At 41.3% G+C, this 71,746-nt stretch overlaps 1 protein-coding gene across 1 annotated transcript; it reads right to left on the bottom strand.

Moving 5' to 3' along the window:
* Positions 1-46,338: 46,338 nt before the first annotated feature.
* NREP (neuronal regeneration related protein) lies at positions 46,339-67,851 on the bottom strand. Its single transcript, XM_052777787.1, has 5 exons — positions 67,665-67,851; positions 67,513-67,560; positions 66,016-66,078; positions 51,826-51,903; positions 46,339-48,023 (listed from the first exon to the last, which is right to left on the bottom strand). The coding sequence occupies exons 3-5, from the start codon at positions 66,016-66,018 to the stop codon at positions 47,898-47,900; spliced, it is 207 nt and encodes a 68-aa protein (XP_052633747.1). The 5' UTR covers positions 66,019-66,078; positions 67,513-67,560; positions 67,665-67,851; the 3' UTR covers positions 46,339-47,897.
* Positions 67,852-71,746: the final 3,895 nt, after the last annotated feature.

Here is a 71,746-nt window from a genome sequence, read left to right as displayed (position 1 = left end):
AAATTACCAGTTCCCATAGAGGCAAAACAAGGTTAGTGTTCAAGGAAACTATGTATGTAGGCAATGAGAAGTAGGAAGTTATTCGGTGATTTGGGGAGTATAGTTTAGCTGATAAAAGGATGTAATTCTGTCAAGCAGTAACAAAGGCTGCATGATGGACGTCGGAGGTGGTCTGTGTAGTGTCCAATAGTGACAAAACCTTAAGTGGCTTCAGTCACATTGACTGCCTGTGTGTACAGCAAGGAAGAACTTGAATAAGGCTCTACTCAGAGTTCAAGGAGTTTTGACATGTTTAAAGGATACCGTGATACATGCTTTTACGCAGCACTCTGGAAATAAGAGACTGAAGGTGTGTCAAGAGAGCGATATTCTTCACAGCACACCATTTTAAAATGCAAGATGTGTTAGAAGGCCAGAGTGGTTTCTTCTTTCCCTAAGAGGTCAGGGGAAATGACCTGTGTTTTAATGCAAGATTTCCATAGATAATTCCTCTGCTATATTTCTGTGGTAGAAAAATGTTGGATAGATAGTCTAGGGAGAAGCAGTTCGCTTCTCATTTAATTCTGCTTATAGCAGGAAGAAGTAGGTGGATCCATTGACTCTGCATATACTATAAATGTGACGTGTGGCTACATATATTCTATTTTAACAGTAAATCTTGCCTTTGGCCCAATGGCCCAATAACATATACCTTAGTAGCTTCATCTTTATATATCAGAGAATTTTAAAACTTGTCTACACAATTTTCTGTATATACGTCTTGATGTGCTTCATACTTGTACATTTTCTTTCCTCGGATATTCCGTCTTTTGTATTTGGGATAATACTGGGTATTTTATGTGCTCTATAGTACTTGGCACAGCTTTTGGATGGTGTTAAATAGTTTAAAGCAATAACTGTGTTTTCAGTTGTCTATGGTTATAACTGAGAAGTGATTGCTCAGTAGTTGGGATAGTCAAAATTCTTATGTTTTTAGTTCATGTGAATAGCAGCAAAGTTCAGTGATCTAAACCAAACAAATAACAAAACATACTTCCTAGGAATCGGCACCAAAAATATTTCTCATTAAGATGTATAACTTGGCACTAAGTCTTAGGAAACCTTTACAATGTATATGTTATCTGTACCTGGGGAATTTTAACTTTTGTAAACATGAAAGTTAAAATTAATCAAGAGCATGCCAAAAGCCTGTGCTGAAGTGTGACTGAATTCATGTTCTGTATTCTAGAGATACGGTTTTGAATTCTGGCAAGTCTTGCTGATAGGCACAGGTTTTACATCCTTTTTTCTTGATTTTTATCAAGTACAGTATTAATAACTTTGTACTCTCTTCTTGTTCTTTTTTGACTTCCACACATCTTTACTCCACATCTCCTAGATAGGGATTGCTTCCAGTTCCTTCTTTCTCCCTTTCTCCTCTTCCCTTCTCCCCATAGTTTGGCTGCATGACAGATCTTTTTTTGTTCCTGCTACATTGTTTGGCAGCTGAATAAAACAGACATATCAGGGAGGGGGACAGGGCAGGTAGCTCTCATGGTAGCGCTGACATAGCTTCATGTTGCCAATGCCTCCAAATATACAGGACAGCTTTGGTTACATGACCTCAGTTTGTATTTTGAAAGCCAGGTAATTCAGACTCAGAGGGACCTGTGGGTCCCATGGCCATGCCTGTGAGGTTAAATGCTCCCCTGCTCACACCCGCGAGGGAGAAGGGAGGCAGTGGCAGATGGAAGAGCCCAGTAATCCCCTGCCCTGGGTGCTCCCAGTCCCACCACAGGAGCCATCAGCCCATCAGAGGCCCATCTCAGCACGCAGAGAGGAGCACAGGGGCCCAAAGGCGGGTGGGAACCCAAACTAAGGGCTCAGAGGAGGGGGCACCCTGTCCGGGCTCTTTCCAGGCCTCTCCCAGGAGACCCCCAGCCTCATGGCCCAGGCGTGACACCCATCACGAAAAGTCAAGGCTGGACCACCTTTCGAACCGAGGTGGGGTTTCTGCCTAGAGGCATGAGATGCGTTAGTGGAAGAGCATTTCAGTATTGCAGAGGACTTATTACGGGCTGTTTAGGGAACAAACCAAAGATGGGGAAGGGGAGGTATTTAGATGATTTTGGAAGGAACAAGTAGGGGGAAATAGAGGGATAAGGTGACAGAAAGGGCTGGTTGTTTGTAAACAGTCCGCTGGTCAATACACTTGTCTGCCCATGCCATGTGCCCAATTAGCTGTCCTGTCTTCTTACTATATTAATTTGTAACTCTGGGTGCAGGGCTGTGTTCTGTGTGCATGTGTGTGTACCGGGGTCCCAGTGCCAGCATCTGAAGTCAGACCATGGGCTGGAGGGCCTGTGTGTCCACGGTTCCAGCACCTGGAGTGAGTGTAGGGGTGTGATCACCGGTGAAGATCCAGCTGGCCTGGCTGGCAAGTGGGTGAAGTGGCACAGGAGCCAGGTGTGCGTGCATGTCTGTAACGGTGAGACCACAGGAGGAGCTGCCTGTTGGGGGGGACCAGGGGAGTCCCAGCCAGCTGCTGGAGAGACTGCAGGGTCTGGGGGTCCCTAAGGGAAAGACAGGTGGCGTGTCTGCGAGGATGAGATCTCAGGGCGGAGGGGGGTTGGCTCCTGGGGCCCAGGGGAGTCTCAGAGAGCTCCGCGCATGTTTCTGTATCTGTGTGTGTCTGAGATGGTCTGTACCAGCAGCTGGAGTAGGGCTGTGACCCTGGGCTCCTATGTGCAGTGCCAGCAACTGGGGACACTGGGATCCAGGGGTACACAGAGCGAGCATCTGAGCCCAGCTGCTGGAGGGGTCCACGTTCTCACTGGTGGACATCTGTCCTGCTCAGCCGGAGAGTGGAGCAGGATGAGGCCATTTGTGCAGTGTTTATGCAGGTGCTCTGTGTGTCTGTGCCCACCTGTGTGGCTGGTTGTGTAGACGTGTGTACATGTGGTGCATTTATGTGTTCCGTACGCACGTGCCTGCTGGGAGTATTTGCTCATCCCCACTGCAGGCTGGACCTGGGGGGCATGCAGCTGCAGTGGCCTTGACTGTCTCGGGCTGTCAAATCTGGCACGGTTTTCCCCTGACAAAGCCTGCTCTGGGCGTAAAGTGAAATAGAGACGTAGGATTTGTTAGTGCACAGCGTCATTTCACCCTGAAGTGACCCTGGAAATACATTGCCAAGAAACCTTGAGACAGCCTCCATGCAACCCATTCAGTCTCTCCCCCAGGTGGTGCAGCTGCTGGACACTGTTAGTGGTCAATGAAGTCAACCTCATAGGAACAGCCAGAAATGCTAGTTTCCTGCTTGTGTAGGTAACTACATCCAATAGCTCCCTCTAAAACTGATCAAACTTCCAAATCACATTTAATTAAAAGTTTTGCTTATGAATAAGCCTGTAAGTCATGCTCACAGATCTATCAAGTAGGCTGAAAGTGGCATGGCCACTGCTAGCATCAAGCAGTTAAATGGTTGAAGAAAGAAACCAATTGCAAAGTGCAACATGAAACTAAATCCTAAATGCATCACCAGAAAAGCCATTCCAACCAAAGCTGCATATTTTTAGGTGTTCATAGAGCTTGTTAGTGTTTGTTTCTTTTGTTACTGTGGGTTTTTTATTAGGTTGCTAGCAGATAGCAATTTATACTAGTGGTGAGGTATTGTGAGAAGAGAAATATGCAAGTAAACCATACAGGGTTAATTTGGGGGGGGGGTATTTTGGTTTTTAATGGGTCTGGAACACTTAACACAGCTACTGGCCAAATAATTTCAAAGCTAATGCCTTGAAAGAAACAGTCTGCACTAGTCTTACGGGAGATAGAGGTAGATGGAGTACGCTGTATGACATGTAACCATTAAGCTATTTGAACAGAAGTAACTACATGACACATTACTTTTATAAGCAGTTTTCCTCAACTACATGGAAAAAGCCTAGAAGCATTATGACATTTCTATTACTCTCTGAAATAAAAGTATGTTCTCAAAGGATTTTCCTGTCCATTTTCTCAAGTTCTAACATCCATTCCTGCAAAAGTAGTTTTTTGAACAGTGGAAAATCCTGATGGCTCGCTTTCAGTCTCTTTGACTACAGTTTAATCTTTGACTATGTTTTTACAGCTGCATGTAGAAGACTAGATGGTAACTGGTGCAAGCCTTGTTAATACCTGATTATAAAAGATGTGTGAATTACTGACCTGATCTGAGAGTGCGTTTGTTGGTGTGGACCTACATATTGCTCAAAAATAATGTAGTAATGTAAGTATACCAGTCTAATTTATTCTGGCCATAGCAATCTGTAGATTGCCTTGCTGAAAATAATGTGCTCAGATTGTGTAACTGGCACCTTCATCCATGCACACAGTTACCATGTTCAGACGACAGACTGGTTATCATCATGCGGCACAGCTAGCCTCTGTGCAGTACATGAAAGTGAAGTGCATTTATAAATACTTCCACTGTAGTCATCTCTATCCGAGAAGCTCTCCTCCATGACTTATATGTTTAATTCTGCTGTATTGCAATTGCATATACAGTTCAAACTTGCCACAGCTCTTAAATGATTTTCTAACGTATGGAATGGAAGCTCTTGGATTTATTAATTCCTGCATTCATTGCAAGTCTTGTGATCTGTGGTATTTTTCTTTGAGTCTTAGCTGTTGAGTTTTTAATCAGCTCTGGATTTTGTGTCATTTAAACACAATTCAAGCCATCTCCAAGTAGAGAAATTTTGAAACACTTGATTCCCACAAAAAGTGTATGGCAACATGACAGATGGCAGTTTACTTCCAGAGAAATGGAAAGGGATTTAGAATTTAAAGGCACCCAGCTAATTGAATTCTCTATCCCATATTATACAGCCAGTAAATACTGAAAGTCACACTTTACACAGGCCAATACATGACATTTTAGCCATTCATATTAAGGGGAAATACGGGGGCTTATGGTAAGTGGATTTTTAATCCTTTTTTTTCTGTACTGCCATTACCCATTTCTTCAATTAATTATTTTATCCTTGTTTTGTTTCTGCCGTTTGTGCTGGTTTTTTTCCTTTGGTTTAGGGTTGGTTGTGGTTTGGGGGTTTTTTTCTGTTGCTGCTTAATGGAAGAGAAATTGCACTACCAAGTGACTGATGTCCTACAATAATTCCAAATTTCTGGGTTTTGGTGGTTTTTTTTCAGGAAGCAGGAGTTACTGAGGACAAGATCCAGAATATTTGAGGGACTAATTTCAGCTCAAGATTGGAAGTCATGAAAAAAAATGCAATATCTGTATAGATCTTTTGCTTGGACGTAGTCACAAGCACAGGAACATAAGTTTATGAACAATATTTGCATTCTTTTTGAGACAGTCTAAGACATCAGAACAAGACACAGCAAATATAGAATGTTATCTCACCTCCTGCTCAAATTCCTATTATCTTTAGGAAAGAGTAAAAAAAAAAGGTAATTCATACCTCAAGGAAAATATGCCATTTATGCCATAATGTACCTTAATTTGCTGAAACAGTATACTCTACTTTTGTAATACTTTTGTAAATATTATTACATTTGTAATAATATTTAAAACATCCATAATGATATTCAGAATTTCATAACGCAAAGAATCTAAGAATGTCTCTTGCGGTGGCCAAAGGCAGCTGCCTGTAGAAGCATATAACAAGATAATATTGTATGAATTTTCTCACATACAGTCTCTCACCCTTTGATTATTTGAAGATAGATATGGCTTTGATTAAATTAATGACTGGTTATGGATTTTTCTTCTATGAATTTGCCTACTCACTTTTCAAACCCGTGTGAAATATTACTATCCAAAACCTGGCCATATGCTGTGCAGAAAACCACCTCCTTTTTTCTTGTTTTGCATCTGCCTTCTGTTAGTTTTATTTGGTGCCCTCCCTAGCTCCTGCGCTGGAGCACATGGTGAACAGTCAGTCCCCATTCACTCTCTCCAGTGATTCAGATTTTGTTGACCTCTGTCACATACCTCGTTCGGTTGTCTCTTTTTCCAGATGAAGACTCCTCACTTAGGAATCTTTATTAAAGAGTCTTCACATAATTATTTCTTATGCAGAAGTAATTCTACACTTTTGGACCATGTTTTTTGCCTTTCTCTTAACCTTTTGCAGTTCTCCTGTGTCCTTTCAGTCTGACCAGCATAAAATATGCCAGTACTTCTGCATGGACTAATGCTCGTATCTTTTGAAAAATGTACCCAGGGTTTATTTAAAGATTATATCAGCTTGATAAATACATCACATACCTTACCACTTGTTCGAAGTATCTTAACATTTGTACCTTAGGTGAAACCAGGCCAACATGAACATCAATTTGCGAGTATTAGATCTTGGTAGACCTTTGATTGCTGACTTAGAGAGAGTAAGATTTGCTTGTTGACTAATTCTTTTCAGCTGTTCAGAGACCCTCTCCAGGAGCAGAGATGTTTGCTTTGTGACATTGGTTACTCATAGACCACGGTAAAGTTCCTCTTGAAATTATGCCCCAAAATGTTTTAATCAGTTCTTTATTCGATAACTTGAAGAGAAGAGATGACAGATGGTGTTTTCTTTGCCTAACATGGAGGAGTTGTTTGTGCTGGCATAGAGTAAATGGTATTTCATTACTTCTCAATGATTTTGTGTGGTTTTGAATAAGAACAGAAAGAAAAAGGCCCTTGGTGAGTTTCAGTGCTCCATTAAAATCTTCTTGCTCAGTGATACTGCAGCCATTTCAGTAAATTCCTGGGCAATTTTTGGTCTAGCTTTTTTCCCCTCTCCCCAGGACATTGAAGACAGGATACACGGTAACAACATGCTTGATGTCAAATATGAGGTCCTGGTTTAACCCTGACTATTCATGTAGATTTTACGCTGAAGGTGAAATAATTCTGTTGTGACAGGAGCTCTTGCTATGGTCATTGAGAGTTGTCTAATCCATCATCTTGGCCAATATTGACACCTGTCTGAGTAATACTGAACTAGTGCACCCTTAACTGTAGACTATGTCTTCTTCACTGAGGATGTTAATGATTCTCTCAGCTTCTTTATGGCATTCCACCTTGTCTGTTCCAAGGGCTTCGGGTGCCAGTACAGCTTGGAGCTTTTAGTCCTGAGAGCATAAAAGGTTGAAAGGCAGACTTGCCATGAAGTTCCTTCCATTCCTGCATTTTGTCAGCCCTCATTTAGAGATGAAGGAATTGCAGCAATTGAGGCTAGATCTCCCAGGTATCTTGGTCATTCACACAAATGTACCCCACAGTGCCTCATTGGGGGAGGCAGTAGTACCACTGCTGGTGAAACAGGTCAAAAGTCCTTGGAAGAGGAGGGTGCATGGGAACTGATCTGCAGTTAGGATTCTGTAGCTAGAAATTATAATAAAAGGCAATGGAAAGCTTTTGGAAGGCTGAAAGCTGGAGAGAAAAAAGGGTATGAGATCTTCAAGAAGCAAGTGCTTAATTCAGAAAGGAAACTCCTTCCAGTGTATTTTAATTCACTGTAGTTAGTGCAGAGTATGGACTTGCATTCTTAAACTTGCCAATACACTAATATGTTCTTACAAGGCATTTCTGTTTTAACACTGGCACTGCAATATTGACCTTATCAATTTTACTGATCAATCATTCTAAAACCACATTCTTCCCTGATTAATGACTACTTACCCTTTTTGAACAGTTAGTTATTACTTCATGCACAGTCTGTCTGTAATTCATTGGTGGTGTTTTGATGTGATTCTTTCTGATTATTCAGGACATCCATTCCTGTCCACCAACTTAATTCTAGAAGGCTTCCCACTTTTTACCTAAAATATACACTTTTGTCAGAGGTGCACATGCTCTGACATGCCGCTCTTCACCTCATGTGGAGGGTAAGGAGATAAAAAAGTTAGCCCTTGTCAGCATTGGGGTTTACACATAATGGTTGCACTTGCACAAATCACAGTATCTGTATACGCAGAGTATCCATGGATACACTTTATCTACAGTAAAGAATTTCTTGTTACTTCCGTGGATGCAAATTCACAGTGTTCACAAAGCATTTACACAAGACGTTAATGCCTTGAGTTAGTCTTTAATATGACTGTGATGGGTTAACCCTAGCTGGACGCCAGGTGCCCACCAGAGCCGTTCTATCACTCCCTGTCGTGGTTTAACCCCAGCCAGCAACTAAACACCACGCAGCCGCTCACTCACTCCCCCCCACCCAGTGGGATGGGGGAGAAAATCAGGAAAAGAAGCAAAACCCGTGGGTTGAGATAAGAACGGTTTAATAGAACAGAAAAAGAAGAAACTAATAATGATAATGATAACACTAATAAAATGACAACAGCAATAATGAAAGGATTGGAATGTACAAATGATGCGCAGTGCAATTGCTCACCACCCGCCGACCGACACCCCGCCAGTCCCCGAGCGGCGAATCCCTGCCCCCACTTCCCCGTTCCTATACTAGATGGGACATCACATGGTATGGAATACCCCCTTGGCCAGTTTGGGTCAGGTGCCCTGGCTGTGTCCTGTGCCAACTTCTTGTGCCCCTCCAGCTTTCTCACTGGCTGGGCATGAGAAGCTGAAAAATCCTTGACATTAGTCTAAACACTACTGAGCAACAACTGAAAACATCAGTGTTATCAACATTCTTCGCATACTGAACTCAAAACATAGCACTGTACCAGCTGCTAGGAAGACAGTTAACTCTATCCCAGCTGAAACCAGGACACTCCCCCTCCTTCTCAGCTGGACAGGGGAGAGAAAATATAACAAAGAGCTTGTGGGTCGAGATAAGGATAGGAGAGATCACTCACCAATTACCGTCACGGGCAAAACAGACTCAGTTTGGGGAAAATTAACTCGATTTATTACAAATCAACCGGAGTAGGGTAATGAGAAATAAAACCAAATCTCAGAACACCTTCCCTGCACCCCTCCCTTCTTCCCGGGCACAACTTCACTCCCGGATTCTCTACCAACCCCCCCAGCAGCACAGGGGGACGGGGATGGGGTTTACGGTCAGTTCATCACACGTTATTTTCTGCCGCTTCATCCTCCTCAGGGGGAGGACTCATCACACTCTTCCCCTGCTCCAGCATGGGGTCCCACCCACGGGAGACAGTCTTCCACGAACTTCTCCAACGTGGGTCCTTCCCACGGGCTGAAGTTCTTCACAAACTGCTCCAGCATGGGTCCTTTCCATGGTGTGCAGTCCTTCAGGCACAGACTGCTCCAGCGTGGGCCCCCCACGGGGTCACAAGCCCTGCCAGAAAACCTGCTCCGTGGGCTCCTCTCTCCACAGATCCGCAGGTCCTGCCAGGAGCCTGCTCCAGCGCGGGGTTCCCACGGGGTCACAGCCTCCTTCGGGAACCCACCTGCTCCAGCGTGGGGTCCTCCACGGGCTGCAGGTGGATATCTGCTCCACCGTGGACCTCCATGGACTGCAGGGGGACAGCCTGCCTCACCATGGTCTTCCCCACGGGCTGCAGGGAAATCTCTGCTCCAGCGCCTGGAGCACCTCCTCCCCCTCCTTCTTCACTGACCTTGGTGTCCGCAGGGTTGTTTCTCTTACATGTTCTCACTCCTCTCTCTGGCTGCCGAATACCATCTGTCCCAACTTTTTTTCCTTCTTAAAAATGTTATCACAGAGGCGTTACCGCTATCGCTGATTGGCTCGGCCTTGGCCGGCGGCAGGTCCATCTTAGAGCCGGCTGGTATGGGCTCTCTCGAACACAGGGGAAGCTTCCAGCAGCTTCTTACAGAAGCCACCCCTGTAACCCCCCCCGCTACCAAAACCTTGCCACACAAAGCCAATACAATGACCTGAAGATTCACTCATCTTGAAGGCATACTTGCTTGAAGTTGCTGCAACAGCAGTCTGTAGATGACCTCAGAAAGTTCCCAGATGATCGAAGGACTGGAGAACCTGTTCTATGAGGAAGGACTAATGGAGTTCGGTCCTTTCACCATGGAGAAGAGAAGGCTTAGGGGGGATCTCATAACATTTTTCCAATATTTAAAGGGTGGCTACAAAGAGGACAGAGGCTCTCTCTCTACAAGAACACACATGGAGAGGACAAGGGGCAATGGGTGCAACTTGCACCGGGAGACGTTTCATCTTGGTAAAAGAAACACATTTTTCAGAGTGAGAACAATCATTCACTGGAACAACCTCCCCAGGGAAGTGGTAGAGTCCCCATCACTGGAGGTTTTTGAGATGCAACTGGACAGAGTGCTAGATAATCTCATGTAGGCTCCCTTTTCCATGAAAGTTTGGAGCAGATGATCTTTTAAGGTCCCTTCCAACCTGGGCTGTTCTATGATTCTATGATTAATGAATAGATGTTGTATGAACATCATCATTATTGTGTCAGTTAAACAGTCAAATGTATATGGCGTCAGCATACTCAGTCCTTACGTTCAACTGAATGTGATGAAGGGGTCACTGCCTCACAGTGGTTAAGAACTACTGAGTTCATACACAGAATTTTTCCTCAGTTTCTTCCAACAGTAGTCAATTAATTCCCCAAAGTAGCCTTCTGAGAACTACAAATAATAATTTGTGGTATTCTTTTGTCAAAGATGAACATTAAACCTAAGCTTCTAGTGTTTCAAGAATATAGTTACAATATACAGGACAGTAGAAATTAGAGATAAACTAAGTCATCTACTTATGTTTCATGAAAAGGTAACGTTATTGCAATGTACATTCGGTCCAACTCATTATGTTTCATAAAGAGCAGGTCAGTAGTTCAGTGCTGTTAGACTCCTGAACTTCCCCTTGCTCTTTAGTTGTTTTGCTTTCTCTAGAAATATTTCGCATCACATATGTTTTCAGAAATTCTCTGCTCTAAGAGGTGCTGTAAGAAACCTAAGATGACTTTGCAAGATGTCAGAGGAGTTAGTTATAAGGTAGTTAAAGTTCATGTTCTCAGCTCCTGAGCTGTCTCATCTTGAACCGTAAATTCTTTGGGGAAGGAATTAACCTGTTTATATAAGGATACGTGTTTGTAAACATCTAGTACACCAGCACCAGACATACAGAAATTCTGGTAAGTTCTTCAGAGTCTGATTTACTTCAATAGCTTTAATAGGCTGGATCACGAATTAAACAGATGGCATGGGAAACACGTATTCTGATCCATTCAGGGATAGTAAACACTTGCTCTTCAAACAGTTCTCTACCTCTCCCTCTCTCTTATTCTCCCCGCTTCACCTATTTTTTTAGCCAGAGCCTTTTTCAGATAACAAGCAATTTACTTGCCTATCCAGTTATCATTTGTTTCACATGCTAAGATTGGGAAATTTTTTACGTAATCTCTTTTCCCAGAAATGTGGTAAGGGCCATTAGAGATCTTCTATCTCTACCTTGTATTGATTTGTGTTCAAATTGTTTTGAGAGGTTTTTTCCATTTTATTGTGACTCTGACAAACAGCAGTAGTTAAGTTGCTATATACTTGATAGTGCTTCTCCTTAGCCTAAGCATTTGCTGTTTCGTAGGTTGAAGTCCTTGAATGTGAAGAGGCCCTTACTGTAGGTTTAGAAAGCGCTTAGTTCATCTTGATGCTACCTAATGGGTTTCAAAAGCATTAAAACACTCATTGGGTAGCTTTCTCATCTCTTCAGGTGTTGGTCTCAATCCATTTATATACTGAGTTTGCATAACTGGTTTAACTGGAAATAACACATGACTGGTTTGGTTTCCCTGTATGAGATACTATCAGTGAAGGTTGGTCTTTTGGACCATTAAAATGCTGCCCAAGGAAGGGGAAGTCACAAAATTCTAGTTCCTTTTTTCTAAGGCAGTTTTGTAAGAAGGATAGCAAGTTTTGGTATTTTGTACAGGTTCGGTAAGGGCTCTGTGTGTGTGTGTTTGTGTGTGTGTCTTCATATCCTCAGAACAGGATACCATTTTTACCTCTTTCAAAAAGTTCAAATATGGCTCCCTTTTTAGTAAATGCTTAAGTTTCACTCCCATCCTCACATTTAAAGGTAGCACAAATAAGACTTTGTTTGTTTGGATTTCTTTGTAAAGTAGTTTGACCTGAACATATACAGGCCTAAACTTTGCATAGTGAGTTGTGTAGCCCTTAATAAAGATCTTTGAACTTCCTTGGGTTCCCATAGCTGCTCCAAAGAAGAGCTGCAAAACCCACAAATGTATTATTCCTCATCTGAAAAACAAACCTTGCTGCACTGAAAAAAATAAATAAGTGTGCTAATCACTAGTTGTGTAATTCTCATTCTTGATGGGAAGATCTGCAGGGAAGTTTAGGGAGAAAGGCAAGGATGTGGCACTTGTAATATACTCTTTACCTATTGAATTGTTATTCTTCAACAGCCAAATTAACTACTGCTTTCAAATGGTGTTATCATTGCAGCATTTTGTCCAGCTGTTTTTCTAATTAGTTGCATTAGGTCATGCTTTTCCACCATGATGGAAGGATTCATTGCCATCAGCAGGAAGATATAACAAGTTGCTGGAAAGCAGCAGATGGAGCTCACATGTTGTGGCAACAGTATGCAAACCTGGCATTCAAAGGCTCTTTGGTGTCCACAGTATGCATGGCAGTCAGGTGTGACTGCAGCATATATAGCTGTACCAAAGGTGGCAGCAGTCTAGATTTGCTCATACCAGTAAGGGAGAAGTATTAGCAGTCATAGACTGGGTGCATGAGGCTTCCATAAAGCATGGGTAGCTAGCCCGTGCTGAAGCCCTCAGCATTGATGCTGCTGCTGCTGCCAGCTTTAAGTAGATTAAAGCTGGCAAAGCTTTTCCTACTCTCTGTGCTCTCACACTTCTGATTAGATTGTGGGCATATGCAATGGACTCTGTGTGTGTGTGTACAAACATACGCATGACCCCAGTGTCACTTCCAAGAACTCCACTGCCGGCTTGACTTTCAGAGCTGCTAAAGTGGTAATGTTATGATAACCACAGAATTGAAAATGCTGGCAGGATTTCTGGGCATTTAGATTCCTGCTCTTTTATATTGTGTCTTTAGATGGTTCTTCTTCTAATCTTACTACTTTCAGGATTTCTTGCAGATCATTATGCAAGCTAATGGTGGATCTCTTAAATAAAATTAAAGGTTCCTAGGTGGATCTCTTAAATAAATTTTAAAAGGATCATTAAATCATTTACTTATTAACTGGTGTGAGGGGGAAATAGTGAAAGTAGAGGGAATGTTCCGGATTGCACTGATGGATAAAGGGGACATCAAAAGACTAAAACCGTTCATGGGTTACAGATAAAGTCTGCTGTATTCGATGAAATAAGAAAGCCACAAACTAGATGGAGTAAAGGAGATAGGGACTAAAATTCCTGATAGGAGCAAAATGAGGTCACTGTTGCAGCAATAGAAGTAGAGCCCTGGGGGAGGAAGGCAGGTGTACAGACAGTGAGGCTTCTCCTGCCAGAGCACTGATCTATCTCCAAGGGAATTGTGCCCTGGGCGACCTGGGGACAAGCAATGCCAGGTGCACTGGAGTCCTGCGCCACAATGGCAGTGAGCATCTAATGCACCTAATGTAGGACCTTCTTTCCACATTGATTTTTTTTGAGGGAACTAGGACTCTAACGCAAAGGGATTGCCACCCACTTCAGTGTGTCCCTTTCACAGAGGTTACAGAGATCCAGAAAGAAGTCCCCTCATCTGCTCACGATCCAGGCTAACAGATGGTGATGGTAGCACCTCCTTTTGCCCTGTGTTCTGCATGAACGGGACTGGCATCCTATCACCAGAAGATTGACCAAACTTCCAGGCCACGGGCATCATTGGTGAGAGCATTTTCTGCTGTTCAAGTTCAACTCCTCTGAAGCCAAAAATGCAAAAGTCAGTAAAAATATGAAGCTGAATAAAAGTTTGATCTGTACTTGTGATTAGGACATTCACTGACTGTGAAGATGGGAAGGAACGAAACTCTTTTTTTCTCTCTGCTCCAAAGACTGCTCTCTTTTGCTAGGCGAAAGGAGGCCATGTTACAGAGCTGAGTCTGGAAGCCCAGTACTGCCTGTACCAGCTGAGAAGGGATGGAGACTGCTCTTGAAAAGAAAACAGCATAATTTGTTGGTTAGACCATGCTAGGCAATGTCTGAGACCATGGTTCCTTCGGTCCTCTTTAGAGAAGGATTTTGTTTCTGGAATAGGCTCTAAATGCTGCTGCTGTCCTCTGCTTTGGCTTGCTGCAGGTCTTAAACAGTTATTGACACCTTCTCATCCAAACTGTGCTTGCAGGGGAACTACAGGTAGGATGTGGCCAGTCCTCCAAACTAGGAGATATCGCACGTTGTCCCTCCGTTCAGGCCATGCTAGTAATGTAGTAGATTAGTAGATAAGTCAGCTGTTTGTTTTGAAACATTTTATTATGTCATGTAAAAAGATAGGGTAGCATATAGAGAAACTTACCCTTGAGTGCCAGCTAAGAATGTTGTAACTGAATTATCTTTAGCCTTTACAACCTAGTTGTTACTGAGGGCTTCTTTTTAATGCAGTAAGATGAACGTAACAGGAATTTGAGGCACAGCAAAATGCAGACATTAAATTAACTGCCCTCAGTAGTGGTTCACACATCTTACCCTCAGGAATCACATTCAGAAGTGGCATTGAAGCAGATGAGAACTTCAGTACCAACTACACGCTTTCTCCTCTGCCATTCTAGGTCTTCTAAATGAGACTATCATATAGATAATGAATGAAAGAGCTTTTCTGGGATGTATGTGAACAACATTTTGAGCTGTCTCACTGTAACTTGGCTTTCTTTCTTGGCTTTTCCTGCATTAGGTATTTTTCTTAATTTCCCTCAGTAGAGACAGTGGAATGGGTGTGCCACACATAATTAAGTACTTCTGCCAATGCTAGCAAGAATGGAAGTACACCACTAAAAGTCAAGATTGTAGGTAACACCATCACCATAAAGATACCATAACCATCTTTACTGCTCCTGCATGTCTGCAGGTGGCATAATGGTAATATGTTCAAATGTTTCATCTATCTAACAGATGTAGGAGTCACCTCCTAGGGACAAAGCTTAGCTTTGTTTTTTTTCTTTGAGTTACCTCCAAAGACTTGCATTTGACTGAAGGCAATTCTAAATCAAGATTTATTTAACAGGGAAGTGAAGGTGGTGAATAAGAAGGTGAATAAGAATAATAACAATGCAAATGTTAGCCGAAAAGTCATCAGGTTGTAAGCCTTGAACAGATAATGGACATGTCAGTCTTCTCTCTAACCTACTCGCTGTGGAAAAGAATTATCCAGTGCTCTTCCTGAACCACAGAAACAACTTAACTAGAACAGAGGTTCTCTGGGAGCCTGTTCTAGTGTGTAACCACTCACACATGGTGAAAAAATTATTTCCTCTTAGCCGAGGGATATTCGATACCATATGACTCATGCTCACTTGGTATATAACCTCAGGGAGCTGGCTGGTGGGGAGGAGGGACTAAAGCTCAGGAATGGGCTGGGCATCAGGTTCTGGGTGGTGAGCAATTGCATTGTGCATCACTTGCTTCATATATTCTTTTATTAGTATTACTGTTGTTATTATTTTTATTTCTCCCTTGTGTTGTCCTACTAAACTGTGCTTATCTCAACCCACGAGTTTTTACCATTTTCTTCTGATTCTTCTCCCCATCCCACCGGGGGCGGCGGAGTGAGTGAGCAGCCGCATGGTGCTTAGTTACCAGCTGGGCCTAAACCACGACAGTAATACACTTGGTTTGTGCAACTCTGCAGCATTTTTCCCTTGTCTCCACCCTCAATTTTAATGTTTTAATTAGCAGAAAACTTGGGTAGGTATGGAAAAGCACAAACCTTGCAATGCTAATTGATGGCTTTGACTTTGATCAGATTAGGAGCTTCAAGAACACATGTAGGACCTTCACAAATCCAATTATACAGTTTAACATACCAATAGGAAAAGTTTGTTCCCAACATAAGCCTCACAGTCATTAATTCTGACATGAACCATGAATCTATTCTGTATTAATTCTAATTCTGGTTAATGTAACAGCAAATAACATCTTATTTATGAAAAATGTGTCAGATTTTTAAAAATTAATTTTATCCAACTAAGCTCTTTATTTCTCTGGTAGAGTGAGGTAGAAGGTACTCAGACTGCTTATGATTTGGTCCAGAATGTAATTCCTTCTTCTGATTCTAAATTGATTACTTCTGTATCTTCACTGGAAGCTCCTTTTTTCCTTGACTTATGAAAGCTAGATGGGTGACACTTGGCTGACCTCCTGACACTGACTGTTGTAGGGATGTTTCTATCTGCTCTGCCATTTTTGAGCTAGGACATGTCTAGAGACCAGAGCAGAGAGCATTGCAAAAAGTCCTTAGCTGCTGCCAAGAAATTCTGTCCCAGAAAGGACATAACCCTGTCAGCCTTGCTCTGATCCTGAGCTAAGGAGCCTTGCTCCAAGGGCTAATGAGATTAGGTATGGCAGCCTACTGAAATGGGTTTCTGGATTCAACCTCATATTTTATTTGCAGTTCTAGGGCATCTTACATGGATGTACAAGCTTTTGAACTTCACCATTACAGTGCCTTACCTGGCATACAAAGGAGAATTATGCTCTTTCACATGTAGGAACAATTAAAAAACTATTCCTTGCAATTCCACTCCTGAGTCCTTTCTGCTGAAGTTCATCTGCCTCTTTTCCTTGGTGTTTGGCATAGCTAATATCTTTTGCTTGGCTCAGAAGATGACGGCTACACAGTTGTCTGTTCCTGGGTGCCAGTCCAGGGAGGACATCCTATCCAAATACACACTAAAGGTCTCAAAGCTGCATGCAGATGGGGCCAGCCCTATCCATACTGTGTACATGGAGTGTCCTCAGACCACACAGCTATCCCTCCAGGCTCTCCTGGCACTTGCCATGCTCCTGACTTCTCTGAAGCCACCAGGCAGCCTTTAGAAGGGAGCCCTCACACATCCTTGCCACTGATCCTCATGGTCCTCTAGGAAAGCAGGAAAGGCTCACAGGCCGTATAGCACAGCACCAGCCTTCCCACTCTTTGTAGCCCTCACAAGGAAAGGACACTGGCACCTGCCCCTACAGGACCAGCCTTCGTGGAGAAGGAGGCTGGGGAAAGCACATGTAGCACCTTGTGAGCCTCACCAAATAAAAGGGGATGGATGTCAGCTGTAGGATGGGTATAGTTCTGCTCACAGTGTTTGGCCAAAGCTTTTCTGAGGCACTCAGTAGCAAGCACACAGTGGATCCAGCCCTCTGTCCTGCCCTGTGTTGTGTAGCCTAGTAAGAACCCAGAGACTTCACTTGGTAGAGTGTTTCTGGGGTGGTGAGGAGGAGGGAGGCGTTATTCAGCCATCTTTGGAAAGTGACTATTGCAAAGAGAGTATTGCAAAGGCTGGGCGTAGCTGTGGCTGACTGCAGCATATGGGGCTCTCTAGGTGACAGTATTTGTGACATGTTGTACACTGCAACAGCACAGTGAAGGCGCAACCATCATTCCTCTAGTACAATCGTCAGGAGCTGGTTACTCCAAACTCCCTATTGCAAAGCTTCCATTTTGGGGATAAGTTGAAATACGAAGGTATTCAGCCTTGTCCCATTACTGTCCTCTCCTTTCCACTATGGTGCTACACAATAGGAGCCACAGATGCTTAGTCTGGTTGCAAAAAAGCTGTTTATCTGGGATAATTTGGTGCTGTACTGAAGAAGGTGCTCAGTACCAGGCAGTGCCACAGTGCTGTGACTATGCTGCACAGACCGCTGCACTCAGAGCTGGCTCATTTTCTCAGGTCAAGCAGTCTTCATGCTGCTCTTTGGGCTGCTTTTGGCCCATACCTGTCCAATACAGAATATGTAAATAACCCTGGGAGAACCCAGAATCTCCTCAACCCTGCTGAAGTGTTTCCACCACCAGGCTACTCTCTTTTTCCTATTGCTCTTTCCATAGAAATATTAGCCTATGGTGGAGGAAGGAAGGAAGGTTGGTTTCTTGCCTGGGAATTGGGACCTCAGGGCCTACAAGTTGTATCTCAGGATCTGGGGCAATGTCATACCCCTTAATTGACCCAGCAGCCAAGTACTTTCCATATCTATCTACAAGTTAGAGGATGCCAAAGCAAAGTGCAAGAGACTGAGTTTAGGCATCAAAGAACTGAAACAAATGGATTTTCAGGTGCCTTCAGGAGTGACAGTTGTTTTCTGAGGTTTAAGCAACTACAGTACCAGTTTAGGCAGTCTAAACTCCAGTGTTTCTGGTTGGGCAGCTCTTGGTATGTCCCTGCCAGAAAAATTAGCTTTGTGGATTGCCCTTCGTGCTCTCACCAGTGACTTGAAGGGAGCATGACCCCAGCCCCTTAAATTGCCTTGTTTGGTGAAAGGCTTTACAATGCTTATTTTGGAGGTACCTTACAGAAGCTGAATACCTAGGGGCCTCATTGTTCTCAGGGAGAGGCATATATATAACTACAAATACTAAACAAACAAACAAAACAAAACCAGATTGTAAAACACTAATTTATAGAAAACACAAAAAGATGGCAAATATTTTGCTCTGACTTAAGCAATACCTCAGGGTTAAAACTGGGGATATTTCTTAGTGCTAGTATCAGGTAAGAAATAAATCAGCCTACATTTGACCCAGGCTTATCAGCAGTGGTTACTGGATAATCAATTCAAACATTACCTTGTTAGTAAACAGAAATATTCTCGTCACCCTCTAGTGCATTCTAAGCCAGATATTACTCAGATAACATTTACCATTTTGCAATATTATGTTGACATGAGAAACAGATTTTTTGTGTGTGTAACTCCAAACTGGTGCTGCATTCTGCTTTTTCTGATAACTTAAGAATAATGATAATAAATTATTTTTCAGCATAACTTAACTGATATAGAACTGACCTTGAAATATTTTCTTTGTTTATTTTAGTTGGTTTTCTTTATTTTTTACCAGCAGAGTATTTGTCTTAAAAAGGCCCTCAGGCAGATTTTGAGACTTTTGAACAGCATCTCTCTGAAGCCCTATTTTCCTGCAGAGAGTGGTTCTTTCAGCCTTCTTCACCCTGTGTAGCACATGTTAGAACATGGCCCTCAGCTATGAAACCAACCTGATATATGTTTGAAATTGTCAAGTGCAGCAGTTTCTTGCAGTAATAATATTGTGTTTGCCTTATTAAACTTTATACAATTGTTACAGTACCAACAGAAGTTTTCTGTTTAAATAATACTTTAAAAAACCAGAATAGGTGACTAACCCTATACATGGATTTCACCACCTTCTCATATACATTGCTGTATAAACATCGGTTTTTCTGCAATCATACAAAAAAATATATTTTAATAATACTAGATAATGCTATCTGACTGGTTAAAATTCCAAGTTAATTAACAAGTTAGCTTAACATATGGCCAGTAAATGTCATAATTGCTCTAGCTTAACATTTCTGATCTTTTGTCTGACTTAAACTAGAACGTGCAGGACAGTATGAAAAATTTATACAGCAGCCCTTTGAACCAGTAAACCATTCAGTGCAAGTGCAGTCAGCAGGATGGGGGAGACTCAAGTCTGTTCTTACTTTGTGTGTCGTTTACCAGGCTGTCTGCAATGACCGAAAAATTCATTGTACATTAACTTTAGATTCTGCTTTTCCTCCTGAAGAGTGAGTGTGGGTTGTGTGACAGAGTGAGATATTACTTTTTATATTCTCTGTCCTATATATATTAAATACAGTGACTGTTTCTAATGATAGTGTTTCTGATGGGGTTTTCCTTACTATTTTTTGGGGGGGGGGGGGCTGTTTTGTTTTGTTAACATTGTGCTGTTGGAGCAGAAACAGATAAAACAAGTTGCAGCAATAAGCACTCTTCAGAAAATCACTTTATCTTTGAAATTTTTTTTCTATGGTTACTTTGTAGTTTTAGTGTCTTCTCTCATTTACTACTTTATCATTACAGTTTGTGTGCTAGGAGCTATATAACACTCAGCTCTGCATCTGTGAATAGAAATTACATAATTAAAAGCAGGCAGCAGCATATCCCATTTACACATTCACAACTGCTTTAGCTCCCTGATTTCTCAGCTGAAGTCTGTGTGCATTTGCTGTGCAGAAACTCAGCATGTCCAAATGTGGCAGGTTTGCTGTGACACAGCTTGTCTGTGTGGCACTTTGGGCAGTGTCCATTCAGTTCAAGTACAGTACTTTCTGGTGTGCTGTTTTGATCTGCTTGTGCATGCAAGGTATTTGCCCAGGTTTTCTGGGTATCTGCAGCTTGTGCTTCAACCAGACAGTCTGATCTCCCCCATCCAGAAGACAAAAAGCCACTATTGCTCCTAGACATAGCTTCCAAGCAAGAAAAATCATACATGCAAAGATACTGAAAATGTGGTAGACGTAGATGCACTTTTCTGTTTGCTGGTTACTTAGGTGGGTAACAAAACTTCAAGTAGCAGCATTACTTTTCTCCCTTTTAAAATATTTTCCCTTTGACCGAAGGTGTGTTTACAGGTAAAGTTATCTCAAGCAACTTTTTTCATAGATAGGACCTTTCCCTTGCAAACGCAGCACAGCTGTACTACTTGACTTTCTGCAAGTGAACAGTCTGCAGTGGAACTGGTTATTTCAAATGGAGGACGTGAGAAAGTGCTTCACTGGACTGTGGCCAGGACACTTGGAGCATTTCAGAACTCAGCCTTTGTTCTCTTTCCTTTGATATTTTTGTCAAATTCAAAATGTGCCAGTTGTGCATCAAGTTTGTAGTACAAGTGAATTGTTCCAGAAGAAGCAACCAATAATTGTCTGATATTTTCAAGTGAGTCTTTCAAGGGCTGAATAAGAACTTTTTGTGGAAACATGCCTAATTTTAAAATGAGCATTTTAAACAAATAAGTTTCATTTGCTTTAGACCACTTGTAGTCATCTTAAACATATTGTGATTAGTTTGTTTTTAGAGAAAAAAATATCTTTCTTCCTGATAGCGAAACTTGCTCTCCTATTTTTAGATGAAGTATATATGATTACATAACCATCTGCGGTATTCTGGCATTGGAAAAATATTATCAACCAGAATACTCTGAAGCACTGGGGTCCTCTCCTTACAAAGTGCTTGGAATGCAACCGCCTCTAAATCAGATTGCATGACTCTGTAGGTAGGAAGACCTGAAAACAAATAAAACTTGAAATTAGTCATACATACTTTCTTTGGAAGATCAAGAGAGCAAGTGGGGTTGATAGCCCCCCAAATAAATATTTTTGCAGTCATCTACTTTTCTTTTCCTAGCATAACTCAGGAAGATTTGAAAAAGAAATGTAGGGGGAAAAAACCCTCTCTTCCTCACTGTGGCTAGGCAAAGTTGTTAGATGTCTGGCAAAAGCTGGAGCAATTCTTCCAGCACCATTATTCAAAACCTCTGACTTTTGTTTACCTTTCATTTCAGGTTATGTTAATGGGTGCTGGTAGAGGAATTTTCACCATTTGAAATAGAATTGCAAGCCAGACCAAAATGTCTGTGCATAAGTAAGATGTTCGTATGGTTAACCTAGTAACCAAAATAAGTATGGTGAACTGAAGAGGTTGGTGTATATTTATGTAGATGCATTGTTATTATGATGTGAAAAGTGGCTAATGCTTATCTCTGATTTACCAAATGGAAACTTGCAGGTAGATACTATGCTCTTGAGGCTGGCAAATGAGATTGGACTTTTAGCATGTCTTTCTCACATACTTGCCAAGCTGGACAACTTCCTACATAGCTGTTGCCTTTTTGGAAAATACTTAAACTATTTCTTGGAAAGTGGTTGAAGGTCAGGCAGAGTTTGTTCTGGGTTTTACAGTATTTATTATTGCATAAGAAGGTTGTGTCCTGCTTCTCATGGAGGTTTGGCTAAAGACTACTGATGTGATGGAGGCACACTTCCTGACACAAAAGAAACCTGGCTGGAGACAGTGAAAGGCAACATCACATACAGGTCCCTGTACCTGTTACGCATTTGTATTTACACTTGGGAAATACATACTCTAGAATGGTCTTTAAAATCCCTCAAATATATCCACACTGCAGGAATTTTGCGGCTTGAGATGGGGTCTCTGATGACATAGCTTTGAGATCATCTTACTCTCTAGCAGGCGTCCTCAACAGTATAGACAAAAGGTGACAGAAGATGATGGCAGAGGCCCTGAGGATACAGCCACAGTGGGATAACAGGAGACCAAGGGTGGAAGCACAAATAACAAATGGTCAATTACTAGCCACTAAAGGAGTGCAGCCTGGGGAGCTGGGGAATCTGGTTGTAGGGAATGACAAAGAACAAGGAATACATATCCCATGTGTAAAAATCCCATATATGGTAAAAACACAGGAGAAAACAGGGAGGTGTCAAAGTTGGCCACAGCCCCTAGAAGAATGGGAACAAAGGAAGAAAAGAAAGAGAGGAATTGCTCCATTCCTGTCTTCGTCCGCTAAGGACACTACGGCTACTTAGTCACAGCAGGTTCCCCTCAACTTGAATAGATAAGGAGGGCTGCTTTTTGGCTTACTATTCAGCACATTTTGCCTGTGAAAAGTGTCTTTACGATGTCACTGGATAAAGTAAATTTGGGATCTACAGAGCACTGTGTGTGCATGTGTGTGTACACATGTGTACGTGTGTGTCTGTTTTCTGCTCCAACCTGCCTACAGAATGAAGTAATTGATACTGCAGCAGAGTCAGAATAAACTCAGATGCAACAACTCACTTGAATGAATATGAGAATTTCAAATGTCCTCTCCACTCCCACCCCCAGTTTCTTCCGTCTACTCTTCAAAATCTCAGGCCATCAAAACATGAATGCATGTATGCATTTATGTACATGGATAGTCCCAGCAAAGTTAAGGGAACAGAGTGCTGCTTACTCTCCCACTACCACATTTGATGGAAGACATATGTCCCTTTCTCTGCAAGTTTATTCTTGCCTTATATGGCCTTTAGATTTGTTCCTTTCTTGCTGCTTCCTGCCCCATGTATTTGCACATTGCACAGAACAGTGCAGTTCCAGCCCAGTAAATTATAATTAGTTGAATTGGTAGAGATGTACTTGATTCAGAGAGTAATGGTCCTGCTGTAGAGAAAAATAACCAATTAAAATAAGGAAGAAAAGTACTAGGGTATGTATTTCTGGTTTATTTTCTCTTTTAAGGTTAGGGTTTGTCTAATGCTCTATTTTTGTTCAGCATAGAACTAGAAGAGCTGTGGGTGGAGGAGAAGCAGTCCATACAATGATGTGTGGATACGGTGGTATTCTTGGGTTTTGGCAAAATATCTCATAATTAATTGAAATTTTAGTTTAAGAAATGCTATGATTTGGATTGAATACTGAGAGCTAATAATTAGAAAAGTACTGACTTGTACTTTTGAGCATTCTGGCAAAAATTAACTTTTTGATATGGTTCATTTTATGGCTGTTAAAAGGTACTGTGTGCTTGCACACTAACTGCTGTCCTACATCATCATGATGCAACAGAATTACAGTGCTGCAGTTCTGAGATCGTCCCAATAATCTCACATTACGTTTACCCACAGTAGAAGTCCAAAGTAGCCTTCACCTTTCTCTGAACTCAGTCTGGAAAGGCAGTCAATAAACTGCCTAAAGTTCATGGACAAAAGCCCAGGTTGCTACATTAACTCCAAATTATATCATTAGCAGACTATAAACCTATATCTCCAGTCTATTAGAAAAGCACATGTATGGTACTCAGCTGGAGGTGGTTTCCCCTGTCGTCTTAAAATTGTCATTGCTAACAGTAATGCAGAGAAGATATGAATGAGCACAAATATGAAGGCAATGTGTAGCACAGATACTCAGTGGAAAAAAAAAAATTACTTTGGTGCAGACCAAATTCTGGGAAAATAATTGTTTTGTGAAGTATGCAGGCCAGGCCCTGTGAATGACAAAATCTGATAAATTGTCACACATACCATATGTTACGGCCTTGGTTCAGAAGATTCCCCAGAGGCAAGTTTTGAGAAACAGATCATTGCAGGACTGGACGAATTTCACTTTTTGTGGACACATATTTAGCTAACAGTCGCAAGAGCATTCCAGATGCCTTTAGAAGACCTTGAACAGAATAAACAAGAAGACAAAAAAAGAAAGATGCCAATTAGAAGAACACAGGTGCACATTCCAAGATAAAGGGAACTTGGCACAAAGAACCGCAATTCAGCAGTTTATCTTGACCAATTAGACTGAGACAAGTTTCGTGTGTTTTAGTTAATATAACCAATTGTGTCCTATGTTTATGCGTGTGTACAGTGTTAGTATAACCAATTATATCTTATGTTTATGCGCATGTACAGCGTCGATATAACCAATCATATTTTATGTTTGTGCGCGTGTACAGTGACTTTGCAGAATATGTGACTATAAGTATGTGTGTGTGTTTTAGCAATAAAGGGTCGTCTGCTGTCTGCTCTCAAGATTACAGGCGTCCGTCTACTTCAATCTCCTCAAATGGTGACCCTGACGTGATTGCGGGCCGAGAAAATGCTGGAATTGCTGGAAGTGCGTCCGGAGGAAACTCTAGCCAAACGATCGTCTAGCCAGCTGGACTGAGCGGACAACCTTCTCCCGGGAGATCAATCACCCTGCTCGTTTGGAAGTAAGGTGAGCGGCTAAGAGGATTAAAATGGGTGCCCAGATGTCTGTGGAGGAAGGGGCAATTGTACAAATGCTTTCGCATATCCTCTCCGAGAGAGGGATTAAGTATGATTCAAATACTTTACGTATGATGCTGAAGTGGCTTAAGGACCATGGTGCCCCCACTTCGAATGTAGAAGTCTTTAAAGTTAAAAATTGGGAAGAAATGGGAAAAGTAATTTGGGACTTTGTATCGCGTGGGGACGTGAAGGCTCAGAAAATCTCCGCTACGTGGAGATTGGTGCTGGAAACGTTGAAAGCCCTTAAGGCAGAAAAGGAGGTGGCTGCTGCTGTAAAAATTTCAATTGAAGATACCCTGGAAAAAAAGAGAAGTGTGTGTGGCGAGGTGGTAAATAATTCGGGCAGTGATGAGGAATTAAACACCGAGGGAGATGTCATTAATGGAGGCAACGGTCAACCTTTAAGTAACCTGCCTCTCGAGCAGAGACCTATCCCCTCTGCACCTCCCTATGAGACAGATACATCCCCAGGAGAAGCTATAAAAAAGCGATGGAAGGACATAAATGATAAAATGTTAACCAAAGGTCTAAATCCTGTGGCTTTTCCAGTTACAGTCAGGCAGAATGCCCCAAACGTGTGGCAACCTTTCAATTGGGATTTAATAAAAGAAGTACGGAAAACAGTAATGGCTAATGGACTGTCTGCTCTGTTTAGTCAGGCGTTATTGGAGAATATATTTTCTGGTCAAATTTTAACGGGCTTTGACTGTACACAATTGGCTACAATGATTTTAACCCCGACTCAGCGTCTATTATGGAAGGTGGAATGGGCAGAATTATGTGATTTAGCGGCACTAAGAAATTTGGACCGCCCAGAAGGAGGTCCGAGGTATATGATCACTTCTGCACAAATGATGGGGACTGGTGACTTTGCAGATGTTAATAGGCAAGTGAGGCTACCCGTGGAAGTATTACAAGAATCAGCTTCCTTAGCTCTGAAGGCAATGGTCACCTTGCCTGAAGCTGGAAAGCCAGAACAATCATTTACAAGTATAAGGTAGGGTAATACAGAACCTTATATGTCCTTTATTGATCGTCTGCGAGATGCTATTGAAAAGCAAATAGATAATGCTGATGCCAAAGAAGCATTGATAATAAAATTGGCTGTGGAAAATGCAAATGCGGACTGTAAAAAAATACTACAATCGATGCCAGGAAGAGTGACGCTAGTAGATATAATAGAGGCCTGTAACAAAGTTGGGTCTTTGGAGCATAAAACTACATTAATGGCCAATGCTTTTGCTGTAGCCATGCGAATGGATACAAAAAATGTTAAGAGATGCTATAAATGTGGACAACCGGGACATTTGCAATTTCAGTGTAAAGAAGGGCGAAACAAAGTGGAAGCTGGGCCTAATATATGCCCTCGTTGTCATAAAGGGAGACATTATGCTAACCAATGTAGATCTCGTTTCACAAATGAAGGTGTAGCTCTGCCACCTCGAGGTACCCCATCTCCGGGAAACTACAAGAAGAGTGCGAGGAGCGGTGCGATGACCCCAACAGCTCCGAAAAGATCCCAGAACAGCGCCAAGAAGGGTGTCTGGCAGAATTGCCAGCCCAAACAGCTGGAAGTGCCGGAGTGGATGTCTCGACAATGGAAACCATTCTACTATGGAACTCTCAGGTACACCATGTGCCAGTAAACACGCAAGGACCATTAGATAATGGGCTTAGTGCACTGTTGTTGGGACGGTCTAGTATAACATTACAAGGAATTTTTGTGCTTCCCGGGGTGATTGATGCAGACTACACAGGTCATATTTATGCTATGATTTGGACGCCGTCTCCACCAGTATTGATACAGGAAGGAAGCAGAATTGCACAGCTAGTCCCTTTTAAAGCAAATGTACCATGTAAGGTTAATCAACAGCGTGGCAATGCAGGGTTTGGATCTACGGGATTAGAAGCTCAAATTATGTGGTCAATGGAGATCAATAAAACAAAACTTAGTATATCAGCAGAGTTACAAAATGCAAAGAACAGGCCAGAAAAAATAAAATTACAAGCATTAGTGGACACTGGAGCAGATGTAACAGTTCTGTCATGGGAGGACTGGCCTGTTACTTGGGAGCTTTCTGAGATGGATTCGAAACTGTTCGGTGTGGGAGGATTATCAAAAACTCGACAAAGCAAATATATGATTCAATTGATTTGTCAAAATTCAGTTTCTTATATCAAACCTTATGTAACCAATATCCCTATGAACCTGATAGGCAGGGATGCATTAAGTCAAATGGGATGTGTGCTTAGTACAGGAGACAATTTTGTGGTGTGGCCATTGACGGGCGACCATGCCTAAAACTGAAATGGAAAACAGAGGAACCGATTTGGGTAGATCAATGGCCGCTGACTGAATCTAAGGTCGCCATTTTGAAACAGTTAGTACAGGAGCAATTGGAACAAGGGCACTTGGTGAATACCACAAGCCCAGAGTCAGGCTTTTAGAATTAAAGAAAATCTTGACATTTTAAACCGAGAAAAACAACCCCTCGGGATCATATATCAATGGGAGGGAGGTCACAAAGACTTGTTAATAATAGAATGGATCTTTTTAGCTCACTAGGCCCGAAAAACCATATTTTCTCGAATTGAAATGATTTCAGAATTAATTATAAAGGGGAGACGTCGGATTATTGAGATTTGTGGACAAGAACCACACACGATTGTTGTTCCTTTGACTCAAGGATATTTACAATGGTGTCTACAGAATAGTCTAACTTTACAAATTGCTTTTGCAAATTTCGAAGGAAAGATAGATATTCATCTTCCTGCACACAAAATGTTTACCTTGCTACAAAATATACAACTAGAAGAAAAAAAATTGTGTGCAGAGTTACCTACTGATGGTCCTACAGTATTTACGGATGGCAGTGGAAAAACAGGAAAGGCAGTAGTAGTTTGGAAAGAAGGTCAGGTATGGAAAAATCACATTGTCACATGTGAAGGCTCCCCCCAAGTGGTGGAACTTCAAGCTGTAATAGAAGTATTTAAAAAGTGGCAGGATGTTGAGGTCAATATTATTGCTGATTCTTTATATGTGGTAGGTGTAGTAAAATGCTTGAGACGGGCTTATTTGAAAGAAATTGATAACATCACATTGTTTGAAAAATTTAAGATGTTGCTATTTCTGTTAAACCAACGGACAAAGTGTTATTATATAATGCATGTGCAAAGTCACACCAGTTTGCCTGGATGGATCACAGAAGGGAATAAACGAGCTGATTTGCTAGCTAATCCTGTATGGACTGGGCCACCCCCCAATAAACTTCTACAGGCACGCGGAGCTCATAGTTTTTTCCACCAACCAGCGAAAGTATTAGCCAAACAGTTTCAAATTTCTATAGCAGATGCCAAAGCCATCATTCAATCCTGTGCTGAGTGCCAGAAATTATCTGGGCACGGAGATGGCGCTATAAATCCTAGGGGTCTGCAATCCTTGCAATTGTGGCAGACTGATGTGACTCATGTACCAGCTTTTGGAAAATTGTGTTATGTTCATGTTTCTGTTGATACATAGTCCTTGATGATATGGGCCACAGCACTTGCGGGCAAAACAAGTCGACATCTACAAACACACTTACGACAAGCATTTGCAGTAATGGGTGTCCCGGCCCAGATAAAAACAGATAACGGACCATGTTTTATAGCACAACGGACTCAGGAATTTTTTCAGCAATGGGGAGTTACTCATATTACTGGCATTCCTCATTCTCCCACAGGTCAAGCTATAATCGAACGTACTCATAAAGTATTAAAAGACTTTTTGGAAAAACAAAAAAAGAGGGAATTAGGGGAACCTCCTTCAAATAGACTCATGAAAGCAATATATGTGGTGAATTTTTTGACCCTGCGTGGAGAGTCAGTAGTCCCCCCTGTAGTTCGGCATTTTCAAACAATGAATAGTGGGATTCAAAATATTGATAATGGGTGGAAAGTCTGGGTTAAAAATATTGAGTGTCAGCAATGGGAGGGACCTTTTAAAGTAATAACGTGGGGCCGAGGTTATGCTTGTGTCATTACAGAAAATGGGCCGAAGTGGATTCCAACTAAATGGACAAAACCTTATGCTGAGATTGATATGGAACACGCTGACTGTAGTAAGCAGCATGACAGTGGCACCAGTGATTGATCCACATCATTTAACACTGTGGGACAGTAAGAATGTTTGGGTGACACTGACAAAAGCTATTAATCAAACCTCTTTTTGTGTGTCATTGGCATTAACTGAACAGTCTTTTATTCTTATGTATTTTATTAGGTATAATGTTGCTTTTGCCGTGTTTAATTAGCTGTGTTCATAGGTTTTTGCAAAGGGCAATACAGCATGTTGTTACTTGTCGAAAAACAAAAAAGGGGGAATTGTGGACACATATTTAGCTAACAGTCGCAAGAGCATTCCAGATGCCTTTAGAAGACCTTGAACAGAATAAACAAGAAGACAAAAAAAGAAAGATGCCAATTAGAAGAACACAGGTGCACATTCCAAGATAAAGGGAACTTGGCACAAAGAACCGCAATTCAGCAGTTTATCTTGACCAATTAGACTGAGACAAGTTTCGTGTGTTTTAGTTAATATAACCAATTGTGTCCTATGTTTATGCGTGTGTACAGTGTTAGTATAACCAATTATATCTTATGTTTATGCGCATGTACAGCGTCGATATAACCAATCATATTTTATGTTTGTGCGCGTGTACAGTGACTTTGCAGAATATGTGACTATAAGTATGTGTGTGTGTTTTAGCAATAAAGGGTCGTCTGCTGTCTGCTCTCAAGATTACAGGCGTCCGTCTACTTCAATCTCCTCACTTTTTCCTATCCCTACTGAGTTCTCAACAGACACAAAATGACCTGCAGAAGAGGGTCAAATTTCACAGTGGCTTTAGACTAAAAGCCAAAAAAAAACCCAACACACCCCCCAAAAAAACCCCCAAACCAACAAAAAACTTTGCTGGGAAACATAAATGTTGGGGCTTTTTATTTACATACATCTCAGAATCAATGGCTTCTTTACCAGAATTTTCATCTTGTGTTTTTAAACAGCATTGACATTTTCGTTAGAAATGATGCATTTGCTTGTAAATTCACAAATGTTAACTGAAAATGTTCTGCAAAGGGTCAACTGGCCGCAAATAGAGAGAGGAGACACTTCAAGTGAAACACAGATGAGTTCCTGGCTGAACACTAAAGAGAAAAAGCCCTCTGAGGTGAGCTGAAGTCACCAGTTTTAAGATTTTTATTTCATTCAGAATGTCCCAGTTTTGCTCTCAGTATCTTTATGCCAGACCAATATTGAAAATATGCTCTGTCAAAACCTGGGGGGCTGCTGATGGTCTCTGTGTAATGTTGACCTTCAGGATCCAGGATTTTCTTTGCATGAGATAAACATAAAACACAGCAGTGCTCCTGCAAAGCTAGATCAGTGGTATTATCCCTTTCAGAAATTATGCTTAGTCCCCACTTTCACAGTGCTGACTCAGTGATGCTCATATTTATTAGATGCTTTTAGCAGTGTAAGTATTCCATATGAACAATATCTTTAAGGAATAATTTCATGTAATAACCCAGAGTAGAAGTTACTTCTCTTTCATCTCCTGTTTTTACTTACCAGCTGCCACAGATGTAGCCCTGAAACCAGTACGATTTCATAAAGGATTTCCAGAAAAACAATGACTTCTTCTACTCCCACAAATGTTACTAGGAAGGAAGAACCAATCTGCAGCGAATAACATTCATTATAATTAAACTTTGCCTTTGACATCTAGCTGCACAATTGTGTATTTAATCTGAAATACCTAGAAACACCAGGCTAATTATATTCCTATGAAGAGCAGCATGCCAAAGTTAAAGAAAAGCCTGTTAGAAATTCAAGACGGTTCTGCTTCCTCCATACCTTGCTCATTTCCTGCCTCAAATTTCTCTGTTGCAGACTCTTTTATTCTTTACACTATTCTCTGTAACCACAATAGCATTAAACAAAGCGGGAGGCACATAATCTCTTGACTGTAGAAATGGAAATAAAACTTGTTTTGTCCTTTGCTGTAATTTGGGTACAATTGCTGGGAAAATGTGGAGTTCAGGGATTCTAAACAGCTGTTGGCTACATCATGGTATGAAGTGATCAAAGCTGCAGGTGAAGGAAACCAGTCAGACATTCATTCAGGTCTTGTCAGTTCAGATTTAACTCAAAGAACTGTACTAAAAAACAATATAGTAATTACTATATATTGTAAAGGAAATACTGGATGGAAAGTTTCTGCTATAACCTTATTTTGTATTCCAGACTGTTGGGATAAAATACCTTAAAGCTATTGGAGCATTCGTAAAGATGAACCATATAAGAATTTGGAGGACTCCCTTCATAATTGTAAATTGCTTTTTAGCAATTCATTCACGTTGTAGTAGAAGCCAGTAAGTTTAGTTTGATGTTAATGCATAGGTACTAAATCAGATCTCAGGCCTAATTAGTTGAGCACACTGTCTCTTACAGTGACTAGATGCAGATGTGTTTGATAGTTGTGCAAAAAGCAGGCTGGTAGGAAGAAGATTTTTCTGCCGCATTAGGTCTTCCCTTTTATCTCAAACAGCAAAAGTAACTGAACTTCATAAAGTGAAGTTAAAATTTAAAGACACTGTTTCATGGTGGTCCTCTTATCTGCATGAAAGTCAGCTCTGTAAACCTTCCTAAATTCTTGGCTTCACCTTTGAAGAAGAATGCTTACAAAGCTGTCTTTGATGAAGTTTAGTAATAGCTGGGTTGGCTCTAAAATGAGGAAAACCACACAAAGTACTCTAAGCACTTTAAAATTTACAAAACAAGGAAAAGCTAAGTAATTGACATAAACTGCTTTCATGTAATATAGAAAACACAAATAATTCTTCATGTCAAATTTTCCTTGGGGAAAGCCTGCAAAAAAAGGATTTTCTTTTTTTAGCTTTACTAGATAAAAGAACATTTTTTATTTTATTTCAGGACTGAATGTACAATTTCACATCTATCCGTCGTTTGGTACTGACTAATCCCTTAAGCATACTAGAGGACCAATCTTCAGGATTAAGCAAGAATGATTCCCAGAAACAGATTTACACTTCTATGTTCAGTGAAATGCATAATGAATTATTGTCTTTTAATTGTATATTAATTACTATAATTGTCCTGATGATATGATGTTAAGTAGCTGATGTGCCAGAGTTAATGGGTAGAATGCAAATGTTACAAACATACTTCTGAAGGGTGATCTCAATGCTAATATGAAAGTAAAATTTACTTTTGGACAGACAATTATCCCGGTGGTTACATGTGCCTCGACAAAGCATGAGGCAGCTTGAATGCTACCAGCTGAGCCCAGAGAAACTGTCCTTAACCTGTTAAGTGTCATGTTGTGTGAGTTAGGAGCAGGCATGCAGATACAGATCTGCTCCTATGTCTCTTCTTCAAACGGGACGCAGCTATAGCCAGCATGTCAAGTGGTTTAGGTCCATATAGTAGCCTGTACTACCTGGTAGAATTTGGACAGGTGAGGGTTATTTGTAATAGTCAAGTAGATAAGAGCTCCAACTCCAACCGAAGCAATAGTTTTTATACATAAACTGCATGCGTCTTGCTTTTCAATGTTTGTAACTTGGGCTCGTACAGGATTTTGGCAGCTGGTAAGGCCACCTAAGTTGTCTTTGGGACCTGTGTTTGGGGCTCCTCAGCAGCCTCACAGTAGAGAGTTCTACCTAGTGATCTGTCCGCTGCAGTCATAAGCACCTAACCCATATGCGTGTCCCTGTTGTGAGCTCTTGCATGGTCTCATGCTGCAGAAGCAATTGGAAAAAAACCTAAAATGTGGCTTTCGCTAGGCACCTCTGTAAGCCCCTGGGAGTAGGGCTGGCTGGCAGGGTCAAGCAGAGGGGACCTGGAGCAGGTAACCCTTGGGGGCATCTGGGGCCATGCTCAGCCCAGCACCGTGAGCTGCAGTTTGGTCCATGCTCATCTTTCTTGCACGTGCAGGAAACCACAGGTGGTCCAGGCTGAAGGGTGAAGGCAGGGAACCGCCTGTGCTTCTTGGCAAGGCATCCGTCGGATGATTTGAGGGGGGAAACTGGCTTATTATCTGAGCAGGTGTCTTAAAAGAAACTAAATTCCATATTTTTAATTAATCATTCTCTTAAGGCAGTGAGCTAAAGTGAAAAATTAAAATCGTCATTGAAACAACATAAATACTGTAGGTTGTGGAAATAATAGAATCTGGATGCAGCAAGTCTGATCGCGTCAGTTGTATTTTGCTTGCTGCCTTCCCCCTCACATTTGCTACAGTTAGTGCATCTTACCATCAATTAAATTGTAGGGTCAGCAGGCCAGAGGGTAGAGGCTGCAACTGCTTCTTCTGATGCTGTTATTTGGTTACATGCAGCCATGAAACTAGTAGTTTTAGCACAGCCCCATCAGAGTGCGACAAGCAAACAGTCATGGTTCAGAGTTTTACATACTAGTCTGCTTATACCCATGGAAACCATTAATACATTAAATGTTTTAAATAGGGTACAGAAAGAGAAAGAAAAGGATAAAAATATTGGAAGTATAAAGCATTGAAGCCTTTGGTTTATTAATATGGTATTGCATTCCTGTTACTGTTTTTCCATTTAGGTAGAGAGAGATTGCTATAAGGAAAAAAAACACCTATCAAATCTTGTTCTTTCAGATATTATTAAAAACAACTCACATTTCCCATTTGAAGTGAAAACTCAGTTAAGACGTGTTAGGCGGCTGTTCTTAGAGATCTTGCATTTATGCCTGGGCAGCGACAGTAAAGTACATATACCTACGAGGGGACGAGACGAGCAGCTTCTCTACCCGTTGCCAACACACTAGTGAGAGAAACCCGGCTCAGCCCATGAGCTCACTAGTCCCGCTAAGCCCAGCTGGGCTCTGTGCAGCAGCCCACAGCACCACATGTAGCTGTGGCAGTGCTGGCAAAGAGTGAGAGGCAAGGGGGAGTGGGGCTCGGAGGGGGCACCTTTGTGGGGGCAGGGTGCTGCTGCAAGGGTCCAGGCAAGCATTGCCAACCACCACCTCCAGAGTAGCCTTGCAGATCTCCCCCTTGGCCTTACTCGTGTTGCGGCCAGCCTGTGCCCTCCCTGCCAAGCATCTTGGGCAGCCATTTGCCAGCTTGCATCAGGCATGGAGCCGCCACACCAGGGCAGGCATTTGCTGCTGTCCTTCTGAGCCCAAGCTGTGGTGTTTCTTCTGCCCAGAGTGAGCATGGAAGATGTGGCTTGCTGACTGGGGCTACCTGGTTCCTAATAGCCTGAGCCCATCAGGGCTGGGCTGCACAATCGAAGGGTGCAGAAGTGCATGTGGAAGAAACGTGTGCAGACCATGCTCCCCTTTCTTAGCCCAGGTGACCAACATCCTTCTCTTCTGGACACTGAGACCAGGATGGTGCAGGGGTGTTGGGGTAAACATGAAGATCCTAGGAGACAGAGCAGCTGGAACCAGGATATATTAAAATCAAAAGTTTTAGATCATTAATTCTTCAGCCATTCTATGTTTCTCACTAAGTATTGTTTAAATTACTGCAAAGTGGAATGGAGGACTGCACAATCATCTCATCCCTCCCTTAATTTATTTACCAGTAGGGTCTAAAATTTTGCACCTATTTTTCACCTGTTGTTCCTTTTTTTTGTCTCCTATATATGAAATGAAAATGTTTGTTGGTGATTATTAGTCTGGAAAGGTATCCCAAGAGGTTCAGCCCTCTGCAGCAGTAGGAACTATCTGCACGGCTGTGATTCTACTGGGAGGAATTTGTGCAACTTTTTTGAGTGTATCTGAGATTTTCCAAGATGTCCTGCAGCAGTGGCCAAGCTGTTAGAAAACACTTCCTAACATTAAACGAAAAGCCCCCACCAGGATTTAGGCTCTTTGTTTCCTGCCCTAACTCTCATGGACCAGGAAACAAGATTTTTCCCCTGCCCCTTTGCAGCTGCCTTTTGAATACTTTGGGAGTATTGTCATTGTTCTGCTCACATTAAATTAAACAGTCCTATTTCTTTCATTCTTTCCTCACTGAGCACATTTTCTATACCTCTGGTTATTCTCACTGCTCTCTTGTGGACTCCCTCCAGCTTCTCCCCATCTTGCAGGAAGTGCCTTGCCCAAAACTGGATACAGTGGTTCATCTGAGGTTTTGCAAATGCTGACTGGAGTAGAACAAGTACTCTATGAGCCCTGTAGGTTATGCCTGTGTTTATATATTCTAGTACTGTGTTTGCTTTTCTGGCAACAGCAGCAGATTAACTCCTGCTATCTTCAGATCCACTATGACCCCCAGATCCTCATCTAAAGAAGTACTACCCCAAAATTTGGCTATCTGCCTAAGCACTGGGTGACATTGTCTTCATGTAGTACCTTCTTCTTATTGACCACCACCTGCTTAAAAAGAAAAAAGATCAATTTTTTAAGATAATTTTAAGTGTTTATGATGTTCACCAGTGCCACTGCCTGTACCTTTAGCTCAGTGCCTAAAATTGCTTCCTAGTTCAATATCCTAGTTGCTGAAAATGTTTTGCACAAAGACAAGGACTTAATCTATGCCTGTGTTTTTGTAGTAAACGGCTGAGCACTTTTCTGGTATGGTTCTCCAATTTTGCTCCCACCCAACAGTATTTCATTCTGACCTGGTTTGCCTAGTTCACTTAGAAAAAGATCGCACATCAGCCAATGTCAAAAACATAATGAAAGGCAAGATTTATGGCTTCTATTGTTTATTCACAAGCTTTTTACCTTATCGTGGAGGAAATGAGATTGGTTGGATGTGATTTTGTTCTCAATGAATCCTTGCTGACTGTTAAAAAATGGTTTGTATAATATCAGTAGATCCTTTTGTTTTAAATTTTCAAACTTTCAGTATTTTCTCTTAAAACTTTTGCTGATCAGTTAATCTAATTGGCTAAGGCAAACTTCTCTTAGCTTGCACAGCTTAAAGTACAGGCCTCTGCACAATACCCTGCAGTGTAGAGCAGGATTTGGAAACCTCTGTTGCAAGGCATTGCTGACTCTAGACAAAGATCAGCCTATCCAAATGATTTTAAGGAATAGACTACCAGACATGGGATAAAGCAACGGCCAAATCCTATACCTCAGGAACAGCAATAAGAACAGGCTCCTAGGCTGTTAGCAAGCAACTCACCCAGGGAGAATAACAAAGGCATAGAAAGACTTGGTTACATTAGTCAGTGTAATTACTCTGAGTTTTGACTAGCAGTAGTGACTATTGTTATTAAAGGCTATGATAGGATTTTTGCAATGACGTCTTGGAAAGCTGTGAGTAACTTAAACTCTTTAGGTGGTGAGGGAATATGTTACATTAAGAGTAGACTCAAAAAGCAACAAAAACCAAAATGTATACAACAAACGTGTAGATGTTCCTGATAAATAAGTCAGGGCTGAACATACAGGGAGGAGGAAGAACTCTTGATAAGCCTAGAAAACATTACCACTAGAATAAAGGAATATAATTCAGGGAAGACTTGTGGGCTGAGGCAAGTACTGTTAGCTATAGCAGATATTTCATAATTGTAGAGATCGGAAGCATCCGTAATCAGTCTTCTGAATCATTGTAGTAATAGCGTGTAGAAAAGAATATCGGCAACCATTGCGTGCATCCTTCATACTTCCGTGAATTAGATCACCATGCCTTCAGTGTTTCACAGTCACTAATGTGTCCCTGCAGCACTGCTGTGAAGGATGAAGGTGGCATTTTATAAAGGAGTTGTAACAAAAATGGGCCGTGAAGCAGCAGGAGGCAGGGTGAGGTGAGGGGTTACACGTTTGGAGTGCCAAAAAGTATGCTCTAACATGGAGCTACAACATTTGCGTAAGAAATCAGTGAACTTGACCAGTTCCCCATATTTTTTTAGTGTCACGCTCTGGCTTTTGGGCTATTTTTAGCACACACTTTTAACTTGCTCTCAGAGAACTCTGCAGCTTCTCACATTACACAACCTAATAATCAGTATTGTCTCTGCTTCCATCTGTAAAAAGGAGGCACAGAAAACCTAAAGCTACATTTTCAAAAGCAACTTTTTCCACTGGTGTATCCGGAACTATGGCTGCGAAGGACTTAAGCAGACCCACCTCTCACAACGTCTGTAACTGTTACTGGACAGGCCTCTGGCTGTCCCGGGGCTTGCTGCAGCAGCAGCAGCAGCCACCACCAACGCCAACGCTGCGCGTCCTCCTGGCTCTTCTGCAGCAAGCGGCATGGGCGTGCTGGTGCTGGGGAATAGGCTCTTCTGGTGGAGCCATTAACTTTCTCCCTTGGGGATTTTAACTCTGGTTTTACAACTGCTTGCCTTTACTAGAGTCAATAATTTTCATGAATGGTCAGAGAGCACTGTGTGTGTCGGATATCAAGCTGGGATGCGTCGCTTATTCACAATTAGGTTTTCTCTTTACTTTTTCTTGTGAGTGCTGGAGAATACAGCAATAAATCAAGAAAACAGCACAGTAGTGGACATACATGATTGTTCAGATTGGCACATGAGGCGCATACTCCCACAAATGCTATGGTCCAAGACAGTGACATATGTTGTTTTGTTTCGTAGGAAAAAAGAAAAGAAAGATATTTTTAGCAACTAGTAGAAGATAAGGGAGTTCTGAGCACACTGGATAAAGTAATTTCTCTGACGTACTACTTCCTTTTTGTTTGCTTTATTTCCAGTAGCATCCACATATCATTCTGGAAATAGGAATGAAATCAGAAAATCAGTTTGTAGCACAGGCTTGGCATGGAAATGGTGTACTTTGGGGTAGTACAAGTTGAGGCCCGCCAGATCGAAGGTGAATAGCGCAGTCCCAATTAGCGACAAACACACACCTCCAAAATACTGCAAGAAGCCGATTGCTACCCAGAGCCATTTCAGAAGTCACCTCTCTCTCAGGCGCAAATAAAAGGCACCTGATGTGGCCGTGAGTTACTTTGACACACTGGCATACTGAGGGTACAGCATGCTAGCTTGTGCCCTCTGAGATCCCAAATTATCAAGAAGGATCTGTTCTGTAGCACAGGAATTGGTTGTGGTGCATAGGAAATTGGGAGGTGTCTAGTGCTGTTCACCTTTCTGCCCACTCCCAGAGGGACAGCGTTCATTCCTGTCCTGCTCCTTTGCCTCCTGCCTGTATTGTAAAAGCAAACTCCTGGCTCAGAAATAGGCAACACAAGGCCCTTAATCCGCTTTCCTCTTCCACACTGAACTTGCATAATCCACAAGAGAGCCAGGCCAAATCTGGTTATTTATAATCCAGCAAAACTCTGGCCCGCTGTCTGCATTGCCTCAGAGGGGGTTTCCTGAAGTGCAGGAGCACGATGTTCACCATCCTGCTTCTGGTAGTTTGCTTTAAGAATAATAGTGCTAAAAATCATCTACATAAAATGTAGCAACATGGTCTATTTAAAATACATATTTTGCCTCAGATATACCTAGCACGCTGTGTATAGATAGTTTTGTTCATTATAGTGTCAAAAATGATTGAAAGCTTTTATTAGATGAGTTAGAGTATTGAAATTATGTGTTGTGAAATGAAAATCTCTGCCTATCCCCAATAGTTTGTTACTGCTGTGAGGCCTCTGGGGAAATGTTTTTCTTGGTTTTTCATGGTATTCCTAATCTAACGCATTTCTTAGTGTTTTCTGGGGTTTAAGGCTTTAAGGTCAACCAGAAAACAGCATATTACTCTCCAAAGTGGGGGGAAAAAAGGACATAGGTAAATATTCTACCAGTCATTAAAAATCCAGTTACTTAAAGGCACTATATGATCTCAAGAGAGAATTTATGCTTATGGGGATGGTGTGATCGTGGGGTTTGTGGGAAGAGGTTTGGTGCTTCATGTGTAATTCCAAGAGATACAAGAAAACCCAGCTTTCTAAATTGAGTTCACATGTACCAGTCTGAAATTAAAAAGAAGGTTGCATGATTCTCAGAAGTAGGAACAAACCTTACCTGCTATTGGACAAGATGTTACTGCACTATCTGCAAATAAGGTGTTGTCTGTTTTCATCAGGATACGTAACTTCAGTTGCTGTTTGCATTTCTGAGATTAGTGTTTACTAATACAATAGGCAGGAGCATAAAATAAAAGGGTATTGACTCTGCAGTAGGGCCCAGGCAGGAATTGCTACAAGAGAAGAGAATTGTGTCCCCCTTGTACCTTCCTTGTGGCCCAGCAGAACAAAGAACCCTTTCTGATGCCAGTCTCAGGTTGTCTTCACCTCTCAAGCACATTAGAGCAGTGCAAAGACCTTTAAAGCAGTTGGGAAAAAAAATAAGTTTTCAGGAAACCTGCTATGACTCCTTTCCTTGGGCCATGATCCCTAAGACAGACCAAAATTATTCCCTGTCCAAAAATTGCCCAATAGCTGATTAAGTGTGGTTTAGACTTACAGGTCCCAGAGTGCCCCAGCAGAAGATGAGCTGTGCATCATGTATTCCTCCACACCAGAGCAGTACAGTCTCTGATGAGGGAACTTCACAGCACAATCACCTTGATAATAAAGGAAACCTGTTAACGATTAGAGTGGTGGCCTCAGTTAAAATGCATTAAGAGATTTAATGTCTGGTCAGTAGCAGCCAAGCACCCCAGAAAGGAGAGAAAACTTGAGGGTCACCTTTCAGCAGCCCAAGGGATGTAGAAGAGCAGAGGTGGTGTGCATGGCCAGAGCCCAGCTGAGGGAAACTCACCTGCACTGAGCACAGTTGCACCCTTCTGCTCAAAGCCTGTGTGTCTGTAAAACATGGTCCGTGACACCTCCCAGACTCTGAGAGCTGAACTATGCTGTTTCAATCACTCAGCTAAAATGTCTGCTTCACATGTGCATCAAAAAGATTTGGGTTAACCCTGTGAACCTGGTTTTGATCTTGTTTGTCCAGCCTAGGAATGCCAGTGGAACAGCTCAGGATTTACAGTTGTGTGAGATCAGACGGATGGCTTACCGTTTCAACATCCCTGGTGTATTGGCATGTAATTTAGGTATGCAATGTTCTTGGATTCTACTTCTACCTAATTTCTTGGAAATTAGGATAGATACCATTAATCGTAGAAAAGGATTTGATTAAGGTCCCTCTTTTGTACCACAGAGAGTCATTCCCTACCTTCCAGATCTTTCCCAATCTTGCTTTCAGGGACTGGGGTAACCCCACTCCTCTCATTTTCCTTCAGAAGGCCTCTCCCCAGCCTTGGGACATTGTGTGCTATATTATCATGGATTATCAAATACACCTAGGGGATGTGAGTGGGTTATTTAACTCACACAGCTGCTAGACGTGGGCTCCTGTCACTAAAGCTTGCTTCTTTGTGACCCTTTGGGCAGAGGGAACTGGGAAAGTGGAGAGGTATAGCATTGGGCTTTGGCAAGATGGGAGGAGGGATGCACAACTGTGCCCTCCCCTGCCAGTGCCCAGCTCATTCCTTCTGACTTTAGATGTTCAGATCCTTCAGTAAAAGGACAAACAGCAAATGAAACTCAGGGAAGAGTGCCCTGTTTCTGCCTCTCATGTGTGATCTGGCAATGCTGTGAGCTTTAACAGTTACAGCAAATTGCAAGTCTGCTAACTCAGGGCTCCCCACTGAAAGAACTTGCTCAAATTGCTCAAATTCCTGTATTTCAGAGTGAAAAGCATGAAATACATCTTTTCTCACTTTGTTGATCAAAGTACACTTTTAAATAGTAGCAGTTTTGCACTTTACATCACTGTTTCCTGCCATGGTTAACTTTCCAGAATCTGACAGAAACATTTCCTGCTGCTACGGTTAACTTACTGATAACTTACTGCTGTTTATTTACAAACACAATGTTCAGGCATCCTTTTTATACCCTCCCCCTTTCCTTTTTTGGAGTTTTTTTTTGTGCCATACAGCCCTGTCCTCACACAACCTTCCTGTGAACATCACTGCCAGCTTGGGTGGGCTACCAAGGAAACATGGAGAATTTGTTGGGCTTGGAAAAAAATACAAATGGACTGCTAATTTTTTAGAGGCTACAGGTGGTTTTGAATGGCTGACTGAAGTCTGTGCCGGAAATGTTACAGCTCCTTAGCCTCCTGGGGGACTTCACCAGACGGGGCTCTACAGTTGCGTTAGTGACTCATGGGTAGAAACTCACCTCCGAGCAAACGGTAGTGAGGAAAAAGTGACCAAGCCAAAATGAGTCACAGGGAAATGAAACCTCCAGAGGCCAGGCTGCTTTGACAGTCTGCTAACACACTTAACTCTAGCAGCTGTCAGTACAGTCAGTGATGCAACTGATTGCATAACTGGTGGGAAAGTAAATCTAGATAGAGCTGTAAACCTGTGGCAGTTTAGTCCTAAACTTAGCAGCCTCTAGGACTTGCTGTCCAGTAGCTTTGTTGTAGAAAGTTGGATGGTCAATGGTACGTCTTGAGTGAATGGGTACAGAGAATTTTATTAGGAGCTTAAAACACACTGAAATTTCCAGCTAAGAAATGCAGCTTTTGGGAAGACGGGTTGTTGAAAGGAGAAATCACGGCACAAAGAGCTTTCTGCGTTCTTATATTTGTTAATGGGAATCTGTTGAGATGAACTGAAGACTCGAGACTGCAAAAGCCACCTGTGAATATGTGAAAAAATGCACGAGAAACCTGCTCAGCACTTTCATCCTGAGGATGTGTCTTAGAAGAAAGAAATCCCTAGTGTTGTGACTTCTTGAAACTTTCAGGATCTGTTCTAAGTACATAAAGCAAGTTTACCAATAATACAATTATCTGTCTGGACAGATTCATGGGTTTAACTTTGGACACGTGCAATATGAATTTGAAACAGTGCTGTGCAAACAGGATACTCTTTCTTTGTGTAAAACATCAGCTGTTGGTTCACATCTCTTCCTCTGGAATCAGCAGCTGGAAAATATTAGATGAGTCACAAGAAGTTGAGAGCTTTGAAAAGCAGCATGCTCCAAGTGACATACAGGGTGAAGTCTTTAAACCCACAACTTAAAACACCAAATTGGAGCCTTCAAAGAGGGAATAGAGTTAACTGCTCTGAAATGTTACAAATTGACAAGCGGGATCAAGCTAACACACTCAGGCAGTATCAGAAAGGGCGAGGTAGAAATGAATACACAAAGAGCATGAGCATCCTTTTGACTTTTTTTTTTTAAGCAGCATTGATTTTGCAGTGACACTGCTTCCTGGGATAATTTACAACAGCCTACACAGCACTTTGAGCTCTGGCCATACCCTAACAGACAGATGGTAGCTCAGAGCTCTGGATGCACTTACAAAACATTTTAGATGAATAGGTTTAGGCAGCCAGGATTGTCAGTATGCTAGTAGGTTACCTGAGGATTTTAGGTTATGTTTACATAGTAATTAAACTATAAATGCAAGATGTATATTCTTCTTTGTTCTGCAACATAGGTAGGCAGTATTTGAGAATCCAAATATTGGACTCTTTCTTCAGGAGGATGCAAACTACAGCACGTCTGCTGTGTTTTACCATGTTCCCCCACTTAGCCTGGGACAAGAGACATGGGGTCTAACTGTGGTGGCCATTGTGTGAATGTTGACAGGCATGTCCCTGGGCAGAGGCAATGCCAGGGTCTTGAGGCCCAAGTTGGGCTAAGCAGGCACACCTGAGGCATCAAGGCATGCCCCTGCTCCCCACACAGCTGACCAAGAGTATCATCTCCTGAAACATTTTTCCCCAGTGGGGCTGCCAGCCTGCCTCCACTCCTGCAGCTCCCCACTCACAAAATGTGGGGAGAAAACCCATGAACTATTGTCCTCTAAAGTCAAGTTTGCTTCCTGTGTGTTTTCAACAAGATGTTTCAGAGCTCTGTGTCTGAAAAGGAAAATATCTATTGCAAATTGGAGTGTAACACTCATGTTTTGTCTCTGCAAACCTTGCACCTCTTGAGGTTTAGTTCAGAGAGGCACAACTTCTTCTGAATTTCCTATTTTCCCTTAATTGCTTGCTATATTCTCTCCATGTTTATTTTTTTTTCTCCTGGTCTTTCCTTTCTCTCAAGGAGAGTGTAAATTACCCATGTTTTCATGGCTGTAGCAGCAAAGCCCATGTAAGTTCCTGTATTTCTGTCTTTTACTTCAGTGGAACTCAAATGAATCTTAGAAAACAGGGATGTGAGGGACCACAGGAAGGGGTCTCATGCCATAGCACATAGATCATAGCCCCCTTGGACACAGTCCGCAGCATGAGTAAAAGGTAAGTGGGGAATGCAAGTCTTGTGTGGATGGTTTTGGAAATGTATGGGCCCACACTGTGTTTGCCAGGGAAGTTTTTAGGAAGCCATAAAAAGGCAGAAATTCCTGATTCTAGTCTATCATTATTTCATGATGGGATCATCTGGCTTTGAGTTACAGGTAATACAAATAATAACAGGTATTTGCCAATGTGTTCTGAAAGATCTCAGAAGATAAACATTGACAGCCTTTCCCTTGGCACCCTACTCAAGCACATTCCTATCCTTCCACCTTTGAAAGACTTTTCCAAATTTCTAGGTATTACCTTAACCTCTTTTATGACACTGAAGACTACTCTATCTCACTCTACCCCCACAAAGAGCAGTTCATTAGCTTCACTTCAGACTAAACCAACCCATTTCTTTCAGTTACTCCCCATCAGCCACAGTCTCCACCGACATTCACACCGTGCTTGCTGCATTCCCCTGGACTCTTGCCACTGTGCACCCATCTCCTCTGAGCTGGGGTGCCCAGGTGGGATGTCTTATTCCAGCTGTAGCCTTGCCAATGCTGAGTAGTGCTAAATTATTACCTCACTTGGCTTGCTGGTTATACTCCAGGTTATTCCAGTATCATGTTTGCTTTTTTTCTCACAGGAACATGATGCTGTAGAGACAGTTGTGGGCTCATTTTCATTCTATTTAAATTTGCTTTTTGAGTTTGAACTTCTTATCTGGAATATTGTGGGTTTTTTTCTTTTGTAATGTGGTAATACAGCTTTAATAGTGGAAACTTAACTGGAGTCTGGCATTAAAGTAATATTGATTTAAAACTGTTACTGTTCTTTTACATAGGCTTTATATGCATGCAGACAGAATTTAGCTAACTCCCACTGAATAAACTTATGAATATGAATCAGTTTTTTTAACCCACCTCCTCAGGATGTTGTTGGCAGCATAAACTCCAAGGTGTAAGGGTTAATGTTTTTCTTCATTTGGTAACTAACAATGCAGGCTTTTTTAGTACTGGAATTTAACTGATAACACATGCTGTTCTGCCCTACTTTTCATTTAAAATGTGATGCTCGTTGGTAACAATAGCTAGTTCCTAATTAGTGATTTTATCTGCATAGCTTAAAATGGTTAGTGAAAAACAGGTATCCATTATTATTCCTATTTTGTAGAATTCATCTTTGTTTTTTTCTTGTTTGATTTGCTGAGGGACAAAGATTGATTTGCCAGATACTCCATGATATGTTATTACAAGGTTTGCAGTTAGAACCAACATTTCCTAAATCAACCTACTTGACCATAATGCTTTAAAAATACTCTCGCTAGCCTTTCTATTGCACAAATAATTATTCAACGAGGGGGTTAAAAAGGCGGCTTATCATGCTGTGCTGCATCAACTGACTGTGAGACACATTCACTGCTTTTTTTTCCAATTGTTTTAATCAACCCTTCAGCTACAGGAAGCCTCCCCACCAACCTGAGAAACACCAACCTGCTCCATTCCCCACCCTTGCCCTACCACCACCTCTCTAGATCAGCTTTTATGCTGCTGATTCTCAGATCCAGCTCAAGGACAAAATTAAATGTTGCCATCCCAAGGATGAGAGCAGTAGAACTTCTTTCACCTTTGCTCTTAATGTAGCAAAGTTCAGTTGTGCCCTGGCTGCATCCAGCATACAGCTGGGAGAGATTCCCAGCCTCCTCCCCCGGCTCCCCAGCCCCAGGCCCTGATGTAGAGGTGCTGAGGACACCGCTCACCCCAACCCCTTGTATGCATGAGGGGGTATCATATGTACCCCAGACAGGAGCAAACCTGTGGTGCATGCAGCTAATGTCTCAGACAGTCAAACCGTATAGTTTCTTCAACAGTTGTCTAATAAGGATTCATGGAGCATTACAGGAAAGATGTGTACGAAATCCTAGGGGCATTCCTTAAAATGGCCATACCGTTGTTTTTTAGGTATGGTCACTCTGTAACTTTTTTGTCTTTTTTTTTAATCTTATGAAGCTGAGGCTACATATGTGCCAGAGCCACCATTGCTGATGCAAAGACATATGTCACCTTTGCCTATTTAGGAAACCTCTATTAATCATAATGTATATGAAATCGTCTTTGGCAAATTTCAGTCTCTAGAATGTTAGCATATTATAAGTTGTTTTATACAGTAAGGAGTCTTTTGTGTTTATTATTAACAAAAGGCCTGTTATTTCTGCTATTCAAGAATGACTTTTCAGTTTTTGTAGTTTGATCAAAGACCCGAAGCCACAGATCCTTATGTCTTTATTAAAATGTGGCATGTTGCTGTGAAGATTAAAAACCAGTGCCGAAGGCCAAGCAATCATTATTTCAGCAGCTGCAAGTTCCAAAGGAGTGTGCAACCCTTTTAAATATTTCAGCTTTAAAAGCTTTTCTGGTGCAGCAAATTTAAGTATTACTAATAATAGGATTGGGATTTAAAGGCCTTTTAATCACCTTTCATATCTCTTTTAGAAATGGTTCACTTAATTCCCAAAGCCAGTGGGCCACAGGTTAAAAAAATAAAATCAATTAATCATTACTGTAATTCTATTAACTGTTTCTCATCATTTACATATGTATATAGATGTGTAGATATAAATATATAATGTCTATACATATATACATATACTACAGATAAGATAAAACTGCTTTCAAATCAGAGAGTTAGCTCTAACCCAAATTCATTGCTGTCTGTTGTGTTTCCTATGGCGAGATCAGTGGCCATTTGGATCAGGTGCTGTGTGTGCATGGTCAGTTTTCTGTAATACAACCGAAGCCATCAAACCAAACTCAATCCCTGTGCATATTCACTTGGTGGGATAGACAGTCAGGGCATATGGAATTGCACTCATTTTGTCCCATGACTGGAAAACTTCACGGGCAGACCTACATCTGGTATTAATTGGTAGATCACTGCTTGTGATTTTAAAAAAATGCTGCTCTATCTGTTTTCTGTGCTAAAATGAAACGAATATATGTTCTAAAACTTAGAAATGAAGATATTACTTTTTCTCCCAATAAAAGTATTTTTAAACAGAAGGCTGTATCAACATTCTTTTAAACTATATTACACACACTAGGAAAATGGCCTTTTAATTCAGTTTATCAGAGGTGGAAAATGAAATATATTGTATTGCCATGCACAGCCCCACAGTCTCCTCCTGGGATTACTAAAAATGGCATCAAGTGTCACGTCTGACCCAGCCCCTCAGCAGTCTTGAAGGCAAAGTACATGACTACCATTGTCCAGCAGCTATCATTTCCCAGATCCAGGTCTGGCATTTAGGTTATCTTAATAGCTATTGTTTAGCAGACAACAAAAGGAATCACCTTTTACTTCACCAGATATGCCCCCCAAAACCCTCAGAAGTCACGTAAAGAACAGGTGCAAACAAACAGAAAAGGAGCCCTCCCCTTATTGTAACAAGGAAACAAGAGACATGACAGCTAGCCTTAGAGCTTGCATATTTATTGAACAAATCCTACTAAAATAGCTAAAATACATTGGGTACTTGTAGTGCGTTATTAAAGATCACATTGTTACAAAAGCCTGCGTTTTCAGCAGTACACAACTGCAACTATACATAAATGCCACAACTGCTGAATATTACTTCTTGCTCTATATACAGCACAGTAGATGTATCTAATCTATTGGAAAATAAAATGTACAAGAAAAGGGATACAGCAGGTGGAGAAAGGAAAGAAATCTAGAAGTGCATTGCATGCATTGGTATTTAACAGTCAGAAGCTAAACCAGTTCAGAACAAGGCCTGCCCTGTGAAAGGAAGAGCTAAAAGACAGTTATATAAAAAATTAAGGTGGGCTTTCAGACTGTGTCTAACACAACAACACTCCATGAGTAGATGATACTGTTTAGTTTTGTGTTTTGTGTTGTTTTGTATTGATAGTAGTCTGGGAGCAAGAACAAAAATGTAAAGTCCACATGTTGACAGTACTGTGGAAATGTACTCTTTCCCCTTTAGAACTTCTCCTCCTAGAAATTTGCTGTGTTTTTCTTACTATATCCCCTATTTTATGGATTTGAAGAGGACATTAAAACTTGTCCCTTCTTTTAAAAAAGGCTTTAAAAAAAAAAGACAAAAATCAAAAGAGATTTTGAGAGGTTGGTGGAAAATTATTGCTCGTCTTTATACGTCAGGTGGATAGGAGTCAGAAAGGAGATTTTACTTAAATTACAGTTTTGTGATTGCTCCCACTATAACTGCATGTTTGTGAGTGGACCCTGATACAGAATCAGTTCCTCACTTGTACACTATAAGTAGTTACTCACCTACAGCACTGAATAAGAAAGCCACACTGAAGACACAAGTAAACAAGTCAGTCCAGTCTAAAGAACAACATTCAGAAAAACAAAGTACCAACACCTTCTCAGAACATGGAAATAAAAAATAACTCCATCAGAGCTACCTTGCCAAGGAGCATATTTAAAGTCCAAAATAGCACCATTCATCAGTGTCTCAAATCCCGTGGCAGCATCACGATCACTTACCACAAGGAAACCATGAGTTTCATACTACTTCTATACATCAAAAGAGTACATGGATAAAATATAGATATACAGACAATCGATGAAAATAAACTACTAGGCTTGTTACATCTAAATGAAAAAAAAGGGGGACTCTCAGCCTCTGCAAGAAGCAGTTTGCTATGGTGGAAATGGAGAGCGCTGTTTACCGGTGGTGTGTGAGCAGTGGAGTTTGAGTAGTGGAACATATTGCTGTGGTAGAACCAGGCCTGAGGGCCCACCTGTAATGTTTGTAAACATGGATTCACAGTGTGAAATTCTGAGAGCTTTCACTTGAGTCAGAATGTTAAAAACTATTTTTTATGGTACACGTTTGTCCACTGTTATTCTCTAAAGCAAGGCTCAGAGTCCCATAGTTTCTTCTTACACTTAATGATTTACACAGAAACAATTCCCAATATATGACACCATGACCTCATCAAACCCATACACCATATGTAATACAAATGAAGAAATTATGACTAAAAAGAGCAGAGGTGATTGATTTGGGTGAAATGGTGTCCATAGCCATCTACTGGAACTGGGCATGCCCCTTCTGCCTCACTTTTCTTCTTGCGGTTTACTTCCTTCGAGATGGGGAGACTTCCCTGCAGAGAGGAGAAAACAGTATTAGCTGTGCTTCGATGAAGTCTGTTCAGTGGAGTCCTCCTTTCTCCCACCCTACGATTTCCATAGTTCCCTAGCTTTAGTTCAGAAGTAAACATCTACTAAACATGGCTGAATCAACTATAAACACTAATGCCATTAGAGAGCAAAGGATTGTTTAAAAACCAGGCAAGCCTTGCAGCATCTGGGGAAAACTCTTCACTGGGGATGAATGAGTGTGCCCCAGCGCCCAAAATGTGAAAGCGTTGAGCCAACAACTGTCCTCCACTGCTGAACTGGAGAATTTGGACGTTTGTTGCAGCTGGGAAAAGCCTAACCATGCCAGCAAAGTTACAGGGGAAGAAGCTATGGAGTGACAACCATTTCTGCAGCTCACCACCAGCTGTACATCCTTACACTATTCCTCAGAATTATTTTTCTCACTCTTGCCAAACCAAGCCATTTCTGTGCCTTTCATAATAGCTCGGACAGCTCAGGTCTGAAACGGCACCTGCAGGTGCTGTGTGTGCAGTAGTCCTGGCATACAAATATGGCTGAAAACAAGCAATTACCTGTTTTACACACGTGAAGCACAGAAGGCAGACACATAGTTATGAAAGATCATCTTATTATTAAGAGAACCTTTTACATCTTAGACCTCTCATCTTTTAAACACCTTACAGCTTAAGCAGCTAGCATACGCTAGTAAGTAACTTTCCTATAGTACTTCATTGAAAAGAGCACTCTAAACACACAAGTAATGTGTTACTTGTCTCTGGACGAGTAAGGAGGTGGTGTGCCATATCAGCCAGCTGCCTCAGATAGGTTTTCGTTAGCCACTCTTAACCATTCACTGGCTGGAGTCTATGCCTGTTCAGCAAAGCATTTAAATATGTGTTTCAGTTTAAGCCTCAGAAGAAAGCCTAAAGGCTAAGCATGTGCTTAAAGTACTTTGCTGATGCTATGTCACTATGGGATCTTAAACAAAAAGAATTTGTTTAGCTAGTAATATATTGTAAGTTGTGGGAAGAATCTGTGGGGTTTGTGTTTAAGAGATCAGAATTGTAAAGATGTTTTATTGCTTTTATTGCTTAGGAAATGTTTGTCATATAAGCAGAATGCTTCTAGTTTGTTTAAGAAATTGAAGTTATCTTCTCCAAGTTCAATTTTTCTGATGTGAGAGTTGTGAATTTCTGAATTAGGAATTAAACACACAGCAGTCTCACAACTACCAACAAAGTGCAATTTTCAGCAATTTTCCTTTCTTCGCGCTTCAGAACCATAATTTTCCCTGGAATGTCCATATTTGCTGCATCTACTTGTGCTGGGAAGGAAGCCACCCCATGGCTCTCCCCTGTCTTTATCACAGTTTACAGGACAAATTCTGCTTTCAGGTAGATGAACTCCTCCCAGGGTTCTGCACTGCATGCAGCCAGGAGCAGTTTTCAGGCTGAACACAAGAGTAAAATCCTTTCCTAGGGGAAAATAGTGTCCTCTCCCCTTGGCACATCATCAAATGGAGAAACTGGGCAGACTTTGGTCAGTACATATGCAGAAGGGCTCTGCAACCCAGGGGAAGAAGTAGGAGTAGAAACATACTTTGCCTTTGCTAGAGCCAAACTGGGGATTTTGCAAGAGACAATTTCAGAATGAAAAAACAACTTCTAAATTTTAGTGACTGCATCAACATATTTCCTCACAGGACTCTAGAAAATTCCATCCTTGTGGTAATATTTTTGCTTTTTTGTTGACTAAATTTGCTACTTGTGTATCATTACAGGATATGAGAAGAAAACTAGAAACTTACACATGCAAACAGGCACACCACACAGACCAAAGGTCTGGGCAAATTTCCAAAAGCATTGTGTTGGGCAGTTCCTTTTCAGCTGTGAAAACAATCCCAGTCCTGAAATTCTGCCATACAATCATAAGATAAAAAGTCCCATGTGACCCTTCTAGGTCTGGAAATAAATTGTCTTTAAGAAATGTATCCTTTTACATTTGTTGGTTGCATGAAAACAAAAAAACACTTTTAACTGAAATAAGAGTTTCAAAAAATCTATTAATTTTACTTTATTCTTTAAGTAGTTCAAGCTGTTTAGCACTGAGTACATAAAACTGTTGAGATGAAGGACTAAGCACTTTCTGCAGCCTTCTTCAGCAACTTACCCTGATTAATTTTATAGGACAGATGAAAAAAATTAGATTCCAAAGACACCCAGTTTCTGTTAAGTCTGATACTCTGCTGGAAGCTGGATTATGTGCAGCTAATATTCAAGTTGCTTCTGAAGATCAATTGTGAAATAAAATTTGGAGCTAGCTCTAAAAACTGGTCCTTGTAAGCATATGCCAAATCTTTTGAAGAATTACATAAAGGCTAGGAAAAAGTCATTGTATTTAAAAAGCAGGAATCCAATCACTTTAAAGGAAAAAAACTAGAATATTTTTTGACTAGCTGAGAGACATTTATCCCTCTTGACAAACTTTTTTTAAGCTATGTACAGCAAAAAAACATGGCTATTCATAAATCCAATATAATGCAGCATTGTTACTAACTATGCTACACATAGTTCACAGCTTCATTCCTATGTTTCAGGAGCAACTTTGTTTAATGATGAATGACAACCTAATAAAAGCTTTTAAATTAAAATTTTGAATAAAAATCATCTAGTTAACACACAGCTGATTCATAAAATTAGCAAATTCATTTAATATATGTGTGAGCATATATAGCACATTCATCATAGTCTGGCATTGCTATCACCCTACTCAGCTGAACTTTTGAAATACTTTGAATGTTAAGAATGGCAGTACTGCCATACATGTTAATTTAAAGATTGGCATGCTGGCACATGAGTCTGCAAATAGCAGACTGCAAATAGCCCAGCTATAAATTTTAGAAGTTCCTTTATAAAGAAAAATTGTGGAAAATATAGTGTTATCCAGATGGAATAGCAGAGTTTTGTTAGCAGGGAGCTGGAGTCTAGATAGTAATTGAAACTTAATCAAAACAATTTTCCATGTGCTCTGTCCTTTACTTACCTGCTTTTTCTTTTTTTTTTTTTTTGCCAGATTTTGAGTCAGTAATGAAAGGGAATATGAAAATAAAACATGTACATTCTGTGGTTCTGAGTAACTGTTATATTTTCTTACTCAATTTTCATACCTAGTTTCACATTTATGAAACCAGCAGTGGTAACAAAACAAAATCTTATGAATCCTGTCTGACAAGCCACATCTTCTGCACTATGTTGGGGTACTACTTGTAAAACTCTGATGAAAACTGCCATGCTTTGAATGCTTGTTACTCAAGCCAGGTAAAGCACAAGCAGAAAACCTAACCAAAGAAAAAGAAAAACAACACCACCTCCTTCCTCCTCCTGCATTATCATCGACTTTTTCATCTGCATTGCTAAGAGAGAATTGCCAAAATCAAGCATTCAAAACTCAGATGTCAAGCTTGTAAAATCACGAGACAGGCTTAAGAAATATGTGTTGAAAATTAGTATGTTTTCCTTCTGATATGTAGCCAGCAAGAGTCCACATTTTTTGCAAACCTGAGGGCTAAAAACATAATTTTTAAATGAAAGCTGAAATCTTCAATTAACTGCCTGTCTCAAGGAGCCAAGGCTTTAAGAAAAACAGAATACCATGAGACTCATGATGAAATCATGAGAGCTGGCTACTCTCCTGAAGCAGTCATAAAATAAAATCCATTGAACTTTCGCGGGGGGGGGGGGGTCAGAAAACTTTCACCTTAGTAAACTGCTTATTAGATGAAAGAAATTACATAAATATCTTTACCTTTGGAAATCCCCCATCCCCTCGGCTGGTTGGAAAGATTTTCTGGCTTACCCAAATCATTAACCCTGGTTGACAAACCTGTAGTGACATAAATATATACAATTTCTTACTAACAAAGACAGATTCATTAAATGCAATCAAATGGTGTTCATGTGACAGATCACATTACTAAAACCGAGAGTCTAATGTCAGTTGAGCTTGGCCCCGAGATGTAGCTGCATTTTATGTTCAGTATATATTTTTGAGTACCCATGACAACAAGATCTGTCCCTAGAGTATTTCAGCTGTATTGTTTATGGCAATCTGCGTTCAACAGGCTTTTTAAAAAGACCATAGGATGGATTTTTTAAAATCTCTAAGAAATTCTGTATAAGAGCATGTCCGTACTAATAAACTTACTGAGGATATTGTGAGACCACATTCCCATTCTTTTCTGCCAGAAGTCACTGGTGAAAGACTATTTAATGAAGTTTATTACCTTTGCTGATGACTGCAGGAGACAAGGGCAACACACCTTTGATAATCCTTTCACAATGAACTGTGATCTAGAACTTATTACTTTCTAAGATCATTGACACAGTTATAATTCTGTGTTAGCACCCTCTATTTTAGACATTAAAGGAATTCCAAAACATTATAAAGGACATACAGTAAAATAGCTGGCCGCAGGATTTAATGGTTAAGGTACTGGCCTATGACTGCTATACGAAAAATTTCCTGTGAAAAATGGGTAAGATCCAAAGCCAGCCACTGACTACAGTGGGAAGCTAGAGTGAATAAATGCCAGGCTAATACATCTCAGTTATGGTGAATCTGAGCTGGAAACCTTCTGTGCTTCAGTTCGTCAACTTCAGGATGAAGATCAGAGCATTTGAAGTGGTCAGGTTCAAATTGCATACAACGCTTGAAGATCTTAGATTTATTTTCCTGCTGGGTCTGCCTCCCAGGCCTTTGGGTTTTGTGAATTGAACTTTCTGCACAATGCCTGAATGTCAAACTGTCAATGTTTTGAGCTGAACATTATAAATTACACCATTCAAATTTGTTTGCACTTTGGGAATCAAAACTTGCCTTGCCACTTAAACTCCTGGTGGACCAGCTTTACTCACCTGTTTACTATTGTATTTATATTGAAACCTGAGGAATGTTTTCATTTCTGTGGAGTTACATGTTGACTACTAGTTGTCACAAGTGGACTAGATGTAGCTTGGAGAAATAACCAGATTACTTGAATCATCTTTCCAAGAGAAAATTCTGAATTCTGCTATAAAGCAGGAAACAAAGCTGGGAAATTTAAAACACAGAGCCTAAGGCAGTGCCTGCTCTGATACGTTCTCCAGTGATTTTCTGCAGTACAAACTATGGTGCTTTCTACTGATTAAAGCATCAGATTTTATGTCATATTTTAGATTACTATATGATCTCAGACAAGCCAGTTAAGCTCTCTGGATATAGCTGTTGTAGAATAACTAATACACAGCACAGGGCACTCTGTGAATTCATCAGTTAATGTTCATGTTGAATATGTGAGACACTTAAATGAAAGATACCAAGTAACCCCTGAGCTCTCCTGTTGATTATAGCCTGCAACTATGCCTTGATTTTATCATATAGTCATATTTTTTGTATGAAAACTCATGGTGGGAAACAGTGATCACTCTTCAGCTCTACCACAGGAAGGCATGCTCAAACCAGCAGAGTACACAAAAATGTGTATTTTCCTGTAGGAGGAAAGAATAAGCATCAGAATACAGTATTACTCATTATGATGAATATGAGCTTCTATATTTTCCATGGAGTCTGAGATGTATTCAGGTTAGCCTATAGGCCTTGTCATCCCTATTAATAATTTAATAGAAATAAAATAAGCACCTGCAGTTAAATGACAAATAAAGGATCCTCTACTTAAATTCATAAGAATTTAGAAGGACTGCAGTTTGAGGGTGGATTTTGGGAATGGGACAGGAGGAAAAGGTGTAAATTGTAAGATATACTCACAACTATGCTCCAGGTTAAAAACAAACAAACAAACAAAACCCCACCAAAACCCACCACCACCACCACCAAAAAAACCTACACAATCCTGCAGCTATCTTTCACAGTAATTTTCTGTGGAGAAAAATTTAGTAATGTCCTGTTTTCTTAATATCTCTTCAAAAACAACAACTGTGGCCAATATTGGTAGATAACAATCATGTGGACTTACTCCACATGCAGTAACTGTTTTGCTATAACTGTACTAAAGTCCTGAATGGGCAGCCAAAGGACTTTTAAGTATCTGCCTTGTGAGCAATGCTGAAAGGCCAGGGAATCATAGTTTGGATCCTGGCTAAGTGGAGGAAGATTCTGGAATGGAAAAAAAAGATGCCAGTGCAGAAAAGTCCATTCAGGACTTACTACAATCCACCAGGATGGGGGGAAAAAAAAAAAGAAAGAAAAAAAAAAAGAAGGATGTCTTGCTGTGCTATATGCTTTATAAAATGCAGAAACCACATAGATGTTCAAATATACTCACAACTAGGGTGTTAGAAAAACACAGCAAGAACTTTTAGTCAATTACACTAGCTCAAAACAACTGATATCAATGTTGCAAGATGAGCTATAGAGAGACAAAAAATGCAAAGCAATGCTCCATTGCAGAATAGGATGTAAGGCTTACAACATGCCAGCTGTTAGCAAACTCTTCTAAATAAATGCTCCCATTGATACACACCATATTTTAATTTCTTACTACTTCCTGTGTGACTATTATGTGAGTACAGGCTAGGCTTACATAACCAAAGTATCAGGATTCAGAACAGAATTACTGAACTTTAGGATGGACTGAAAACTAAATTTACTGCAAGTCTACACAATGCATAAGAGTAGTATGCTGACTGAAATTAATAGGCTCAGTATTTGATTATCATTAGGAAAAAAATCAAGCTAGTAAACTTCATCCATAAATTATCAGAGAGGATCACCCCTAAATATCTGACTAACAGCATTACTACCCTTGGAAGCCTGCCTTCCTGGCAGAACATGTGATACACAAAACTACTTTGAGAAGTCAGGGGGAAAGAAACTCACCAATATGGGAAAGTGCTGTCTGAGACAGTGTTCTACAACAACAAGTAATTCTGCCTGAAACATCAAGGTCAACTTGAAATAAGGAATTATGATCTATGAAGAATATATTTTCAATTCTTTATCATCCATCCTCTTGAAAAGATACAGATAATAAAAATTAAGATTAAAAATTAGAAAAAGCAAAGGCGGAGGAAAATAAATGCCCAGTTCATTTATCGGCTTTTACAACATCCAGACTCCAGAACTACTTACTTCCAATTTTTTTTTTTCTTTTTCAAAACCAGAAGGATTTCTAGAGTAGACTCTTCTTTTGTCCTCTGCCCAACAAATGGAGAAACTTCTTTTTTGCTATTGCAAAGGCTCTGTTTAACCAGCACTTCAAAACTCTAATGCCTCTTCTTACATTTTAAGCCATGTCCTCTTTAAGAGCAGTAGTAGGGGAGAACAATCTTTTGCCCAGCTTTAAAACAGGTACATAAAATAATTTTAACAGAGCTGGACTACAGCTACTGTATCAGTCACATCAAATGCTAAAATTAATTTCTTGCTACCCACTCTTCATTCCTACTCACTAAAAGCATCTTTCAAACATTCAGATACATCCATCAAGAGGAAAAAAACCCCAGATTTAAGGCATGCTAAACTTAGTAAAATGAGCACACTCCTGTTAAGTATTCCCAAGGTTTTTATAGTTAAGAAACAAGCAAGAAAGCCCCCAGACTTACTTTTTCTATCTTTTTTTTTTTCATGTGGACTACAGCTGAATTCCTGTTCATCAAGTCTCATTCAAGACTTACAGGAGTTGAATTCAACTGTAGTCTCGGTTTCCAAACTACAAGCTTAATGAAGAAGACCAACTGATCTGACTACATCAGCAACCACCTTTTGAGAAGTTTCAGATGACTTCTTTATCATATAAACCAATTCGGGGGGGAAGGCAGGAAATGAAAACAAAAAGGAAATCATGAGAAGTACTCTAGAAATTACTAATTTCAAATAAAAGGTGACCATCTCCAGTAATTCTGCGCTAACCTACCTAGGAGAGGAGAAAAGAAAATAAAAGGAAAAGCTTTACTATATGATTAGCAGTCTAATTGCAGACACAGATGGCCATGTGCTCAGGAACAGGGGTGTAACATGATAGAGGTATGTGTTGAAGAGAAGGAAAGAAAGGGGCATGCTCAGCACTAAAACTACACTTGTGCAGGTGTGAGGACTGAGGACCCTGTGTGTCTGTAGTGCCTAATTCAGAACAGAGACAGGCCATCTTCCTACTGTGCTCTCCTGGGGATGGGCTGTATAGACAGAAGGGAATGCTGCTCCTCATTTCTGTACCTATATTTCTTTAAAGTAGTTCAGGGATTTTTCACCACCATTGCTCTCTGTTGCAATGACATAAATCAATGGTATTAAGGCTCCTAGAGGGAAAAGTTGTAGATTACTTCCTTTGCAGCTAGTCTCAGCATCACTGAAAGTGTCTAGCAGATTTTTCTTTCCAAACCGAGTCTTGATGCACTTTCTTTTGCAAAAAAAATTATAACATAGTTGCCTGCTAAGTTGAAACAGTTATAACTTTGCAGTTTTTTTTAAAGTATGGTAGTTAACAGCTGATTTCAGCTGTAGTGACTTTTCCCAGCACATTTTACCATGCACTTCTCAATCCTCCAAATGCCTCCCAGTGCAGTAAAAAGTTCTCTTTGTAACCAACAGCCCACCATCACAATCCAGATGCATAAGCAGAAAATCTTACTGCACCACTGCTTGAACACCAAATAAATCACTGTTAAAAAACCCCTAATTAATTTTAAACAAAACTGGAAGGAAAGCTTGTGCTAGGATAAATGCATTTACTTCAGTGCAAGTGGTAAACTAATGCTCCCATCTGCAGCAGTTTATTTTCAACACTGTGAGGGGAACATTATTAAAGCATATAATATTAATGTCCACCATGTTCCACACCTAGCATGCAGGATTTAATAAATACAGCAACTGTCAGCTGGATGGCTGCTGCTTCTCAAGAGTTTAGTTGGGTGGCAGTCTGCTATCAACCAGCTTTTTCTTCTGAATCTTCTGGAGAGGGCAATGACAGGGCTACATCAAAAGGGCTCATTGCTCCTCATTTCAAAGAGTCGGTGAAGTTTTGATGAACCGTTGTTACATTTAAGAAGCTGTACTCACGATCAAACAGGATGCTGCTGTTGTGATAGGCTGACTCTGAAACAGGCTCAGCGAGGAAGCTTTCACTATTGAAACATCAGAAACAACTTCCCCAAGTTAAAATACAACTTAATTACCTTAGCTTAATTTAAATATACTGTGAACATGTCATTTAGCAGGTGTGAGGCCTGCCAATTTTGTGAACTTGATCGGTTTTTTTGCATGGTGCTGCATCACAAGTCTGAGCTTCTGGTTGAGGTACAGTGACGGTTCCCCCCAAAAACCTGTCTTCACATTTTTCAGTATACTGTCAGGGCAGCAGGTTTTTCAATCAGTCCTGCTTTCCACATCAGTGCCATGAACATTCAGAAATCACTTGGGGGGGGGGGGGGGGGGGGCAGGAATCATTTACAATCATTTCACTTAGTTAATTCCACACAGCAGATAAATGTAGATAAATGGTTTGAGAGAACTGATGAAGAATTATACAATCATTCTCCTCCTAGCTTGGATTGCTCCAAGTGGCCCACCTTTTTGGTGAGACTTTACCTGCCATTACAGTAATAATTAATACATGGCAGTATATCAGCAGAACATGGCAGGACAACGGCACACCTGAACTTGCCTTTGACTTCTGTGCATCAGCATCCTTTGCTGGCTCTGCCTTTTCATGGGGAAGATATTACTGCTGCTTTTTATTCCTCCCCATCTGATGACTCAAACTCACAACGACATAGAGATGAAAAAGCCTAAATGAGACAAGTATGCTTTTCCTTGCATCCCCCTCTCCACGCTGCACATGAATTAGCAAGTTTATTCATTAGGGGTTTTTTGCAATCCTTGTTCATCATTTCTTCAATTTCTGTCAATTTCACAGAATAGGATGTCATCTGCTCCTTCCCTACACAACATAAGGAAGTGACCTTGGAAGTAGTTTTTCTAGATTTTAAGTACAAAACTTCTCATATAAGCCCATCTTCATCTACTGTTTATTTTATTGGTCATAAAGCATCTCTTCTCCAGGTTACACTGAAGTGTCTGCTCCTATGTAGTCCCATACCTTGGCTTATCTGTATCAGCTTCTTCAAAGAATTCACTCCTGTCCTCAACCATACTATACAGGTTGCACCTTTTATACCTGTACTTGCAGCATCCCATGACATATGTAAGAAAATTATCTGAGTGCCTGTGCGAAATTTGCTAAAACATGCTTTTAAGACTAATGGGCTCTACTACTGCAGAGCCCCTTGCTGCAGGAAAGGATGCTGGTAGATACTAAGCACTCGGAGCAGGCACATTTTTCCCAGTCTCTTATGTGACTACTGGCCTCCAAAACTGAGCGAGTATGGCATTGATGAGGGGGAAAACACAACCTAATCTAGCTTGAGTACATAGTCAGCACACTCCTGCCAAATGCTTTAGCTGGTAAGAACCCTCAACAGAAAATTTAGCTGTCTTCTGGCATACATGATTGAATGAGGTTAGTTATAGAAAACACTTTCTTTTTCCCTGGAGAGGAATCCTCCCCGCACCACCTGAGCATAATGCAATTTTTAGGCAGAGAGATCAATTTGCACTTTTCTGCACTAGTCAGGATGAATTTAGCTTGTGTGCTACAAGTGCTCTCATGCTGCTTTTTTAATTCATTAATATGCAAAACCCATTGCAAAGCATTGTTAATATTTACCACGCATATGAAGAGTAAGAGAAAAAGAAATCAAGTGGTACACTGTGAATGCTGTCATAAATGTTCATCCAACTTCTGACTGAATTCATGAATTTAACAAAGATACTCATCACTAGAGTATCACACTCCTTGAATGGAAAAGAAATGCAATTATTCCAGAACAATAATAAGAAACAAATGTATATTCTTTGGGAAGTTCCATTAAGCGATAAAATGGCTGCAAACTACTTTGTTCCACCAGTAAATTTCTGTGCATGGACTCTGAAACTGTAAAACGTTACAGAAATTGAAATAACAAGCCCTCCAGAAAACCGAACTCAAAACCCAGTGCAACCCAGCACCTTTTCCACTTCATTTTGTTTGCCTCTGCACTACAATGGTAGCTTTTGTTATTTTACTTAACATGTACACACAGAAAATCAAGAGTAACAAGCCTGAGGATTAAAATAGTATTTGAGTTTTCAGACAGGAGTTTGTAATTTACTCTTCAACTGCAATAAGGTAATGAAAAGTTTAATTAGTAACTATATGTATCTACACCTAATGGTACCTGCAGAACAAGATGCAGAAACAAGTCTCTTGCTACAAAGTCAGGTGAACACACAGCATGGCAGCAAAATTCAGGACCAAAGGCTGCATTGTTAAGTTCTTCAGTAGTTTCATACCCAACACTGACAAATTACTGGAGCAACAGAGGAGGAAGAAAAGCAGCATGGTCACAGGCTGACCAAAAGGTCCATTTAGCCCGGTCTCCTTGCCCCACCGAGTTTTGATCTCAAGGGAAAGACCAGCAAGAACAGCTGGTGGCCAGTAGGGGAATCTTTACAAAAGAATAAGAACAGCCCAGAATAATGCTCCTCCTGTGTGCTCTCCCAGTTCCCTCCTTCCAATTTTGGGGTATACAAAATGTATACACCAAGCTGAATCCCAAAATGTGTTTCATTTTTTAATTTCCTATAAATTTTCTAAATTAATGGCCTGAATGCTGTAACTTAAAGAAGACTTAATACAGTGCTTTGGACTAAAACTGTTCTGTTTGTTTGTTTAATTTTGTTTAAATTTCTCACACATACCAGAAAGATGACCAGAAATCCAACAAGCGATGTTGTTCTCCAAGTGGCGGCAAGCTCACTGCCTCTGCCGACTGCTTTCCTGCAGAGCCCAGCCACGAGAGCCTTTTCCCTCATGAGATGCCAACCTCTTGCCCAACCAGCAGATTTCAGGCAAGTATTAAAAGCCCCAGTGGTACTCTTGGAAATGGGAGACAGAACCACATTGTACAGCCAGTACTTACCTCATTAAAAGGGATGTAACAACCATAGCTGATGATACTGTAACAGGTGCTTGCATTTACCTGCAGCCACCATATTACCGGCATCTAGTACCATTTAATGTAGCTTAACTGCTACTCCAGTACAAAACCACAAACTGTATTGTGTATGTTCTGTAGGCTGAAAGTAATAAAATATCTGTGGGCTCTGGGACTCACCTAATGAGGAGACACAGAGGAAAAGAATTTTTCCTGCCAAATTTGTTTCTGGGTTTTGTTCATGTTGCCTTATATAATTACTTAGCTGAGAAATTAAGGGTAAGGACATTTACCAATATTTCCACGGGATTTTCTTCTGCCAGCAGGAATAGAGTTATTTAAACTCATACTCTTTCATGATGGCAATTTATCACAGATACAGTCATGTTAAAACAAAGAAGGAAGATCTGTTCCTCTCTGACTTTTGAGTAGCTCTGTGGTGCCAATGTGTGCCTTCTAAACATCAGTGCTGTAAGAATTCAGGAGTTCTTTCTGATAAGGTACATATTGAGCCAAGGCTTATACCACCTTCAGTGAGAATACACAAATTTCTTTTAACTTTTTTCAACTTACTCCCACACAGGTATGCTACACTAGTAGACAGACAGTAAGGTTAGTGTTAACAGAATTAATCCAGAAACACTTCTTTCTGCAGGATGAGAAAATGTTACCTGTTCTGAGGGTGGTTTTTTTTTTTTTTATAAATGCAGTATTTACGGAAGGAAACATCACGAATCCTCCCAGGAACATTTACATAGGGATTCAGTCAGTAGTGCTACCATGAATTTGCCAGACCAGCAGTCTAAATTGAATTTCATGTAACACTCAAACAGTGATTCATAGTATCATTCTACATTAAACGTTTGAAAAGAACATTTTTGCACCTTTCCAGATTGCACCCTCAACCAATATGGTTTAATGAGGTGAATAAATATTTGAAATAAAAACAAAATACAAATATTTAAAAATATTTTTATTAAAATATCCTGTCCCAGTCGATGACACCAACTGAATTATGCTTATGAAGTTGTTCTAGGGCTATTAAGTGTAGTCCCTCTCCCCTCTCTTTAGCCATACACACAAGGATCAGAGCTCAGGTGTGGGGCAGCAGTATTCTGATGCAAAAAAAGAGAAAAGATTGTTGGTGAAGGCTTTAGATCCCAAGACTTAAAAATCAATGTCATGACTGTAGCATTACAAGGTGTATATTAATTCTTATTTCTGATTTTCCAAGAATTCAGCCTTTGTGAAAAAACTTCAGTAAAGGTTTGTACTGGACAAAGTATTATGTAAAACTCCAATTCCATGTGTCAACACAGCTCTGTTCAGATAAAGTACGCTGGTGCAATTACAAAATCTTAGCACCCAGAGCATGCATGTTTGTGACTGGGTAGAAACACATATACACAGAGCTTTTGTCTTTTAATGTGCACATGAAGTGTACCACAGAAATATCCACAGTATCTATAGCTTTGGACAAAAATTACTTTTTTAAAACCCCACTACAATGTTTTCTACTCATAATCAAGTAAAGGTGGTTCTTCTGCACAGTTGAACAGCTGACTTGACAGAAGTATTCCAAAAAGTGAGTTTGTATTTCTGCTTATTTATTTTGTAAGCTGGAAAGACTTTAATTCTCCCTAAGCTTTCAGGAATCAAGTAGTGTTGAGCAAACTGCACCCAATGTATTCTTTATGCACAATACATAAGCATAACAAAAAAGCACGATATACACATTCAGATGGCCCAAACTGCTTAGCTTTCATCCCTCTCAATTACATCTCTTGACCAAATCCTTCCCATGGCTACACATGAACAGAAGAGGATCTGATATAGTCCTGCAGCTCCCATGCAGTTCTGAACCACCATAAAGGAGATTCCAGTTGCAACCAGACCTGAAGTATGAGTTTTCTCATGCCAGACCAGGGGCTGCATTTGTCCAGTGTGTATCTAGTATTAGGCTGGACATAACGTGTCATCCTAGTATCTCATTTTTCTTACATCTCAGAGCATATAAAAGGTTCAAAAAAATGCCTGCCTCTGCCAGACCAATCCCAGGCTCCATTCTCCACAGAAAATCCTAAAGTTATGAACAGTTTCTCCAGCTAAGGTGAAGTCATTTTATAGACAAAGAAAATTACAGGATGTGTAAAAATATCTGCATATAACTCACTGGAAAAAGGCTTATTATGGCTAAACTGGGATGAAATCTTAAATATAAGCTTTGCCTCATAAGTATCTTCATCTAACTTAAATGATGGTATACTTCCCTATGAACTGCAAAAGAAGTGGTGGGATGGTGATTTTTTTTTCTCTTCAACCAAATGCAAGTTTTAATTTCTTTCTCTCTGACTTAATCAAGAAAAGCTTTTCACCCAACAGTTTCTCTCTGAAGGGTTATCATCCCGTTTTTATCTTTTTTCCCCAAGACTATAAAATGCAGAGAATGCAAGTGATAGAATAACCTCAGAACTGATCCAGTTCAGGCAAAGATACACTACAGGAAGTGTTCAGCCCAAATGACCTCCTTCTGGGGCCTTTTTTGCTTTGGATGACACAGCTATACTGTATAATACCTAGCCTAGAGATTCCACACCACTACTGCTTAAGAAGAAAGCCATCTAATCGTGCTAAATCAGAAGTGAATTAATGAGCTGCTCTAGAATATCTTTCATTTGTTTTCAGGTAGGTCAAAACTAAATTATCAAGGATGTAGCTGTTCACTGATATAAACTTTTATTAGTGTTATTAGTTTAAATTCCTTAGCACCTGCACTGCAAACTCTCGGAACTGAACTTGAAGTCCAGCAATGAACTGCAATGTGAGCAGGAGAAAAGGACACACCTCTGTGCTTTAGAAGAAAACAAACAGACCACTTTGTCAAGTGTCTAAAATGCCTGTTTGATTTCTTTCTGTAAAAACAAACGTTTACCATTAAAAAAAACCTTTTCCTGGTTTTGCTAGAAGTCTTCTTTGAGGTCACAGAAAACTGGAATTAAGACTTCCTTACTCTTGCTCTTCTGACAAGATGCTTTATTTCAATGATTGATCACATAGGCCACATAAATTTAAAAACAATTTTTTTTTTTCTTTTTAGTTAAACCTTTTTTTTTTTTTCTTAATTAGCACTAGAATCTAAATTTGTATTTTATGACAAACAGCAATTTCCATGAAGGTGGTATACAGAAATTCTAGCATTTCAAATGAAAAGAGCAAATAAAATCACCTTAGGATTTTATACATCGCACATAAATATGAAAGGTTCTTTCTTCCTTTAGGCGGTCACTTAAGGAAATATATTATACACAAGTAAGGACAGATCCCCAAATGGCAGGTCTTCTTGTATAAGATGGCTCAAAATGTCTATAAGTTAAAATTATAAGAAGAATAGAAAGTACACTCTTCTGCCTTTCTATTTCTCTTTAAATTATTGATGATGAAGATATTATTATAGAGCTCCAGGAAAGACTAATTAACCAGGTATGAGGAAATCCTAATTCCAAGTCTAGGAAAAGGAGAAGCAGCATTGAAAACTAACCTGCTAAGTTATTTGCTTTTACTTGTAAGGAGTTTAAGAAACTTTTTATGGAATGAGAACATTAAGAAACTAAGAAGGTAAGACAGTGAAGTTAAACCAAGAATTCATCTGTTCTCACTCAAGTTTCTTCTAGTCACTCTTAATTTCACTGTAAGCTTAAGTAAATAATTGATGAACTTTCAGTTTAGCAAAGGAATAAGCAGGCCATTTTCCCCCATTTTTTAAGGTTTAGTTCAGCCTGCTGAAATGTAACAGATAAATTTTCACTGACCAGCAAGAGCAGAATAGAGCCTTTGCATATGCTGCTATATTAAAAACAAAGTAAGCACTTTTACAATCCTGTATTTCAGTGTAGAAAGTGTTGATATGTAAAGAAGAATTCTTCCTGCAAATTAGAATGGCTAAGGAGACACTTGCAATAAGTACAAGAAACATGCCAAAGACAAGTTTGTCCACCGTTGCAAGGAAAGTATGACAGTGGTCTGACTTAAAATTACATTTGGTGTTACTGTGCCAAAAGTGAAAGAAAGGGGAAAAAAGGGTGGTGGTAGAGGAAGAGATTGTGCCAAGTATCACATCTTTAGCAACCTTGCAAGCTGGGGCAAAACCTAGTCTTTCTTACATTGAAATTCTGATCACCAGTCACAAAAAAAGTGGAATTATTCCTTTTCATAACAAATGAAAAAATTTTCAAAAAAAGCCAAAGGAGATTTTTATTTATGTTACACTGCAGAACAAACAATAGGACTAGACTAAGGTGTGTAACTACATTTTATTTTCTGCATTTCAATAGTTGTAAGTGGTATTTTATATTTTGGCCTGGAGACTGGCTTTACAAAACTGATTTCATTGACTACTATAGGAATCTTGCTAGATTTATAGAATCATCTGCTGGTAAAAATCAGCGGCTATTTTATGCCTAACTAAAGCTAAAATAATCTTTTGTTCCATAGATAGGCATATATTGCACATAACAGCCTGCACACCATCTAAAAATGTGGGCTGATTGTCACCTTGGTGTTGGTAGGAAAACAGTTCCCTTATCCAATATTCTACAGTTGTGTGAACAAAATGTATTTTAACATGGTTTCTATTCACAGTTTAAGTGAATCATTTCCCTTTTAATTCCCCACCCCCAACTATTCATTTACACACAGATGAGCAAAGCATTTTGATGAAAAGTAGGTTCCAGAATAGACTAAAACTCCAGAATTTGCAAGTTTATTTTTGCAGATAGGAATGATATAAAACAAGGAGCCAAAAAGAAAAAATGCTTTACTTACATATTAGCTTATTTTAAACATTCTTTGATCCTCCTCCCTCAAATCAAAACAACCCCAAAGAACCAGACAAGGATAATTTAATTAATGCAATTAATTTAACCCTATCTTAAGAAGAATATGTCCCTGAGAACCTCACACTTTGGAAAATATTCTGTGCTAATGTACACCCTATGCAACGCTACTTCAGATGAGCTATTGCCCCATACAAATTAACAGATTTTTGACCATGTTATTATCATGTAGCACCCCAAATATATCACATTTATGTCAGTACATGTATTCAGACATGCTTCAGTGATAGATGCATCTTCAGTCAAGAATGCTATATCACTACACAGCGTCTAAACTAATTCTGCCTATTTCATGTACTTTTTCTGTAAAAAACAATTTTCTTTGTCCTGCTGATTCTGAGACAGTCCTTCTCAGAGAATACCATATTTAAAGAATATTTAGATGTATAATATTTCGTCCTTAAAATTAGGTAATTGTCAGTAGTAGTATCTCAGTATAACAAATGGGCTTTAATCAGTAAAAATAGAAACGCAATTAGCACTGAAGTAAATGGGTTATTGTTGAATATTGTTCAGTAAATACATTCCAACTAAGTGCCTGTAAGTTCAGTTAGGCTGAGGCCTAGCCTTTTTTTCTGGAACAGATTTGTATCACAAAGAAAGGCTAACCTTCTGAAAAACATACCAAATATTAAGAAAAATTAGTTTGCATCTTAGGTACCTCCCTGACAGACTAACATTAAATCTGCTTCACTTACTAAGTGCAATGACCTATTTCTTCTTTTTGGGAGGAAGGTGGCGGGGCTGAAATTATTGGATATTTTTTTGTCTGCATGTACTCCTACATGTGTTATGATGTGTATTTTTCATAGTAACCTAAATACTTCTTGTTTCAATTAAATAAGCCTTACTGCACAAAGATGATTTCAGATTTTTATTCAAAAAATGAAAGAAAATCAAAGATCCGACATACGGACGTTTTCAGAGTACATCAGTCATTGTGTGGCAAATCCTCATAGCCTCAGAAAGTATATCTTATAAAGGTCATATTTATAAATGAGTGTTGGGGATGGGCAAAGAAGGTTTGTATTTATACAAAAAAATACTAATTCTTTGCTAAAGCAACTAATTCTTACCATTTTTAGATTCTGTTAAGTCTTGGGATTGCAGTTTCTCTCAAGTAGCACAAGGAGAACAATCTGAAAACAATTTAAAAAAATAAAAAATGAAAAAAAAAAAGTAATTCCAACTGTCACAGTATTTAATAGTTATTTTTTGCCAGCATAACAGTGGGTGAGCCAAGTATAAGCTTCAGTGGTTAAAAGTCATGCAAATTATTCTAACCACATGTACGCTTATATGTCATGTGTCTCCGCACTTCAGTGGTCTGTAGGCTTAAATATAGGACAAAGGAATCCCTGGTACCTGGATTTGCAGAACCCTATGCTATTCTTAGCACTTGGTACATCTCTGACTAGCTCTATACCTAATGGTTAACACACCTAAAAATCAGTCAAGAGGACAAAACCCTGTCACCCTATGCTTACTGTAAAGGTGGTCCATTGTTCCCAGGCATACAACAAAGTGTGGGTTTTTGCAATCAAGAAACAAGTATAACAGTGTCAGGCTTTCACAATGTAATGGCCCAGAGAGTGGGTATTTTTGGAAATGGCACTGCATTACATAACCTCCAGTTTTCTCTCTCTCTGCTCCACCCCCCCCACCTATTTTAAATAGGGAGAGGAAAAAAAAGAGTAGGTCCTTCCTCATTTGAATGGTACCTTAAATTACCACTCTCTTAATTGACTGAATTTGTAGCTTACCTCCTTTATCAGTTTTCATATAGTGACAAAAATTAAAGTTCTCTTCTATTGATTACATATTTCTTACCTATAGTGTGTATGTATGAAATGTAATTAGGTATGAGTCATATGTTTACACACAAACACACACATACATATTGGATTTAAAACTGCAAACTCATATACCTATAAATGTACACAGAAACGATTGAAAGAAAGCACATCACTAAATGTTCACCAAAATACGGTTGGTTTGGGGTTTTTTTTCTCAAAAGAACCACCCAAAATTTAACTGCTGCACATGCAAAAATGCAGAAGGCTGTTGCAAGAATGACTGCTTTCTAAAAATAAACCCCAGCAGCCTGAGAGGAATCCAGTGTCAGGGCGGAGAAGAGGGAGATTCGTTTTACAAGGGAGAAGAAAAGAGATGAAAAACCAATCCTAGATCCTTGCATGCATGCTAAAAAAGCTAAGTGCATTAGGTTCAAAAATGCGTTTTGGTGTTCGCTGAGTGCAAAAGCGAGAAAAATGAAGCAGTTTTAGAAAACCGCTTCTCATCTCCCCTTGCATGTGTGCAGAAAAATCCCCAGCCTAGAAATCCAGCCTTAAAGCATAAAGACAAAGAGTTAAATACATATACTGCACGTTTTCTCATCTTCTTTAAGAAAGCCTGTTTGGAAATGTGCACCGAGAGGGGGAAAGGCAAGCTGCAGCAAAGTCCAGCTAAGGACAAAAGGAAATTAAAAGAAACAAAGAGAAAGAGAGAGAAAGAGAGAGGATTAATAAAAAAAAAAAAATAAAATTCTGTGGATTGGAATTGCATATACTTACAGACAAAAGCCCCCGCTCCCTGCTCACTTTCTGTCCTTTCTACATGATCTGAAACACAAATGTGGATTTAAAAAGGGCAGCATGCTACAGAGGGGAATTTATAGTTGGGGGAGTGGAGAGAGGGTAGGGGGTGTGGGGAAGAATGACTGCACCTCTTCCAAAGTGCAGCCTTGGAGAAAAAAGAAAAAGGGGTGGGGGTGGCTGGGGGAAAGTCTCTCTCTCTCTCTCCCTCTCTCTCAGGCTGGATTTTGGTTGCCAGTGCCGGTTATATTGAACAATGAGCTAATTCTGATGGTAGCTGGCTGGCTGCCAGCTCTCCCCCCTCCCCTCCCGTCCCCTCCTTACACATACACACACCCCCTGCCTGCCCGCCCGCTCCCGCCCGCCTCCCCCCCGCCCGCTGCTGCAGCGCCAGACTGCTTAGTCTGCAATAATCCCGAGCCCCACGTCCCCCCGCTGTCTGGCAGCCAGGGCAGCGGCCGCTCCGCCGCCGGGCCGCGCTCCGCCGGGCAGCGCCGGGGCCGGGGGGTCGGTGGCGGCGCCCCCCGAGGCGCAGGGCCGCGGACGCGCCGCCGCCGCCGCCGCCGTTCCCCCCAGCCCCGGCCCCGGGCCGAGGGGAGCGACGGGGCGGGCGGGGAGCCGTTAGCCGTTGGCGCGCGGCCGTTACTGTCCCCGCGCCGCCCCGCGCGCCCGCGGGGCCCGGCGGCCCCCCTCGCGGCAGCGCGGCGCGGGCCTGGGCGGCGGCCAGGCGCGGAGCGAGGCCAAGGCGCTGCACAGAGGCGGCGCCCGGCCAGCGGCGCGGAGCGGAGCGGAGCGGCGCGGAGGGGCGGGGGGGGGAGCAGCCACGTACTGTAATAATAACCCTGCAGCGGCAGCAAAGGGCATCTGAGGAGAAGGGGCGGGAGTCGGAGGCAGCCGCCCGCCGCTTCGCCTCGCCTGCGCCTGTCTGGGAGGGAGGAAAATGGATGGTGGGCGGGGAGGAGGGGGCGCCGCGCCGCCACACGGGCGGGCGAGCGCCGCGGCGGCCCCCGGCCGCCAGGAGCGAGGGCAGGCGCGGAGGGCGGCCGACCGGGCCTCGCTCCCCCGCCGAGATGCTCGCCGCGGCAGCGCCGGCAGCAAGCCGGGCCGGTGCGCGGCGCGGGGAAGGGCGGACGAGAGCGGGGCGGCGCGGGGGGCGTCGGGTGCGGCGGGCCGCCGCGGCAGCCGGGCGAGCGCGCTCCTCCGGGCGCCGAGGAGCGCAGCGGAAGCCGGGAGAGAGCGCGGGGCGGCCGGCCGCCAGGCGGAGGTGCGGGGCAGCGTGAGGGGAGAGCGGCCGGCGGCCGCGGCCCCGCAGGTGCCGCCGGGCCCCGCAACAATGGCTGGCTCAGGCACCGCCCGCGGGGACATGTGGCGGGGACGCTGCGTGGACGCAGCACGGACTCGCCCCGCAGTGCAGGCGCACGCAAAGCCCTGCAAGGGCAGCCTCCCCGGCCCACGCGTACCTGCAGGACAGGCAGAGGCACAGCCCAGCGGCGGCCCGCAGACCCGTTCGTGCCCGGTCGAGCACGGTCAGTCAGGGAGGGGTCCCACGAACTCTGCAGGGGCAGTGTAAGTTCGTACGGTAATCGTAAGCGGCGCCGGTTCTGAGCGCAGGGGCACAGGGCGAGGGACCGAAATAGCCAAGTGCAACGTCGCGACACGAAAGACTGCGTGAAGACTCCCGCTTCAAAGGCACGGGGTGGGGGGTAAAATGTTGCAGTGTAGATACGGCACATAGATGGAGAGCGCCAGAGACGGTATGCCACTGCACAGCATCTCTCCCTAAAATGCTACACAGGGATACATGGCCAAAATAGAGAAGCGAGAGGTGAGAAGCGGGTTCCCTGTTACCCTGCAGCATGCATGGGTACCTTCCTCAAGGTTCAAATGTCCGAGGCGAGGGTGATTAAAGTGGTATGAAATCATGCATGCTGCAGGCTAACAGAAGATTAAGCCTTCTCTATTAGGCCTACCTAGGTTTTGAGCAATTAACCTTGTTTTTCAAATGCACTTTCATTTAACTCCCCAAGAAACTGCATTTTTCTGTGGTCCACATAGGACTTCCATTTGCTGAGTGGAATCAGCTTGCTAGCATGTCTCTGCACCTTCCTGAACAGCTACTACATCTCTGGGAATGCTTTGCAAGCCTGTCACCTTAAGGAAAATTCAGCAGCTGGAAGGGGGAAAATGTGGGACATAAGCAGCCACCAATACTTAAACCTCTGACAGGCTAAGATAGTAATTCTAACTTTAGTGCATTAGGATCAGATCGTTAGCCTCAGAAATACATAGTTACTACTGCTCCTGTCTGTTCTCCACAGCACATTAGAGGTTGTACATTTAAACTGTATCTTGAGGTAGTGATACTCTGTAGCTGAATAACAAATACTGGCCCAGTGCAGGTAGCAGCCCTTCACGGCACACGCTCAGGTAAAGCGCAGTGGGTTCCGTTTGGCTTAGGTGTATCTTCTGACCTGGAGAGTATGTGTTCTAGCTGGTGAAATGTCACGAGATTCACCACTTCTAGAGGTTTGGGGGATGAAACTAGATACCAAAGACATAACTGTGCAGGAGGTGGGAAGCTTGCATTAATGAAGCCCCCAAGAAGCTGAAGTGGGCAATGCTATTACCTGACACTGATGGGACAGATAGGTTCTTTTAGGGATCCTTGGCAGAATGATGATGGCACTAAATCATAGTTACAATTAAAGCTTTATATTCTTAACAGGATATTATGATTAGAATGGCACAAGGTTTCTACAAGCAGAATCAATATAGTACAATCCGTAAGTAGCATAATTCAGAATTTATAATACAATGTATAATTTCTCATCACCTAGATCCTAACTTAACTTATGACCTCTAATCACCTGGACCCTCTGCAGATTGGGTCAGATCTTAATACATGGTTGGCCATATGAATGTAACAATCACAATCTAGACTCAAAAATCATATAAAAGAATACGAGTCACTCACTCACTCCTTGGAGGAAGCAGATGACAATGGAGATGTCCCTGGCTGCCGGAGGGTCCCCGTCTCACTCTCCAGCAGCAGCTCCGGCCCAAGTTCCCCACTTAGGGCTTGTAACTGCTTCATTTTATGGTCAGCGTTCTGGGTGCTGTTACGCTTCCCTGTTCTGTGATAGGGTCATCATGACCATGGGGTTGGCTGGGTGCCTGGGACCTTCAAGGCCAGTAAAGAAGGAGTAATTGCCCTGGCGCCCAGGAACCTTGAGGCTGGTAGGGAGGGGAAAAAGGAATTTGTTTAGTTTGTCTGCTTGCTTCACAGGACCTTCAGGGCCTGATATCAAGGGGAAAGGAATGGATATGTGACCCCCTCAGTCACCGAGAATGGCTGCTTGCCCTATAAAATGGCATTAGTTATGCTAACCACATTACCAGGGGTTGGGAGCAGGGGTATTGATGACAAATGCTGAAGTGGACTGAACATGCCAAAGCTAGTGTAAAGCATGTTGCATTTTACATGGCATTTCCTGAGAAGTTGTGGGAAGGAGAGAGATGAGCTCCCAGCTGCAACTGCGGTGTCTTTCTCCCTCCCCTGCTGCCTCAAACACCTGTGTGCCCAGCCTCTGTAGTCCTTTCTCCATATATACTCCTGCCTCCGCTCCCCATTTGAGAACTTACCCACAGCCTAAAGTTCCTACCAGAACCACCAAGAATGGTTGTGGATGGGTGTAAATCTCCATCTGAGTCCTTAAAGCCTTCATTTTCTTCTCAGTGACTTGGTTTCTTACCCCAGGTAAGGTGCTGTGCTGTTTGTACTTGACTGTATCTGGAAAGTCCTACCTCTTGTTGCCTGTGACAAGCTAAGTTGCTAGGATCTGCTCAAAGTCTGCACTTTTTAGTTTGGCTGTAGTGTCTTGAATTTCCTTTCCCTCAGCCAGCTTCCATTAGCAGCTCTGATGGAAACTAGGAAGTGAAGGTTTAGCTGGTAAGAGGAATAAAAGGGCAAAAGCCTGCATGGGAGAAAAGAAGGAGGCAGTCTGGCCCCACTGTGGGACAGGAGAGGTTCTGCCACTCCTGGTTTTTGAAATGTAATTACATGTCCAAGGTTTGTGAGACAAAAGCCTAACATGGAGGACGTTGACCCTAGGCAATGAGGTGGAAACCAAGAAAGGTTAAGAACCAATTCAAGCAAACTGTTAAGATTGAACTGAAAATATCTTTGAAAAACACTTTACTGAAATTATTACTC

This window comes from Harpia harpyja, chromosome Z (genome assembly GCF_026419915.1).
Source record: "Harpia harpyja isolate bHarHar1 chromosome Z, bHarHar1 primary haplotype, whole genome shotgun sequence".
NCBI lineage: Eukaryota > Metazoa > Chordata > Aves > Accipitriformes > Accipitridae > Harpia > Harpia harpyja.
This window is presented reverse-complemented; position numbering and strand designations above follow the sequence as displayed.

What these genes read in the sequence shown, in the direction of transcription:
- NREP (XM_052777787.1), bottom strand. An exon ending in GGGATGGGGGATTTCCAAAG is followed by an intron (nt 48,024 to 51,825) that starts GTAAAGATATTT and finishes TCCTCTCTGCAG; the next exon opens with GGAAGTCTCCCCATCTCGAA.